The following is a 72089-nucleotide window of genomic DNA, read 5'->3' as shown; positions in this document are numbered from 1 at the left end:
AATAATATATTCTGATTTAAGGGAATGATGGCAAACAAGGCTTCTTGAAATAATGCTTGCAAAGTAATATAGAAATGTTGGCTGCAAAAGTTGATGGAATTAGGAGAGATGGCAAAATTGACTGCTTTGATTAAAGAACACAATTAATTTTGTTTCTACTTGGAAACCCCTTTTGTGCTTCGGGGGAGGGGGAGTAAAACTTTGATTTTGGTTTTCCTGATTAGATAGTTTGTTGTTATAGAATTGGGTAGTATATATTATTGTGTAAAAGTAAAAAGTTGAGGTTGTAATGTTATTATCTTCTACTGTGCTAAAAAAGAATAAGAAGTCAATGCCTCCCCCCCTTTTCCCCTTTTACCACACACTTTCTCCTTTTTCCCTTTTTCCACTCTTAATTTTCCCTTATTTTCATTTTTTTGTCTTTTATATTCTGATAAACTAATAAAAATAATTAAGCAGGCTAGAAAGATGAAAAGTAAATGTGATTAAAGTTCACTTTTCATCTTCCTCCACCATCAGTGCCTTTCCCTCTAACTTTGGCCTTTTGTAGTGGAGCAAAAATAATATTTCTGTCAAAGCTTCCTTCCCGGGGGAGAACTCCCAGAATGCCAAGAGATGGGCATTAAAGCCAACCCAAAAAAGAAAGACCCTATCCCAGAAATCTTGCTTCAAGCCGAATTTCCCCCCATTTCCCTCATTACACTAAAAAAACCTCTTCCGTGTCTTCCTACTAAATGAGGGCCTTTTGGTGTAGTGTTGAAAGGGCTGGCCTACACACCAAGGGAAGATGAGTTCGAGTCCTGCTTTTGGGCCAGTCGTTCTCTCTCAGCCCAACCCACCTCACAGGGTTGTTGTTATGTGGAAATTATTAAAAGGAAGATTAGGTATGTTTTCCGCCTTTCAGTTATTTGTAAAAATAAGACAGGTTGGATAAAAATCTAATAAATAATAAAAATAAAAATAAATGAACCATAGACCATTTATTCTATCAGAACATCTTATTCCTAATCAATTCAATTGGATTATTCCTTCATGAGGATTGAAGGTAGCATTAACTAAAAAGTCCCAATTTTTTTTAAATTTTTAATCAAGACACCCCCCCCCCCCCGGTCAATGGTGTCCCTCTTTACCAATCTGAAAATCTGGTCACCTTATCCATAAGACATAAAAGAACAAGGATGGTTTGGATTCCTTGAATTTTTAATCCCAATTCTGAAGGGTTAGGAACAGAATGCCTAGCACTTTTTTTTTAAAGAAGAGCTTGCTACAATATTTATTTTCTGTTAAGTGAAATCAAAAAGGAGAAAAAGCAAAAACGGTATTCTTCCACAAAAGACTTAATGCAAGGAGAAATATGCCTTCTCTGCTTTAGGCCCCAGATGTGTATGTGATACCCAATTACTTTAAAATGGTTGTTTTCCCTATCAATAGTTTAAACATGAGTTGCAAGGAAAAGTTCTACAAGAGCAACAAAAACAAAACAAAAAAACCCTCTGTGAGACTTGTTATTTTCTCTGTGAGCAAAATGGTTTACATCTGATGAAAAAAGAAACATTCTGCTGGAAGCTCCTACAAGTATCGGTTTCAATTTTTTATTAACCTATAGCCACTGTCTCTGAAGACTTTCAGACAGCCATGAGTAAGATTACTGTTATAATTTCTTTGAGTCCTCAAGGCTAAAAAGTTTGGAGAACTTTAAAGGTTATTCTGGAAAAAAAGACAGTTGAAGAAGCCTTGGTTTACTTTAATCTGAAGAAAAGAAGAGGGAGGAAGGAAGGAAGGAAGGGGCAATCAGGTTCATACTGAAAAAGTATTGCCTATTTTTCTTTGCTTCCTATCATTGATTTTCCACGAACCTCTTATTTACAGTATGTCTCCGGAAGATTTTCCAAACATGTTTTGTGCAAATTCAGCTTATGTTCAACATGCACATCAGTGTGCCCCAACATTTTCACTAGAAGATCCAGAATGAATAATTCTTACACACATCTCAAAATGGGCTACTCATGTGTTAGAAAGAAGGCATATTATGGAAGCAAATTCTAGTGGTCCTAAAATTTCAGATAGTCATCTTATGTGCTATATGGACTTTGTGGCACTCAACAAGAAAAGAAAATAGAGTCCTATGGAAAGATACAGCTTGTTTTAACTATGGTAAACAGACTCCAAAATATTCCATCTTAGAGATGTGGACCAATGGGAACATATGTACTAGGTGGATGTGATCCTGGAATCAGAAAAATCTGAAACGTGGTATCTAGTCTTCAAAATTAGGAGGTTGTCCAGAAGCCTCACTGTTTTCTCCTTCAACAATTCATACCACTCCTTCTTTTTACAGCTTTGTGAAGGGAATGGCATCCCACTTCAGGAAATGGAATCTAATCAAGAACATGATAAACAAAGAAGCATTCTCCAATAATATTAATGTCCATTAGGAAATCTTCAGCTTTCACAAAGATAAGAGACTATTGTCTTTTCTCTATGTACAGGGGCATCACAATATATATTCTATGAAAGATACCACAGTACTACCTTGGGTGAGTTTACTTATGAATCTGATTTGAAATTTCGATGATCAGCCCCTCCCCCACAGCCATGTGACTGCACGTTTGGGTGCTTGAAAACCAAGCTGCATTTACAGCTATTTGCAGCATCCCCTAATCACATGATCATGTTTTACAAGTTTTGTGCAAAATCAGCATTACTTCTGGGTTTTGGCAAAAATGGCCTATAGCGAACCATAGATTTGCTTTAAAATCAGGGACTTAATGACCCCTGGAAAAAAGGTTGTAAAAATCAACAATCATTACTTTAACCTAGTGGTGAAATTCAAATTTTTTTTACCACTGGTTCTGTGGGTGTGGCTTGGTGGGCATGGTGTGGCTTGGTGGGCATGGCATGGTGGGTGTGGCAGGGGATGGATACTGCAAAATCTCTATTCCCACCCCACTCTGGGGCCAGCCAGAGGTAGCATTTGCCAGTTCTCCGAACTACTGAAAATTTCCACAACCAGTTCTCCAGAACCTGTCAGAATCTGCTGGATTTCACCCCTAGTTTGACCGTAGGTAGGCCCCATTATGGTCATAACTCAAGGACTATCTATACCAGAACCCTCAGCCCTGGAGTCTGATGATAATGCATTCATCCACCACATACCATCTTCACACAGCATTATTAAGAAACCCCCATATGCCTATTAAGCCAATTATCCAACTGGTCAACTTAACATAGATTATTTATGACTGTAAGATCTATTCTAGACTATCTTCCAGCATTTGGGAGGTTTCTTTTTTAATTTTATCTTTGACAAGTTTCCCAAAATAGAATAATGGGGGTAGAAGTGTAAGTTGAGCTGCATTGCTGCCAAGATACTTCTTCCATAAATGTCAGGGAAAGAAGCTAATTGAACTCTGAGCATATGGAGAGAGCTGAGAGAGCTAAGAAACCAGTTCTGCATGAAAGGCAAGGAACATCTTGCAGCATGCAAGACATATGTGTTTGAGATAAAAGATTGAAGTGTTTCATAATAAAAAAGGACAAAGTGAACTACAAGTGCTGTATAAAATTTTAATTAAAAAGTGGTTTCACCCTTCAACACGACTAGGCAATATGCTACACAGATGAGATTTCACATTTTAATGATTACCCACACCAATAAAAAAGATGAGACAAATAAAATCTTTTTTTAAAAAAAACAAACAAACCAGAGGCTAGGATGTATGTAAATATTACATGATTGTGTGGAAAATGAGGCAAGGAAGAAAAGCCAGGCAGGGAGCAGGTCGGGCGGGGGTGGGTGGGCTGGCTGGCTGGGAGGAGAAGAGCGGTGAGTCCTTGTGCCGGCTGGCTGGCCAGGCAGGGAGCAGGTCAGGCGGGGGTGGGTGGGCTGGCTGGCTAGGAGGAGAAGAGCGGTGAGTCCCTCCCCAGCCAGCCAGCCCACCCACCCCTGCCCGACCTGCTCTCTGCCTGCCTGGCCGGCCGGCCGGCCAGCACAAGAACTCACCACTCTCCTCCTCCTCCTCCCCTTCCTCCTCCTCCTCCCCGCTCAGTGCTGGGCTGGCTGCAGGCCGGGGCAGCAGGATTGTTCGTCGGAGGAGGCGGGGGGGCAAGGCGGTGGAGCACGACGGCAAGCAGCTTGGACGGAACCGGGACACCCAAGCTGCTGGCGGTGGGGGCCACCTGAGTGGCAATGATCCCCCCTCCCCAGCCAGCCAGCCAGCCCAACCCCCCCCCCACCGGACCTGCTCCCCACCTGGCCGGCCAACCGGCACAAGGACTCACCACTCTCCTCCTCCTCCTCCTCCCCCTCCTCCTCCTCCCCGCTCGGTGCTGGGCTGGCTGCAGGCCGGGGCAAGCCACCCAGTAGAAAATGCCGGGCAGAGAAGAAATTGCTGCTGAAGAAATGGCGGCTGGTGGCCCAGAGCAACCTCTCCAGAATCACCCTCAATTGCGCAGTCGCTCAAGTGCAAGATATGATTTGCTGCTCCCAGATCAGGAGGCGGGAGAATCAGTGCCTCCTTTGCATATTAAATTTTTTGCTTTTTAACTCTTTCTTAACTTTTAAAAGGCGAACAATTCCTTATGCAAAGGAGGCCCCGAGTTCTCTGGCCTCCTCCTAGTTAACTCTGAGAGCAGACACCAAGCCACTGTGACTTGAAATCTGGTAGCAACTATCCTGGCTTTAATTATTTTAAAAAAAATCTTTAAAATTCTTTCCTTTCCCTCAGGAGACTGGTGAGGCCCCGCCTCCCTTGCCTCTAGTGACTGCATGTCCCTGTGGAAAGCCATAGGTTTACCATGCTTGGCTACAGGAATACTTAATGCTTCAGAGAAGGCAATCAATGAGTGATGGCTTAAGATGTGACCTTGTAAGTAGACATAGTATATGAGCATCAGAAGAACAGATCAAATAATAAAGCAATTACTTTTATTTCTATGATTATACATGGGTATATTCATGTGGCCTTGTATTCATGTACAAGTATATAATTAATTCTCTTTTGGAGATCTTAGGTGCAGTCCACATTCATTATTACATCTTATAATCAGTAAAATAGTTGTTATTGTTATTATTGGGTTGCCATCTTTGGACTAAAAGGAAACTTTGCAAAACCTTGGCATTGCACATCATTGCTTATAGCCTAAAACTCTTCCTTTTTGTCAGTTGGCAAAATCTCGGGGCATATTTCTGCTTTAGTAGACAACCTCATACTTTGTCTCCATTAAGGATTTTAATTGAAGGCCATTGTTCAAGTACATTTATTTTTGTCCAGTCCATTTTAATAGTTCTCTCTAAATTTTCCTATTGGACATTATTAAATCCTTTTTGCTACTTGCAACATAAATCAACTTTAGCAAATCTTTAAAATCTAATGAATTTATAATTGCTAGAGAAGCACCATTGTACTGTAATGTAGGTCAAACGTACATTCAGAAATGCAGGAATTCTGCAAATTTAAGATTTACTTTCTCTAGGGTTGGGTGCTCTCTACCATATCATCAGCAGTCAATACAGTGTTTCATGTTATATATTAGTTCAGAGACAGTCAAATAAACTATTGAAGCCAGTGATCCCGAGCCCAAGAAAAACAAAATAAACATTTTAATACAAAGAATAGTACATACTGTTACTATAGCATAGAAGAATCTATGTACGGATTATAGTTTCACCCAGATTATTAATACCATTACACTTAAACTCATTTTTTTTGAAGATCAGATTTTTGAGATTATTGGATTCTAAGGCTGCTACAAGAGAGGAGTCTGCTGTTCTAAGGAGGTCAAAAGGCTTATTCAGAGCTCCTTACGATAAGCAAAACTGAGCTTCCACCCATTTACTTACTTTTTATTTATATCTCTATCTCAATTTCTACCTCTATTTCTCTCTCTCTCTCTCTCTCTCTCTCTCTCTCTCTCTCTCTCTCTCTCTCTCTCTCTATCTATCTATCTATCTATCTATCTATCTATCTATCTATCATCTATTACACAAAAAGAAAAGCTTTGGAATAATTCTAGAGAAGGACGCCTGAGGTAGATGTAATTCTTGATGTGCATTCTCTCGGGAGTTACAGGCCTTGTTTTCATTCTTCATCCAAATCTCTTGCTAAGATGGTTGGAAAGAGTTGATATTTCCACATAGATGCTGCTTGGTTCTTGACATATGTGGCTTTGAGCTCAACTGCAGCCCAGCTCACTGTGTTTAAGCGTATTTCATTCTTTAATGCTCCCTAATTATTCCAATGACATAGAGAAATGCAATGGTACAAATAACATTTTGATAGGCTCTGGAAATGCACTGAGGGGCTGAATAGAACTCAGGAGTGTGATATCTTGAACATCATCAAGTCATTTTAAAAGACCGCACTTTTCAGGTGTGCAGGAACAAGACTACTATTTGAGCTCTAATTCAGGAAAAAATGAGAAGACCACAAACAGAACCCATAAAATATGAGCCATGCTGGGCCTCTGCAGACTCTGACTGATTTAACATTCAGTTCCATCAGACGAGGAACAGCAGCTGTTTAATTCTGACAACTACATGATTAAAAATCCCTAAACCAAGAAGGCCACAATGCTATTTTTTTAGATGCTGGGCCTCTTAAAAACAGTACCTTTTTTTAATGTAGCGATAGATTACTTCTGTGACAAAAACTGTCAAAACATCACCAACAATACCTTTTGTTATTGTTGTAACCCTGAATGGAGCAGAGACATTGCTCCCTGTTTTTATTTGCAAAGTCAAAGCACAAACCCAAACATTGAACAGGTTAAAAGATTTCCTGCTGGTAAAATTAATCTCCTGATTGAGCCAAATTAGGGAGGGGAAGGGAAGGCAATGGGGGAGGGAGAGCCTCAAAACAATAAAAAGAAAAAAAAAACATTGAAGAAAACTATAAAGCACACTACTTTTCCGTGATGAAAATCTTCCCTGAGATTTTTGAACTGCAATTTCTATTTATAGCAACTATCAATAGGAAAAAAAGGAAGAAAGAGGTGTCAGCCATCATCATCAAAGGTCTGGGCAAAGAGTCAAGTCATTAGGGTTCTTCAAAATCCAATAAGGTTGCAGCTTTTTAAATTTTGGGGGAAGTGAAGTTAGATAATAGATAGATGAGAAACAGACAGACGGATGGACGGACAGACATTGTTATATATCAGCTCAATTGAAATTGCATTGGCTCAGTAAAAGAAAAGATACAACAAAACAAAACCCCAAATTCGTAAGTGGAATTACAGGTGTTAAAACACCTGGCAGAATTCATTCCTGATATAGGAAACAGTTCCTGTTAGATGAAGGTTGGCCTATTTCCTCTCTCTTCTAGAAACATAAGATGATTCACCAGTACAATATTGAACAGCTGATTTGAATAATCTGCAATGCAAATTTTAGTAACAGAACACCACAGTAGATTCATGTATGTGAAATAAACTTCATGCATAACAAATGAAAGCTGGAGAACGTAAACTACTGAGCACAATGAAATTAAAATAGAAAACTAGTATAATAATAAACTGCTGGAATATAAAAATAACAGAAAAATAAGCAAAGGATTTGATTCAAAACAAAAATAAGAGGATAAGTAATAGTGATGTCATTGCTATTGTAACAAAAAGCATTCATTTATAAGATGTATGTTACATTTATTGATTAAACAACAAAAATGCAATTTAAATTCTAGAGAAACGATCAGAATGTTTGGAATGAATAAGGACACAAAGCAAATAACCTGAAAGTAGAAGAAAGACATGGTTAAAAAAAGGAGGGCTAATTATGAGGAGAAATTAGAAACCCAAACTGGCCACAAACATCAGATCTCCATGATTCTGCCAAACCCTTCAGATTACTGAGTCATTAACAAAGGGTAGAAAATAAAGTGCAACAAAAAGTTAAGAGATTTTGGGACTAGAGATCCCTAGCGTGAAGTGTTCTGTCATTTATAAGGTACATATGTGAACATTCAATTCCTCTAGCTAGCACTATTTTCTATATTGGAATAAATATGCAAAAAATACTTTGCAGACAAATCTGATTTTCTGTAACATCTCAGCATTATAACCAGAGGTTTAGGACCATCTATATTTGCTTCTTTAAGCTTTTTGACCCAAAGTCAACTGCAGATCTATGTATCCCTAGTTGGAATCAATAGTTTCCTCTACTTGCTGACCATAAACTTCTGGAGCTTTTTCTTAGTATGTAACTCAGGTTATACACAGCAAACCATTTATCAAGTGGTAATTTACCAATTGACCTAATCACTTTCCACTGTTTTGCTCATTTTTGTTTCTGGCTAGCTGTTTCACAGGGGCTTAAAGCATTTTATTTCTTGGACAGAGAATATAAGGTAGTCTACTTAAAAAACAAGACTGGTGCATCATAATAGGGTTTTAATTGGCAAATTCTTATTCACCTTCTATTTATGACAGATTTAGAAATATTTAAGTATTAACCTATTGGAAAACTTTGAAATTACCATTAATGCGTCATTGTCTGTATGCAAGTAATAAAAACAGTTTGACCAACTCACCGTCTCAATACATTTTTCAATTGTTTTATTTCCTTACACTGCATTATATAGCAAGAACACCAGCAGGACATTCAACAGTTTTGTTGTTGTTTAAAGAAAGGAAATGCTCTGTAAATCCTGGCTCTTTTCATTTATCTTTATTTCCCTGAAACAGGCAGCTCTTTTAACAATGCAAAACAAAGGTGGTGGAATTGTGCCATTCCCCCATCACTGGCAGACTGCTTTGTGGATGGGACAAGATAAGGAATAAGGATGGGAAAGCACTATTTAAAACCCCACTTAGGAACTTAAGACATTTACATTTGATAGAAAGGAAACTGCATCACAAGGCAAGGTGCACACAATAATCACTGTTTATTTCTACATTGATTCATTTGCCTCTAACATCAGTTACCACACACCGCTGTCAAGGAAAAGGTGATGCCAGAGCAAGCTGTTTGCCAACTCACAGAAAATTAGCCAACAGAGAGTCAGAATGATTTGAGGCTTATCCGTGAGTGGATAGCAGGCTTTTTACCTGTTTTTCACATCTGAAATAGTCCTTAACAAGCCAAATTGATGACATTAAAGTTGAAAACATTCACAGTCACTTCACTTTGCTGGGAAAATGTGAAGTGGTTGAGAATCCACACATTTACCAAGACCACTGGGACATTCATTTAAGCAAGGATGGAAACAGGCATCTTAGTTTTGACTATTTGGAAAGAGATGCTTCTTTCACATTCCTGTGTCTGCTGAAGCACCTTTCTTTTGGTGCAAATTCTTGCAAAAAATATTTTGGGGAAAGAATTTACCCAGTCTTACTGGATGAAACTTGAACAAATTTACCCAGAGTAATTGCAACTTTTGGTTCTGCTAATCTCTGGCTCATTTTTAATACAACAATATTCCATAATAGTAACTAGTAACATTAACTGAGTCAAAAGAGGCTGGATATTTATGAATCCTGCAACAAGAAGCAGCTTTATACATTATGTCAATGTTTCTCAATTTCAGCAACTTTAAGATCTGTGGACTTCAATTCCCTCAATTCCACATCCAGCATGCTGAGATTGAGAAACACTGCATTATGCAGAACATTGGGCTGTTGCTAATCTTTGTGGAGGCACTTCATTTCACCGAAGGAAGAGCAAACCCTTCACTTGCTTCATTTGCCTGCACTAATACTTATGATAGCTCACAAAAGCTTTTAATCATATGCCTCTTCTAGTGCTTGAAAGTGTCTCCAGGGGAGGTAATGATGAAACATGGACTGCATCAGATCTTCATCTCAATACAACATAGTGCAGTGCTTGTGCACTGCAGAGGACCTCAAAGAGGTGAATTAATGCTGCTTCAGACAGGTTTAGTCCTGTTCAATCAGACTGCATTTTCTGTAATCTAACATATCTATCTAATCTAACAAGTGGGTGACTTGTTCCAGAAGGTTTAGGAGCACTTTGCTTTCCCTTTTATCTTCCCTTTACTATGCTGTGTAGAATGCAAGCCTAAAAGCAATGTACTTTCAGAACTGGATAAATAGTAGGTAGATATACACAGACTGCACTAACAGCATTCTAATCACTTTTGACCAGGGAACTCTTCCCTCAGAACTTTGTTGAGTAATTACAACTCAGTGTAGTCTCCTACACTGAGTTGTAATTACTCAACAAAGTTCTGAGGGAAGAGTTCCCTGGTCTACAGGGAGGGAGGAAAACATGGAGTCTTAAGGAGATAAAAATCAACCAGATTGTTTTCAAACATTTTGAAATGGGAAAGTGGAGCAACCTAATAATCTAGTAGCTTTTCATCTCTTATTTACACTCATAAATCAGGTTTTGTTTTCTAAATGAACAACTGAAGATGCTTTTTGGATGAAAAGTGAAATGCCTTCAAGGAAAAAGTCCAGCTGACTTTTGAAAAAGCACCTTTGGGGCAGTCATGACCTGGATGACTGAGAGTCCATAGATATTTTATTTTCTAGTCACAGATGTCATAATAGAATATGGCAAAGGCACAATGCAGTATTTCTTCACAAAATAATCACCAATAATTTGTATTAACTATATCCATTTTTCTTCTAGATTCATCCAAATAGATTTGTTTTCTCCTTGGCTCATCTACATTTTCAATTAGTAATTAAACAGTCAATATAAACAAGCTATAGGTTTTTAAAGGATTCTTATAGAACATAACCTATTTGACTTCCATAACAATGATTAAAACCTTAACCATTAAAACCTTAAAACCCACCAACTGCTCTGGAAAAGAATATAAAAATTGTTAGTGGCATTTAGCCATTAAACTTAGTTTCTAGTAGCTTTTAAAGATGTAATATTCCAATAAAATAACATTGTTGGGAGTGCATTACTTTTCATATGCATATTGCTAGCTGAGAACAATACAACTTAAAGGAAGACAGATGCGATAGAAAATGAGGCCCTTTGGCATTTTTATGGAATGGATTGTTAGGATGTTGCCTCATGGCAACTTAGCTGACATTTCACACCAAGGTATTTATTTATCTGGTTACTTTCCAGTTACTTGAGTCATTTGGATGTTCTGTTTTGTTAAAGTTTCGGGCACCACTTACATTTTATCTTGACACATTATGATTTTCATTACATGCCATCCTAAAAAGGTTGCTAGTGGGAAGACCTAAATAAATAAGATCACTTCTCTGTCCAAATTTTATATCTGAATCCTTATAGAAACATTTTTTTTAAAAAAATGGATAAACTCATCAGTAGAAAATGGGCACAGATGGCAGTATTATATGATGTATTTTGTGCTTTATAGAGTCTGGAAAAAATACAGCTGAAATTACCTTTGAGAGTCTATTTCTGGGTGTTTTGAGAAGAAATGTTCCAAAAATACAACATATCCTTTTTCCTGGCTTTAAATCTTGTGATGCTTGATGAAAGTGGGCAGCTTGTTCTGATTTGTTCGTGTGGGATATACTAGTGGAAGGCTAGAAAGGTTTCTTCTCGGGGGAAGTTTCAAAATGGTTGGTGAACATTTGGTGGCCTTTAGCAATGAGATGCCAGCTTTGCCAATACAGTTCTGCCAAGACATCCTTTAAGCTTGCAAGGACAGAATCCAAATCTGTTCAGATGAAAGCAAGGAATATGCTAAACATTGGTATTTGGGTGGATATGATACCCCAAGATGCCTGACTTTTTTTCCCTTCATATATGTAAACAACGCACTGGCATCTCCAGTAACATTGGGCTCTCAAGGGAAATTTGGGAACAAGTATAATAAGAGCATTTTAGAAGATCTTGGAGGTCTTCCAGTGTAATCTCTTGTTAAATACAGGATCCGAAAAGCAGGATGCAGTGTATAACAATATAATATATAGCATACAATTATGCCATGAATGCATGTGTTTGTTTATACAAACAAACAAAAAATTAGTCCAAATCAATGCATTATAGATTGGTACATAGATAGTTCTCAACTTCCAGACTGAGAGTCTAACTGTTCCAAATCATTGAGCTTGATTTTGAGCCTAAGAAAGGGAAGGACTAGAATCTGAGTTTTTTTGCATCCCACATTGTCTCCCACTCATACACATAAGAGCTACTTATATGTATGTGTGAAGGAAGCAGCTTCATGGGAATGGCAGAGACTTAGCTTATTACATCTGATGAACAAATCTATGGACAACCACAATCCTTGATTTGGACATCCAATTGGCTTGAAAAGATTTGGACAACCAAAGAAACATTTAGCAGATGATGCAACTCACTTCAAGATGTTAACTGGAAATGACTTGCAGTGCGTTGAAGCAGTTAGAAAGAGGTTGAATGTGTCATCACCCTGCAATGAATTGACTAGGGCTATTGATAATGATGCAATCCTTTTTTTTCTTCACACTTAAATACCTGAAACACATGTTTTGAAGCAGAAATGTGTGTAAATTCTTTCACCTGCACTTAGAAAGTTATTTAGCAAGCTTTGCAGATATCACTCTCCTCTGCACTTTTCTCATAGACATATTCTTAGCAACGGGTCAGAATTCCCAATTTATTGACCAGACAAGTGATCAGACCATCTCTAGGTGATGGTTGCTAGAAATGTCTTATCTTTGGCAGTAGGCTAGTTATCCACATTCTCAAATTATGGGCCAGAAATGTCATTGGATTATCCCAAGGTGCTGTCTATTAAGTATCCAGTTTTATTTACAAATGTTTCTTGCAGAGGATCCACTGCCTGGAATTATCATCAAGTGCTTGATGAAATGTTCTTATCCAGTCATCTCCAGATGTTTGTCTGTTTGTTTTAAACATGATAAAAGTGCTCCAGGAGCTAGATGGTTCCAGGATGCTCGCCTGGCAAACTGAATGGATCTGTTCCTCCTTTCCTTTTTTTATTCTTTTCCTTCCATCCATCCTTCCTTCCCTTCCCTTCCACCCTCTACCCATCCATCCCCTGTAAATCAGGGCAGATATGTGTGACAAACATAGAAAAAGTTACTCCTTCCCTTGGTCTCTCTCTCTCTCTCCCTCTTCAATTCCGAAATGTTGTATTTTATTCTCATCCCTAAACAAAGCAATACTTGTGCAAAAAGTTACCCTCCTTTGCATGTGTCTGTGTTGTAAATTCCTATTCCTCTTTACTTTGATGGCAACAGCATTCCCCCCCCCCTTTTCTTTCTTCTTTAGTTGAACACTAAAGCAAAATAAATTTTATCATTATCAAATTGAAATAAATTAGTTATCAAATTGGAATGTTCAGTGCAGAATCTGACACATCATGATTCAACCTGTTCGAAGATCTCTAGTGGACAACTCAACATTTCATGTGGCAGCCTTTGATATTGGATGACAGCTCGTTTAATCAGAAAGGCTGTTCTGATATGAAGCCTAAACCTCTTTCTTTCCTTACAACTATAACTTACTGGTTCCATTCCTATATTCTAGAACTATGGATATTATATTCATTACAGAAGACTGTGTGACTTATCTTTCAGATATTTGAAAGCTGCTATCGTTTCCCTCATTTGTTTTTTTCTACAAACCCAGTTTATAAAAAATAATTTAATTGTTCCTCATGGGACTTCATTTTCAGAACCTTGCTACTTTGCTAGTCCACCAAACTCCCTCCAGTTTATCATTTTTGAACCGCAGAACTTCTTGAAACCAACATTTCACCTGTTACTCTCTGAACTCCTGCTTTAATCTTTCCCGTTTAACTGAACAGACTTCTCTATTTCATCTATTTTTTTAAAGAAAATCTTTCCTTTATCTAACTGAAGTGAGTAATTTGCTATAAATTCTTAGAGACTCCCATCTGCTTTTTGTGTACACCTTGTATATACCATTAATTTCATATATTATATAATTGTGTTAGGTGGTTAATTATAGTTCAATTTTTTAAAATTCTGGAATGTGTAATAACTTCCAATGTAACAGTTCTGAAAGAATTGATGCCCCACTTTACAATCTTCTTCTTGTCATCACTCACATACATGAAGCACAAATACAATGACATGACTCAGAGACTGAGAGAAATGATGATGATGATGATGTATTTCAGCAGCAGAGTTAGAAATACAATTCCAGAAGCAACAGGGAAAGACCTCATATATTTGCGCCAGGAACGTGCAGTCAGGGGAGGCAGAGCCTCACCACTGTCATCATCAAAAGAAAAAAAATGTAAAAGGAAAAAGGCTGAGCTAGTTGCTGCCAGTCACAGTGGATGACTCTGCTTAGTGCTTAACTGTTTAAAAAAAGCCTCTAAAAAGCGCCCTCTACAGGAGGGGGCAAGAGAATGATGTGCCTCATCTAGTCTGGTGTTTTATGATCACTCGAGCAGAGTTAAGCAAGGGTTAAAAGCCAAAAAATTCCTGACGTAGATGAGGCACGTCGTTCTCCCACCTCCTCCTATAGAGGGCACTTTTTTAGGGGCTTTTTTAAACTGTTAAGCACTAATCAGAGTCATCTGGCAACAACTAGCTCAGCCTGACCTCAACTCTTGCCTTTTTCCTTTTACATTTTTTTTTCATGATGGCAGACAAGAGCAGAGTTGAAATCCTCTCTGAAACAGCTGGAAAAGGTACGTGTGTGGGTTGGAGGGAGGGAGAGGAATTCAAACTTCATCCTCAAGTGTAGATCCCTCCCCAAGTGTAGTTTGATTGCATGCAGAACCACGTTGCCTTTTCAAACACACACACACGCACCTGGATAAAAGTATATAAGCCCAGCTTCACTGATTACAAGTTTGAAAAGGCAACATGGCTCCACCTGCAATCAAAGGCTCAGATCAGAAGACAGCAGGGGAAGGGGGGGGGGCGTATGGCAGAGGAGCTGCTTTCAAGCCATTGGAAAAAATATCCAATCCAACTTCTGTGTTTGTGTTTGTGTGAGAGTGAGAGAGAGAGAGAGGGATCCAAATTTTCTGTGTGCGTGTGTCTGTTTGAGAGGGGGGGAGAGAGGGAGGAAGGAGGGAGAGGGAGAAGAAAAAGAATTAAGGAAAACTTTTTCGCAAAGGAAAAAAACAAATGCTGTCGCTTTAAATTGGAATTGAGCATGCCTGGCTGTGAAATTCTGGGAGTTGAAGTCCACAAGTCTAAAAAAAATTGAAACCCCTGTGTCAGTGTCTCACCAGCCATAAACCTCACCGCACATCACTGATTTGTGCATAGTGCAAGTGCAAAATCACGGACAAATGACTTTGATTTTCCTTAATTGAAAATTTGATGTTTGAGAATGAGAAACTAAAACTATGGCATGCCTATAAATTCATAACAAAACAATATATCGTAATAAAAATCCTCCAGATTTTATTTTTGTATTGAAAATCCCAGCCTCAAAAATTTCACATACTTATGTAAAAACAGTTCCGTTAAAAAATAGAATACAGTCATTAGACAAATAATAATCTTCATAATTAAAAAATACTGATCTTGTACACTGTTCATTTTCTTCTATAGCACTTATTAGGAATTTAGTTTGATTTATTCTTTGAAAGTGAGCTGGAAGCTTTTCTGTACATGTTTCGATAGATTTTTCCCAGGCTTTCTTCAAAGATGGCTCTGTGGGGCTTGTTTTTATATTCCGAAACTTGACTGGTCCAATATTCATCATTATCCAAATGAACCATGACGTTTGGCTGGCTGAATGAACTGGCAAAGCCCACAAGCACCCAGACCAAAATAAATAAATAAAAATAAAAATAAAGCAAATCATTACTTTTCAAAATTCAGAAAAGAGTAACAGGCATTTATCATTTATTTATTACACTTTATATAATTTGCATTGTGTGTTAATTACTCATAAACTAGGATTAATGTCTATGGCAAATATTTGCTTATATGAAATACCATTTAGAAAAAGGCACATAATGCTAAAATAAGATGTGCTGCTTGCCAGTCTGGAAAACTCTAGACAGTGATGATGATCTTTTTCCAGGAATAGTGTATGATGTTATTACTTTCTATCTGCACCTGCATTTTAATCTACTTGATTAGAGCTTCTGCTTATCAGTCTGCTTCTCACTTCAGTATCAGATTATGCCTGAAGATTACACATTGCACAACTTCTTTCACACTTCAAATAACATGGGAGCCTCCTTACCTCGTGCTTATTTTTATATAAAAAGCCCTAGCCTGCTGAAATGCAGCTCCAAAAGTATCAATACTTTGCACCTTTCATGCTACTAAAGGCAAATTCTTTTTTTTTTGTTGTTGTTCTCCTTTGGATGACCCTTAACATATCCCTGTTAGTCTATTTTACACAGGAGTTGTACTTCCTTCTCCTCTCCTCACTGCGAAGATACAAAACTTAGAGATGCAGATTGAAGAAATGTAGACCTGCCTTGGGAGTAGAGGAGGTAGGTACGTTAAGGGGAGACTTTGGGAAAAGATTAATCAGTCCTGAGAAAGAAGAGTATGTGAGAAAGAAACTCAAAATAACCTTGCTTTGTTTTGGTTTGGTATAAGATGAGGCAGAGAGAAACTCTTATTCTATCCTAAGCAGTAAAGAGTTTTGGGCAGGGGTGAAATTCAATAGGTTCTGACTGGTTTTGGAGAACCGGTAGCAGAAATTTTGAGTAGTTCAGAGAACTGGCAAATGCCACTTCTGACTGGCCCCAGAGTGGCCCACAAAAAATTGAATTTCACCACTGGTTTGGGGTGAAATCCTTGCTATGCCTGTGTTTGACCTTGCCTACATAATAACATGTAACTTTTTAGATAAACTTTAGTTGCTTTTACGCATATGTTCTTAGGAACTTTGAATAGTCTTAATAGTCTTAATTCTATTCATAAAAATATGTTCTAAACACAAATCCTCATGAATGAACTGTATTCAGAGTTTTGATAGTCCCCCAAAATGCTTTTTTTCAAACTACAACTGGGCTTCCTTCATTTTTCATTTTTCTTGAAGACATTTCACTTCTCATCCAAGAAGCCTCTTCAGTTCTAACTAACAGGTAGGGAATAGAAAGGATTTATATTCTTTGCAGTAAGCACTCTGAGGTTATTGAAACCAGATGGGAGTTAATCTGTATCCTCAGAGTCACTTGAATCAGAGTGCAAACTGAAAGGCTGCATTGTAAACAGGAGTTGTTGTCATTACACACACATCCTTGAAAGAGGTATCAATTTTAACACAGATAGCCCCATTGACTCCTTTTTCAAACCAGTGGTCTTTTCTGTCCAGAATGTGAACTTTACTATTCTTTTCATTCAGATGCAGAATGACTACTGAATTTCTATCCCTGTTGCATTGGTTTCTCCTATGCTGTGCTATGCATTTGCATAGTAGTTGTTTCATTTCCCCAATGTACAATTTTGCACTGCACTGCATATACAATGTTGCCCTGTTTGTGTCTGGTGTTTTGGTCTTCTATCTTAATGTGTTCCTGATTTCCCTAATTCAGGTGACTATGAGGACACAGGTTAACCCTAGCTGATTCCAAGAACCCTCAGAACGTTAACAACTGACTGATTGCAAAAAATATAAATCCATTCCATTCCTTACCAATTAGTTAGAACTGAAGAAGCTTCTTGAATGAGAAGTGAAACATCAAGAAAAATCAAGGAAAACCAGTTGCCGTTGGGAAAAAAAGCACTTTCTGGGACAATCTTGACTGAGAACCTCCATAGACAGTGTTTTAATAGTTTTCTCCTGCATGATTAATTTTGGGATCAGGAAGACTACCAAAGAGACTTGAGGCTGGATGTGCATGATTAACAGAATGTAACCTTATAATTATTCATAAGTGAAACCTCTGTTACGGGTCCTGTTCCTGAAATTTTCTCTCTACAACAGGGGTCCCCAACAGCTGTGCTTTGGCCCACTGTTGGGCCTGAGCTCTTAGGAACTGGGCTGTGGAAGTGGCAGACGAACACGTGTACACATGCATCCCCACTTGCATGAGCGATGGGTGAACATGCCCACAATTTGTGCAAATAGAGCTGCACATGTGCGCACGTGTGTGCACGCCACTTACACAGATCCATCCCCTCTCTCCCTCCGGCCACCCAGTCTACAAAGCAAGAAAGATTGGGAAACTCTGCTCTAGAACGTCCGTGAAGTGCTTGCTATTAGGCTATCTGTTCTGAACCCCCTTCTTCGCTCGTTCAAAGATGACAGGCAGACAGACTTAAAAGGAAATAACTTTATCAGTCCTCGGCTCAGACTGGCTGCATGCCCAAAATAAACATAAATAAAGTCTCTGGCAAGAAGATAACAGAATGTAAAAACAAAGATCTCTTACGGCCCAAACCAGGTGTACAGAAAGAAAGCAAATCACTTATCCAAGTGCCTCTCACAAACAAACCACGACCAATGAACCATGAACGAACGACGAACATTGACTTCTGCAACCAGGGTGTGGCACCATCAGTCCTTTTATCTCCAGAAGACCACACTAACGAGCCTCAGCTGCATTGTTATTCCTGCATCCCGACTCAACTCACAGCAATCTTCTGCTGAGTCACAACACTATCCCCCACCGCAGGGCCCTTTCCCCGGGTCTGACGGTCTGGATGCAGTCGGAATGGGTTGTCCATAATATGGCCCACACTCATTTCCTGTGGTGCCTCTGTCGTGATTCCCTAATACCTGCAGGAACAATCCCCTTGAGCCAAGACTCCCCAGGTATCCGGTGGCCACCACGTCTCCTTCCGCCCTTCACGGCGTCGACACCCCGTCCAGGGTCCTCCACCCTCTGCAAGGCCGATCCACCAGCCCCCGTACTGTTGGAGGTTGACGGCAGCTCTAACAGCTTCGGCCGAGCCCTAACACCCTGTTCAGAGTCCTCCACCCTCTGCAAGGCCGACCCACCAGCCCCCATACTGTCGGAGGTTGACCACAGCTCTAACAGCTTCGGCCGAGCCCTAACACCCTGTCCAGGGTCCTCCACCCTCTCTCCATGGCTGACCCACCAGCCCCCGTACTGTTGGAGTCTGGCGGCCCCTCCAACAGCTCCGGCCAAGCCCTAACACCCTGTCCAGGGTCCTCCACCTTCTCCAAGGCCAACCCACATGACCCCTTGCCGTCGGAGTCTGGCGGCAGCTCCACCGACTCCTGCCTAGCCACTCCCCTCCCACAGGGCCCTTCCCCCGGTTCCGACGATCGGGGTGCGGCCCAGAAGGGTTGGTGACGGCCTCCATGGAACACAGTCCAAGACACTGGTACCCCGCCGGGAACCTAGAAACAAAGTCCAGTGCTGCGGGGACCAGGGTTGACAAAGGCTGGAATCTTGGCGGAGCTCTCCTTGCAGACCTGGCCCATTGGCACTGGGCACATGACTCCACGCACCTCCGCACGTCATTTTTCAGATGGGGCCACCAAAATTGACGGGAGGCCAGGTGCAACGATCAGAAAAATTCCCAATGTCTCAATGCAGAAGCGCAATGAACCTGCGAGAGCCCCCGTCGACGGATGTGCCCTGCGGGAACATAGACCCAGCCCTGATACTTCAGAAGATCCCCTTCCAAAGTCCATGGGGACTCTGGCCCTACTTCCGCCTTTCATCGCTCCACCCAGTCGTCACCCCACTGCGCATCCCGTATCAGAGACTGTATGCTCACAGGATGACAAACGGCAGCACAGGATGCAACGGGTAGAACAGTCAGAGGTGGAAGCGAGTTCGCAGGGTCAGAGTTCTCTACTTTACTAGGCAGGGCATTCGCCCTGGGATTCCACACACCCTGAATGCATGCTACCTTGTGCGAAGGGGGTATCACGGCTGCACAAACATGCTGGTTGTCCAACATGATAGTGCGTTGCTGAGGGTCGGCTGCAGTCCACGCAACCCTTCTGTTCTTCTTGGGGCAACTTCCTGCCAGGTGTCCAAGATCCCCAAGTAGAAGCACAATCCCTCAGCACGTCGTCTGTCCATCTCAGTATGTGACCCTCTAGGTCTGACAGCACCCAACTACATGGACTCCTCCCAGTCCACTGCAGTCCCTTGCTGAACCGGCATGCTGGTGGTCTCCTGGAATGCATGGCGAGGCCTTCGCCTCTGCAGCCGGGCGTCTATCCGGAGGCACAAGTGGACCAACGCGTCGAATGTCGGTGGCCTATCCACCCTCGCCAGTTCATCCTGCAAGGCCTCAGACAATCCATCCTGAAATGTGTCCATAAGAGCTGGTTCATTCCACGTGGAATCCTGGCTATGCAGCCTGAATTCACTAACATAGTCCTGCAATGAACCACTCCCCTGCTGCAGTGACTTCAGACTTCCAGCTGATGTTTCCCCCTTGATAGGATCTTCAAACATCCGTTTAAAGTACTGACAAAAGCCCTGGAAGTCATCCAACAAAGGGCTCGGCTGAGTTAAGAAGCGGGTAGCCCAACGGGCAGCTGTGCCTGAGAGCAAACTGACAATGAATCCCACCTTCGTCCGGTCAGTGGGAAAGTCCTCCGCTCTCAAACTCAGGAACAGCTGGCATTGTCCCAGAAACGCGGCAAACATAGCCAGACTCCCATCATATTTATCTGGCATGGCTACTGGGCACTTCCTCCTTGGCTGGGTTTTTTTTTGCAGCTCTCTGCAGCTATGCAATTTGATCCGCCAACACTGATATCTGTTGAGCCATTTGCCTATTTTCAGCAATTAATTGTTCCATAATTAATCAAATGGAGGCTTGTCTGGCAGAAGTCAATCTGTTCTGAACCCCCTTCTTCGCTCGTTCAAAGATGATAGGCAGACAGACTTAAAAGGAAATAACTTTATCAGTCCTCGGCTCAGACTGGCTGCGAGCCCAAAATAAACATAAATAAAGTCTCTGGCAAGAAGATAACAGAATGTAAAAACAAAGATCTCTTACGGCCCAAACCAGGTGTACAGAAAGAAAGCAGATCACTTCCCCCAAGTGTCTTCTTGTATCAGGGTTACAGAAAGCAAATCACTTATCCAAGTGACTCTCACAAACAAACCACGACCGATGAACAATGAACCATGAACGAACGACGAACGTTGACTTCTGCAACCAGGGTGTGGCACCATCAGTCCTTTTATCTCCAGAAAACCACACTAACGAGCCCCAGCTGCATTGTTATTCCTGCATCCCGACTCAACTCACAGCAAACTTCTGCTGAGTCACAACACTTACCTATTGAAGATATGTGTCTTTGTCTTTCTTATATAAATATTATAGAAAGGGATTTTTAAACATTTTATTTCCATTTTATATCACTTCATTATACTGAAATACATTTTATTTACAAACTTCAAGATAGGAAATGATATTGAAGTGTAAGAAAGGAAGACAAAAATAAATAAAGTTAGCACGTGTGTGACTTAAAAGAAACAGAAACAGCATTCCTAGCCCCTCCCTTTCATATAAAGGGTTTCATCACTCTTCACTCAGGGGAACCACATTTTTAGAATAGCTTTTACCAGTAAGGTATTAATCAAGACAACAGTTGGTTGATTACACCCTAAACATATCTGTACGAGCCAATTCTGAGTTTTTCACACTTTCATTCCTGGCTTGCATTTGAAACAAGCTACTTAAAACTATCCATAATAATCTGGATTTGCCAACGTATTACTCAGTCGGCTTCTAACAAATTCAAGCTCCTTCACATAAAACTAGTCATCACAACACACCCTAAGACTTACTTACAAAGAGTGGCAGTGATTTTTGTTGGTTTCAGATCAGCATATTGACAAGGTCAGCACTCACTTTCATGCAGGGCCATTGGCCATCCCTTCCTCACAAAGAATCCCACAATGAAATGGACAGATCTACATCCATGTTGGAAAAAATGCTATCTTAACTGAAAAGTACTCTGACAAGCTAAAGTGAAGCATTTCTGGGGATTACAAGCAGAAATTGTATTAAGAGCAGGATAATGGCACTGACTCCACTTTCAGAAATACCTGTCATCTACTTATCACATGGTTTTGTTCCATATCCTTTAGAGTTTCACAAGTTCCTTTCAAAGTCACTTTCATACTAAATATTTCAACACTACATATCTACTGGGAAATCCCAGAGGTTTTCAATCATTTATTTTAGTGTGAACATTTGGTCAGCAAAATTACTTTCTCCTTTGAACTCTACTTTAGCATGCTATTTATAAGGACATCTTCAGACCTGAAACTGTCAGACTATCATTGAGCCTCCTTATTTCCCAACTCGCTTGACTGGCCTAGAGGATGAGACAAAGCCATCAGCCCCTGACCTTACTTGAATATTAACATTTCAAAGTCAATTATTCTCAATGATGTTGTATCTGTAAGAGTTGCAAATTATTTATTAATGTGTTGCATCTCCCACACTGCATCAGAATATACATATATGGATTACAGAAAAATTCAGAATACGTGAGTGGTTGGTAATATCAAAGTATGGGTTAGGTTCTCAGTTAAAAGGAGAAACTTTAATATAAAAAACAAATCATCCCTGGTTCGATTCCTGGTATAAAATGGCGACTGGAAAAACTCCAGCCTAAAATTCTGAATGTTAATCAATGTAACTGATGCTAATTTAAATGACTTAACAGTCGGAGTGAGTATAATTTGATATGTTCCCACTGAAACAGTAAAGGGATTATTCTTCCAGTGACATCAATGCCCTGTAAAGACCCCTAAATCATAGTAGTGTGGCTTTTATTTATACGCACAAAGAAACAATACTTAGTAATATAAGGATGACCTGCATCAAAAACACATCTACATAATTTTGGGCATTATTAAGTTATCCCAGTTATAACACTGACATGGAAAGCTACAAAGATACAATGGCTATTATGCCATTAAAGTAATGTTATGCAGGAAGAAGCAAAAGACAAGGAGAAAGGCAGAAAATTGCATCTACTAAAAGCAACAGATGTTCTAATAGCTATGGTATGCACATAATATTAACCATATAAGGTCTAAAGTTATTTCAGAGAGAATCTGGGGTTGGACTGAGAACTGGGGGTGGAGGAGGAATGGGAAGAGGGAAACAATAATGGAAAGAGACCTTACCTATTCTGAAAATTACTGTTTAAAGAATCTGTATGTGAAAAATCTCTTTTTCTGAAATCAAATGTCCTAGTGGAGTCTCTTGTCTTAGCAGACTCTTCCTTTGACAAAGAAGTCTCATCCTAAGAAATAAAGAATTAAAAAATATTAATTTTATCTGATAGTAAAAACATATTACTTTTTAAAAAGTATTTAAGTTATTTTTAAGTTTACTCTTTCCCCCAGCAATATAGGGAGTAACATTGACTTTTATAGGATTTATTTAAGACTAATAATATATGTGGACATTAAAATCTACATCCTATATTTTTAATAATTAGAAGCTATTTATTATTCTATATCAGACGTCTACAAAGACAACTTTTCCCTAGATGCCAAACTAGAAGTGAAAGGCACTTGTGAATAATTCATAGAAAATGAACTATTTCTATTTAGTCCTAATCAAAAAGCTGAAAAAAGTAGAATCCCTCACTGTGTGCCTCATTATCAATTTCTTGACAACCTCCCCTTCCACAGAAAACAAGATTCTTCCCAAGTTACTATAACAAAGAAATATTGAGAGGATAAGGTTGCACAAATCTCAGCAATGGAATTATCTTCACCTTTCCAAATATGAATGTCTTCCAGTTCCTAAGGTGGATATACTTTAAGCCTCCTATTTATAGCTTCTGTATGAATTGAAGAGGAGGAGGAGGAGGAGGAGGAGGAGGAGGAGGAGCAGGAGGAGGAGGAGGAGGAGGAGGAGGAGGAGGAGGAGGATTATTTTGTAGCTGACAACAGAGGAATATCCAGCTGCCTAAGAATGAGATTCACCCACCAATTCTAAACATGCCACTATGCTGGTATTTGGACAAACTAAATTTGTAATAGATACATTTCTTTTTTCTTTAAATGTGCTTCCTTTTTCTCTAAATCTTGGCACAAAGCAAGAGAGAGCTCCATCCCCTGAATTATTTACCCATACCAATGAACAAATTGTATATTTACATAGTAATTTAAACTGAATTAGAAGACAGAACTGCATTCTTTATTCTCCTATTGCCCTTCTATTCCATGTAATACTGAATGGTGCTTTGGAAAGAGGAAGATATTTCCTGAAAAATTGTTTCATCCGGCCTTTTCTTAGAAGTTATAGGTATGCTCTAAGCATCCAGAGAGCGGAAACTGTAATGCCTGAAGGAACTAGCAAGCTGAATAGTGAACCTCTGTTTGCTATAGCTGAAAGCTTGGCAATTACATGAAATGGTTAATAAACCTTGTTGCTTAAAACCTGAGGAAGAAACAGAGATGCCAATTGATTTTCAGACTTACAAATGTTAGCTTTTGCCTTGCACTGTGCGTTCTTAAAATATTTTTCACTCGTTTATGAATCTCATCCCCATTTATTGGTGTGCTCCAACCTGTATAATACCTAAAATTCAAAAATAAACATAACGAGTTATGACACTTTATATGAAGATTTTAAATTATAAGCATGGATTAACATATTGAGTACAACACATTATTTTTACTTTTATAAATAGATATGAAAGATAAAGCTATAAATAGCTATTTGTTATCATGGCCAAATATTATTTTTAGAAAGAAAGAAAGAGGTTATGTCTCTTAGTATCAATTGGAGAGGATTACAAACAGGAGAGTGCAATTGCACTTTATAAATGCACATATTTGGCCATTGTAGAAAGAGAACACTGGACAGTTTTAATTTTGGTAATATGTAGCATATAGTCAATATAATATTTTACAACTGCAAAGCATACCACAGATGGTTACACTCACTTCCATCTTTGCCACTATAGTATCAGAACAGTATCAGGTAACAATGAAAATAAGTTAGTTAATATAGCAAAAGAGCAGAGATGAGCAATTGCCGTAATATCCAAAAAGGGAAAGCAGGAGGATCCAAGAAAATTCAGACCAGTTATATACAAGTGTTTAGAAAAGAATACTATCATTAACAGTTGTCATCTTGGATTTGTCAATAATAAACTGTGTCAGCTTATCTTATCCTTTTTTATGATAAAGTACCTAGTTAGTTAGACCAGGAAATGTTGTGGAACTATTGTTATTTGACCTCAATAAAGCATCCAATATAGAGGATTATTGTATCTTAGTGTCAAGGCCAGATCAGGAAACAGACTTCACATGATCTACTGAAATTCTTCACTGATGCAGAGTATATTAACAATATCTTGAAAACTTGACAGAATTTCTCTCTGCCTTTATATGAAAGAGAATCAAGATAGGGCAATCTTGAGTTTCTTTTTCACCCCTCTTCCTTTCCAGGGCTAAGTGGCTGTATATCTAACAGCTGTTGAATTCCTTCTTTGAGGCTATCTGTAGTCTCCTCTGGACTTGTGGCCAAAATAGATAAATGCAAGTTACTAAGGTTTAGTGGATTTTTAACTGGCTCAGTTGCATTCAAAAAGTGCTTGAAATTTATTTTCCATTTTTTCAGGAAAGGTATATTGATGAGGTTTCCCAAGAGCAATCCCCAGCCATTCAGCTTTACAGATCACATAGAAGATGGAATTAAACTAAACTGGTGTTTATTAACCCTGTAATGATATTAGTGGGATTGATCAACACCTTACGATAATACGGTCAATAGTTCAAATTTAGTTTGACTGGTTGATATTCAATGGTGACAAATATAAGCACCTACAGAAAGATCAAAGTCGATTCAGGATTGGGAAGCTCTGGTTTTTTTTAAAACCAAAGACAGAAAAAGGATGAGGGGATTAATTTTTTAAAAAAGGAAATGCAAATTGAATATTAGGCAACATTTCCTGACGTTAAAAACTGGTTAGCAGTGAAATAAATCTGCTAAGACTAGTGTGGATCCGGATGGTTTAGAGCAGTGGTCTCCAACCTTGGCAACTTTAAGACTTGTGGACTTCAACTCCCAGAGTTCCTCAGCCAGCTTTGCTGGCTGAGGAACTCTGGGAGTTGAAGTCCACAGGTCTTAAAGTTGCCAAGGTTGGAGACCACTGGTTTAGAGGACTCCTGCAATAAAGTTTAACCAGATGACTTACAATATCCCTTCCACTTTATACATGTTGCAATTCTATGATATGCACATGACTTAATCACACTTAATTTTGTAATATATGATACAAAAATCCTTTTCTATAAAATGTTTATTTTTTTCTGAAATGACAGAAAAATCCACTAGTGTGCGCTATAGCTTAAGAAATGTTTACTGATCACTTTGTATTAATCTTCCAAACGAAAACAAGTATTACTTGGTATTATTTAAGATAACTTTCCTTTAAATGAATATATTTACTTATAATATTAATGAAAATATTTATATCAGTGATAATGAAATTGTTATATAGAGCTCTGCTCTGCTAATCTCAGTTACTTTGTAAATACATGATTTTAGAAATTAGAAAAACCAGGCAACCCTTTAAATCATTATGGTAGCATGTATACCATGCACAAGATACCATAGAAAAAACCTGTAGGTTATAAAAACTCAAAGACTATAGGAATCATTTTCTAAAGCTTATATTTAAACTGTATTTTTAAAATTATAAATAAAAATATTCCCATCATGCAAAGACTCTAACAACAGTTGATTATCACTGCCTAGATCTTAGAAACAGGATTATGAGAACACTATTTTCTTCTAGTGCTGCTGGAATATATTATTTTTCTGACTTTACTTTCACAAAACAAACCTCTAGAACTATTTTTTCTGTCATGGTTTCAAATATTTTATATCTGTTTAAATTGTTATTGACTCCTATACCTTATTTAAACATTTTGTATGTATTCCTCATTCAGTGATTGCTACGTTTTAGCAGTTATGGTGGTGATGGAAAGCTGAAGATAATAAAATTGTGATCTTTTCAATCACTGCTTGATTTAACAAATTGGCAATCCTAATTGGGTTGCTAAACAAGGACTGTATATAGGACATCATCACCTGGAATAAGCCAGATCAATAGAAGACTGATCATAATTTATTTTAAAGTTGCTCTATTGATAGAAATCAACAATATGATTACATCTGATAACATACTGTAGCTCAAGCACTTATTCTTTTTGTAGGAAAGTTTTTTTTTAAAAAAAGATGCAGATTTAAATGCATACTTTGTACAAAAACTGGAAAAAAATCAAGAAAACTTATGTGCCTACTTAACTCTTCCATATTTATAAATAGAAAATGGGAAATTATGTAACACAGTTTTATGCCTGTTTACTCATATGTAAATTCCACTTCATTTCAATGAATTTCATTCCCAAGTCAGTACTACTATTATATACGTAGGCACAAAGCAGAGAATTTCAAACAAATGCCTGCTTGCTTATTAGCACAAAACATGATATATTTTATTTTATATTAGCAAAATTATCACAAATATATTCTGCAAAACACTGTGGCTCTTTATTAACTCCTTTCCCCTTCCAAAAAAACCTCACAAATTCAACCATACATTTATCAGTTTCAAATGCAGAAGATTTGTGCTGAGAAGAGAAAGAAAGTGCACATACCAGGACAAACTACCATAAAGGAGGGGGGGGGATCAATATAATACAGGAACACATGCACATCTACAGTGCAAGCAACTATTGTGGAGTCTTGTGAAAAGAAATTACTCTATGGCTAAAAAGAAATTGCTCTACAACTGAAGTAGCTAAAATGAATTTCTGAGAACTCAACAGTGAAAAAAGCTTGAATTTAACGCATTAAGACAGCAATGCTATACACAATTGTAAGTTCCACTGAACTCAGCAAGGTTCACATTTCTGCACCCAAAAAAGTCTTAACTTAATGTAAAGGTGCTAACAAAAAGCAGCTGGGGGTTATGGGAGTTCACCTTGTGTAGTTGAACTGTATGTTGAGAAATGATCTATGAATTAGTCTAAAGCACAGCTGAAATTATTAATGTATTATGTATAAATATATATGTAACAAAACTAATGTCAAATCATTTTTATATTAAAAAACCGTCATTTTCTGCTGAAGATAGGCCTGACTTACATGTAACCCTTTTAGTGAGAAAACATAAGTGAAAAAAGATTTTTTTATAGGTGCCTCTAGCAGGAGAAGCAAGCCATTTTCTTATGCTCAAGAGCAGTTTTTCTTTGCCACTGTGAGGGAAAGATTGCCTTGTCCATTTTTTCTCTCTTTTAAGTGAGTAAGTTGGCAGGTGGAGAATAAAGGATTGTGTTTTCCCTAAAAATGTTCTTGTCTAATTGGCTACCTACTATGGCAACAACAGTTTACATTTAAAAAGAGCAACTTATAATGATCAATTATAATTATCAACCGTAGCAAGACTTATACTGGGAAGTCCTAAGTATTTTGAGCAGCAAGTCTTACCATCAGCTATTTATCCAGAAAATACCGATAAACAACAAGGTGAATGGCTAACTTCAATAAACTAAATGCAAGTGCCCCAAGATACTAGAGAATAAAGAAAATGAGATTACAGCTTAATTGTTCTATGCCTTACAACCACTTTTCAGTAGCAATCAATTGATCCACTATCTTCTAAAAGCCAGGCCATCACTCAACCCTTTGAGCTCCTTACCTTCACTAACCAGTAACAACTCATTTGATTTTTTTTAAATGATAAACAAGTACAAGTATATTTGGAAGCATGATATTAGTCCTTGTTTCTAAGGAAAAGATGTATGGTAACTTATATTTTTTTCATTTATGTAAAAAATTATACTATATACATTTTCATAGATTGTATCTTCAGCTGTATCTTTGGAATTTCCTCCCCTCCCCTTTTCTTCCTCTTTTTAATTTCTTTGAATTGCTTTGGTGTGTGTGTGTGTAGTTGAAAATGTGCTTAATGTTTTGAGGTATTATATAAATGGAGGCTACCAGATTAAACAGTGATTTCAAATAAGGTAATTATGTCTTTTCAGATAAATATCTTGGAGTATTTTGAATATAAGTTGAGAGATTCTGATCCACATATTAAGAAATTAATTTCTCCAAAAATACTATAAAGATCTATTATTTTAACTTTTAATAGACAAAATCAAGTTCTGATGAACTATAACAGATACGTTGTAAAAGTCAAGAGTAACTGTGATGAGCTATATCTTTCTTAATCTATAGGCCAGCCTGGTAGTTTTGTCTATCAAGTAATGTTAACTAATACCGAGTAAGTTACTCCCCCAATTACTGTAATTAATAAATAAATACATGAATAAATAGAAATGAGTAGCATGGCTTTATAATATAGCTTTGTAGCTTCTTAGAATCCTCGGCAACTTTCTTTTTAAAACAACTAAGGGTTTTCACAAAAATATGGATGATTACCAACTTGAGCTCAGAAAGTCCACCTTATTGGGAGATACCCCTGAAGGAAGGTTACTATAGAAGATGTTTTCTTTAATTAATCTTTCTTGTAAATTTTTACACAAATGTAGCTACTGGGCAAGCTTCTGATCCCTTCCATCATCAGAGTAGAAAAATAACTAGGTAGTAGCAAGAGAGCAGGGCATTTGGAGCCAAGCCAGTTGCAAACTCTCTGAAAACTTTTCTCAGTTGATCTACCACTCCTGCTTGTTGAGCTTCACCCGACTCTAGAAATGGATTCGCAATGAAGTGAAGGCTTCATTGTAAGGATGTGATTTCCACAAATGACAAGTGTTAATATCTTGCAGCCAGAATAAGGAGGTATAAAATGATACATTATTTTGTAAGGCTGAACAAACTTTGCATTTAAAAAAACAGCCCTTTCTCAAACCCTGGATAACAAGTTGGACATGACCTCCAATCCTTTAGAGAAGAAATGATCACTGACCTGAACACAAAAACATAAAAATAAAAGCAACAAAACTATGAAAAAGCAACTAAGAAAAAAAAGAATAAAAAAACTTTGAAAACCACATGGTTCTCAAGGCTCTGAACCTAAGAAAAGAAAGAAAAGATACTGGTAGATCACAAAGAGTAGAAAGGAATATTGAAGAATGGATTTGAAAGCCAAATAAATCTGAGTCTGCCCTTGTAGCCATGTGACAGCAATCTGTCAACACCAAGTTGCACAATGAAGGAAAATAAGAACACCCAATGTATCCAAACTCAAGCACAATTATTTATATACATTAAAACAAATGAATAAATAATATTGTAATATTAATTTTTAGTACCAATTTAGGGAAATGCAAAATAGAAAAAGGGTGAAGAAAATGTCAACGTATGAATTTTCTCCTTACTCCCATCCATAAAGAATTACTCTAATTTTCAAATCCATCAGCAGAGACATTTCCAATTTCTCCTAAACTGGAAATAACTCATGAACTTAATTTCATGTCAGACAGTATGTGATTTGCAGTCTTCCTTGTCTCTCAGTCCATTTGGGATTAGAGGGAAAAATGTATATCTTATACATTATTGCTGGAAATACTCTATGCATTGTGTGAATGACCCAGGACATCAGAGTAGTTAAAAGGCAGTATTATCATAATTTGCTACAATACGGAAAATCTGGCACACTAAAAACAGATTGCAGAATTCATTTCTGATATCTGGATCATCCTAAAATATAATGAATTCATCCTGTGTTTACAAAAAATAGTTTGGTACTGCGTTAAGAGACAAATGAATCTTGAAATAACACTGAAATGAAACTTCAGTTTCTGCTATTTTAGTTTATCCCATGTGGACCAGGATAGCTCAGTACTTCGTAAGGTGGGGGCCCTCAAACTTTGTGCTCCATGATTCCTTAAGTAATACATGAATTTGTCTTATTCGTTTAAATGATAAATAAATTACTAGATTACTCTGTGTATAAGTCACCAGGTTGGTCAGTGCCATGTCCAAGTTCCAAGCTGTGTTTGGAAAACTTGATTGTCTCTTTTATTCTCCAACTGATTGTTTTGGTTTTCCTAGTAGCATGCCTTGTCCATGGTAGATTTTGGATTTCTGAGAACTTTCCAGTGTGCTGCTCTCCATTCTGCTTATCACCTCCTCTGTTATCATCTTCTTTTTCCACCAACTGCCTTCTCCTTTCTCCCACCAATGGAACAGCATCCAAAGTAGTAGTGGGTTTCAGGTGGTACGCCCCAGTATGGGCATATCGGTGCTTACCTGGAGCATCGGGTACTGTTCCAGTATGGTGCTCCGGAGGGCCCATCCGGCCGGCGGAGCTCCTTACCTGTATTTGAGCTCTTCAGCACTTCCACGCGCAGACTGCACAGCCCCTGTATGACGCTCCACTGATCAGCTGGAGATCGCAGAGATGTCACAAGAGATAAGGATGCATGTGTGCACTGCGTGTGTGTGCGTGCACGCTGCACAGGTTAATGTGGTGGACACCGGGCCCTGTTGCAACCGTACCAGTTGCAATGGGATCCGGAACCCACCACTGATCCAAAGGCTGTTATTTCCATCACTTAAAGACTCTCGGCTATGAATTGTCTTTGACATCCCTGATGTTGTGAGATCTGCCATTGTAGAATAAAATCCATAAAACCCAAATTCTCTTTTAATTCTTTTCTGCCTCTATTGCTGTAATCATCAGAATTCAAGGCTCTTAGCTGCTGCTCCACTGATTGGTGGAGCAGAAAAAAAGAAGGTGGCAATTGGTGGGACTTGCAAGTGGAATGTATAGCAGCAGAATCAAGAGATCATGAAGCCTAGGTTTACTCCAGATAGAGGCTGCTACTGTGACAACCAAATAATCATTCAGAGAATACAGAAAGACAGCTGGCTTGTCCACGTAAAGTGGAAGTAATTTATCAAAGCTCTGGCTTTCCTCAGAAAGTTCTCCACACCTCCTACCCGCTTAATGTCCACCATCAAATTTGTTTGCAACAACAGAGCTGCAACCCATAATATGAGAACTCCTATCTTAAAGGGTATCAAATTGTAGAAGATTGAGGTATATATTTGAATAAAAGGCATTTGGACACGACAGTGGTTGACCTATAGAGACTGTTATTATCAGGTGCTCCTTAGTCTAATAGTAGACATTGCTAATAAGGAATTTATCTATATTTTACTGATAAATTAATGCTGATTAAATACCAATGTTGATTTATGCACTGCTGTATTGGAATAATACTAGGTACAATTCAAACTTAACTTTTTACTGATTGCCATATCAGATTTTAAACAATGGCCAATATTCTTAAAAAGTAAGACCCCGATTAAAGCACAAACCAACTTAAACATTCAGTATAAACCTGGAGACAGCATGCTATTTTAAATTTTCCAAAAATATGTGTCATTACCTTTCTCTAAGAGATGAGCGATCTAACATAGGAGTTGAAAAAAATTTCGGCAATGATGCAGGTGCTGAATGCATTAACAGACGATTTGAATAAATCTGCCTACTGCTCATTTTTGTGAGGAAGTGCTTCTCATAGGCATCGGGAAAATAATCAAAATATTTCTCATGATGCGGTCCAATAATCTGTTTAGAAACACACATACAAAATCCCAAATGATATTTGTAGAAGATATAATACATTTAATGTCTTGGTTAGATCTCATAGTTCACTGTTAACAATGTAACAAATACATTTCATCATATATTAGAATGACTGTGAAGGCAGAAATGAAAATTCAATCCTTTTCATTGCCAATGCTATTTTTTCTGTCAAGTCATGTAATTTGATATTACTACTACAGATTTTAAATTTCTGATATTTATGTGAGAGGTGTTAAATTTGTTTTATACAAAAAATTGAATATATTTCCTTGTTTTAGGCAACAGGAAATAAGTGGGCAAAAACTAGCAAGATGAATTTCACAAGGACAAATGTAACATATTACATTTGAGTAGAAAAAAATCAAAAACACCAAGTATGGGAAGGACTGAACTGGGCAACAGTATGTATAAAACAGATCTGCATTGGTCTGATATTTTGTCTAGTTTGAGGAACTGTGTTTCTAGACTGGCACTACAAACTTGAGTACAGTCATAGAGTGTCAAGATCATAAAGAGCCTGGAAGAAATACTTGAAATGTGGTTGGAAGCTCTAAGTATGTTTCTCTCCAGGTGACATGAAAGAAACAATGGGTTTTAATTATTATGAAGTAGATTTTAATTGAGCATAAGGAAAATATTTGTAAAGATATGAAGCTACTGAATAATGGATTATTTCAGAAGAGAGTAGTGGTTTCTAAACAAAGACTTGAGTCCACCTGCTGGGAATGATAAAGTAAAGCAGGGATGTCGTCACGGTAGCGTCACATGACTATCAGAACTTTTTTGCCCCATTTAGCTAAACCAGGTGTGGGCGTGGCCAGCGCCTGACGCATCCGGCCTGCGAGCTAGGAGTTTGACAGCCCTGCAGTAATGCATTCTTCAGCTAAGTAGGGGGTTTGGCTATCATTTCCAAGTTCCAAATCTTACATTCTACTTTTTTTGATAGGTTTGAGTATATCAGATGTTCAATCAAGAAATAAAAAAATATCCTTTAATTTTGTGAATTTTTCATATCTTAACTCTAACATATAAACTACTCACTGACAATTGAATGACAATTTTGTTCAGGAAATAAAAAAGTAATGAGAGATTAAATTGTAGTTAATAAAGTATTCTGTTTCTGTACTCACTTTATTTTTGGGTTTGTAACTACCAAGAAGGCTAGGATCTTAAAAAGAAAAAAAAGTTAATAAAATTAAAGCATTTTTATTTACAATGATAGTAGTATTAGAATATTCAGATATAAAATCATTTTTTAAAAATACACAAAGTACTTTGAAAAAGTACAATCATTTAAACCTTTAAATAATGACTGAGAACACTAGTTTGCTGGAATACCACAATGTTAATTGTAATAAAGCACTTAAACTAGTATTTAGATAAGAATTTATATTTGTGACATAATTATTCAAATCAATACAAGAGCCTCTGGCTCCAAGACAGTATCTCTGAAATATTTTTCTCAATAAAATCCCTCTTCTTTTTGGACTTCTACTCTTAAAACAAGCAACCATCATAACGCACGCACTTCAAGGTGCTAGTCGTTACTTTTAAAGCCCTTCATGGTTTAGGACCTGACAACCTGAGAGACTGCCTCCTGCCACTTACCTCCCAATGACCAACAAGTTCGCACAGGTTGGGTCTCCTCCGGTGGCCGTCAGCCGGACAATGCCGGCTGGCGACTCCCCGGGGGAGGGCCTTCTCTGTTGCTGCGCCGGCCCTGTGGAACGATCTATCTGCAGAGATCCGGACCCTTACCACTCTCCTGGCCTTCCGTAAAGCCGTCAAGACCTGGCTGTTCCGGCAGGCCTGGGGCTGTTGATTGATATCCAGCCCCGTTTAGATGGAATGGGTGACATGAATTTTAATACCGTATTTTTATTTTTTATCTCTATTTTTTAAAATTAAATGTTTCTTGTCTGTTGTGAGCTGCCCAGAGTCCCTATGGGAGTGGGCGGCATACAAATTCTAATAAACTTGAAACTTGAAACATAGGGAGATTTTAGAGACTTCCTCCCATCCCACTAAGCTGTAGTCAACTGAACATGCCTTCCCATTCCAACATCTGAGAGGAGGCTGCTCAAAATTGTGTTTTGATATGTATGTGATCCAGGTATGAGAACTGAAGAGGAACTAGGAATAGGCAAGGGGTGTATTCAGTTTCAGTAGGAGGAGAATCCAGAAAGAAGCACAATATATTTTGCTTGCCAATTTCAATTTCTATTCCTAATCTTTCTTCAGCTCTCACATCTCCTGCATAGATTTCTTGCATGCTGCCAGGATCAGGAACAATACAGCTCTGCAATTATCAGGACTCAAATAAGGCAGCATTCTCAATTTGAATAATCAAAATTGTGGGAATGCAGTGGCACAGTGGCTTAATGACATGGGAACTGCCAGCCAGAAATGGTCTGCACTCCAGCGGTTCGAGCTCAGCTCCATGAGACAAGGTGAGTTCCCACTGCTCATTCCCTGGTTCATGCCCACCCAGCACTTCGGAAGCATGCAATATTGCAAGTAGATGAAAAACCTAGCTGTGTTCGTGAGTGCGGAGAGCCGGCGCTTCACCTGGCCAGACATGAGCCAACGCAACACAAGGCGAGGTGAAGTGAGCCCGGCAAAGGAGCTCAGAAGAGCCAGCAACCTGAGCACCACTAGTCAGCCAGTATAATGTAGTTCACTCCCTGGGGTGTACTAAGGATAAGCACATAAGTACTGAACAGAATGAACTGGCAATTTAGGCTGAGAGGTCTGTAGAGTTAGCATTTGTAGATTCTCTTGACATTGTATGCCATACCCTTAATAAATAGTCACAAGTGTAAATTATTCTACTACTGAAAACCAGGAACTTTCAGATAGTTAGATACAATTTTATTCCACCTAGCATTCCATTCATGACACAGCTGAACACAGCTGAGATCAACTACAAGTAAGATCCTAGCATGTATTCTGTTATATGATGTATGAATGTGCATTTTGATATTCAGTTTTACCTTTCAATATTTTGATTCTTAATTTTGTTGCTTTAGAAAGCTTATCTACAAGATTGGATTTTTTTCTTTTTGAATAATGCTTTTCTATATAGTGGTCAGCAGCTCTATTCCTCAACTGGAAGAAAGATTGATAAGTCATCCACTTTCTTTCTTTTCCAATTTTTTTAGCTAAAGATCTTCCTTGCTAATATTTTTATTATCACTTTTCTGCATGCAAGGTCTCTTGAGGCATCCAAGTCCTGCCCTTATCTCACCTCCTGATTTCCAAAACAGTGTCTAGTTGCAGCCCATTCAGGAACTGTTACCCTTGAATTATATCATTTACAATACTCAGTTCCTCAGAAGTGGGTAGTCCCACAAGACATATCAGCATGAAAGCAATTCAGATCTAATTCTAATAATCAGAAGTAGCTTGATTATCTTTGTATCTATCTATACATCCATCCACCCATCCAACTCTTGAGCAAAATACCAGATCCTATAGAAGTAGAATGTAGCCAATAATTTTTTTTTTAAATATAACCACAAAGCTTTTATTTAAGTGTATTGGTTTGTGATAATCTTTTAACGTTATTGAACACGGCACAATTGGCAAAGCAACTATTTCTATCTTACTTTATCAATTTTATACTATAACATATATGAACAAAATCAAATTATTTAAAGAAATTTAGTGCTTTTTCATATTCATGCTTTTTTCCATATTAGATATCACTGAAAAGCTGTGATTTACATTCTATCTCTTTTGTGATTATGCAAAGAACTGGGACATGTCTTCAATCACACAGGCTTGGCCTTCTCCGGATTCCATCTGCCAGCAAATGTCGGCTGGCAACCCCCCGGGGGAGGGCCTTCTCTGTTGCTGCTCCGGCCCTCTGGAACAAGCTCCCTGTGGAGATCCGGACCCTTACCACCCTCCCGGCCTTCCGTAAAGCTACTAAGTCCTGGCTGTTCCGGCAGGCTGGGGACTGTTGAAGTATCCGGATCCACTTCAATTGTAAATGTTGCTGTATTTTTAAATTGTTGCATTGTCTTGTACTGTCTTATTTATCCCCTCTCCCTGTTTTATTGTAAGCCGCCCGGAGTCCTTCGGGAGTGGGCGGCATACAAAACCAATAAAACTCTAAACTCTTCCTCTCTCCCATACCACTGCAACATGGAAAGAAATGTCAAACAGCTTCCACATCTCCAAAAATAATGGTGTGTGTGTGTGGAGGGGAGAGATTCTGGGTTATCTGTGCAGCTAAAATGGAAATGGCTTAGTATACATCAGAGTCTAAAACACTATACAGGATGTGGATAATGTAAAAAGGCTTGACTGTCAAACAGAACAGTCCATTTTTAGAAATTATTTTTTATCCTGAGGACTAACTATAATGAAAGCATTCTCCCTTCTCAGACTCCTGAAGGTTTTACAACCAGAATCATATATTGATTGCTAAAAACTATGCATCCTAATAGCAACAGAAACAAACAAACAAAAATACTTCTAGGACACACAATAGTTTAACTGCAAAGTAGGCAAGTGAAGAGGCAAATGCTATAAGAAAACTCTATGCAAAAATATAGCTTTCCCTGAACAGATAACAGGAATTACTGGAAGCAATAGAAACACATAATCCATGAGATATGAATGGGAAACAAGAGGTAATATACTGATCGAACTTCCTAAAAGTAGTATAAGTTTATTTTGTAAGACTACAGAGCTATGTTTTTATATCAACTGGGTGACACAAGTCACAAAATTCCCACGGTAAGAAACTGAATGTAGTGACTTTTAAAATTTTTACTAAGAAATTGCTGCCAATTAAAGGGAATTGCATTAGTAGTTTTATAAAACACTTAAATTGCAGTATTTTGTAAAACATGTAATGTCAGTGAAAATGTAAGAAATCAAATACTTTGCTCCTGAACCAGAAATGTCAATGAAGGAGACAAAGCAAAAAAATAATTAAGGCCACTAAAATAGGTTTTAAATGCTAACAAAATACTTGCCATAAGGTGCTCCTTCTTTGTTATTGTCCTTAGAACGACACCAAGTATGAACATCAGGTGAGGGAGTCAACTCCTCAACCTAAAATTAAATAATTATTAAAACTACTTAATATAGGTAGTTCTCTTTTAATGATCATATTTGGATCCGGTAATTGCACCAATAAGCAAAGCTGTCACTAAGTGTCAGGAAGGGAGGGTATGTTAACAGCCGAGTCAGTTAAAGAATTTCTATTGGCATGGACTAGGAGGAGACTCTTCTCTGCTATTGTCTCCGCCCTATGGAACATCTTGCCCTCAGAGTGAATGCTCTTCTGGCCTTCCAGAAAAGCATCAAGACCTGGATGTGCCAACTGATAAAGGGAACCAAGAGTGGTATGGAATCTTGGGATAGTTGGTAGCTTGAAGGCACTCACTCGGCCTTATTAACTTTGGTTTTTAACTGTCTTTTTATATAGTTTTATGGATTTTATCTGTAGGCTGCCCAGTCATTTAGATAGTGACATAGGCAGCATATAAATTTGATAAATAGATGTGAAAATCACATGACTGCAATGGTGCTTTCCAGCTGGAAAGAGACAAGGCTATCAGTTTTATATCTTTATGAAACCACACATTTGCCCATACTCTGTAATGCTCAAGAGTCTGCTTACTGTCTTATACACATCAAAACCAATGCAATCATGCTGCAACCTAAGGCTGGGAGCCATGAGTGCATTATGGCACTTATTTACAGTACTCTGTAAATATGGTGGTGGGGTATATCAAACAAAAGAGAGACTGCCTACAGAAATTGCTTGCTTCCCCCATCCCCCTTGTACTCACGATTGTGTCACATTGCAGCTAAACTATTACAATTTGTTCTACATGTGACTGCTCTTGAAAGCCACTGGAAAGCTTCAAGTATTGCAGGATACAATAGTCAGAGTAGTGGACTCATTTATTGGAACTTATATGCTATTCCAATCCAGAAAAACCTTGACTGGCAAATATTTCTTACTTTCAATAAAAACATTAAAATAAAATCGTTAGACAAAAAGTTGTCTAACACCATCAAAGAAAATTACTAAGAAAATTATGGCCACAAAAGGAGAATAAACATTCAGGCATGACCAAAAGTGGTGTTCCTAATTTATATGAGTTCCTCTTCCAGGCTCTCTTAAAAAGCCATGTTTTTAGTTTTCCCTAAACTCAGGCTGTGACCAGTCTAATCTTCAGAAGTAAGCTATTCTTTAGAAAAAAGACTGTAAGTGAGGAGGTTTGACTTCTCAGACAGTACCAAACAAAATAACTTTGGGTCTCAACTTCTACCTCCCCATTGCCACAAAAGAAACCACTGCAACATAGTGCCCCACTCCCATCTACTATAACCTATGCATAAGGATACCATGGACAATGTTACTGAAAGTTGCTGAAAGGTTTAGTAGGATATGTACCTTCCCACTTCTGACAAAGATCACCTAATATGGTGGCTGATGCAATTTTTTTTTCATATTTAATCCAGAATCCTAATGGATAAGGTTCCAAGTAATTTATTTAATTCAAGATTTTCTGAAGCTATATCTCAATCCCTACTCAACAACCTTCCCTAAAAAAGAAAGATTGGAAACAGAATAGCTAGGTTGAGCAATAAATTCTTGGGGAGGGGCACCATTCTACATTTTTCAAGATGTTTTTAACATGCTAGATGCTACAATGATCCAGCAGCCAATTCTTCAGCCTATATTTCCAACAGAGAACTGATAGATTCAAACTTACTATAATGGCATAGGTTTGGATTTAAACTTTTACTTAGTCCCAACACACTTATTTGTCTTTCTTACTCCACCAGAACTCTAGGAATCTCATCCTCAAATCAATTTTATTGACAACAATAAAGAAATGGCTTGCCACTGCTTTTGTTCAAGATGTTTTTCTAATATCTCACTCTAGCCTAAACCCCTAGAATTTCTGATGAGCTCCCACTCATGTACTAATTAGATCTGATCCTGCTTAATTTTTTTGAGGTCAGGTAAAGAACTTTTAACGTTACTTAATCTTTCCTTTAGACTAGGAAAGAACTAGTCACAAAAGAGTAAAATTAATTAAAAGCTTTCTAAAATAAGTGGAAGGGCAAGATTTGATCTATGCTTAAACTGTTACCATTAGAGGATACATACATGACGAATTACAAATGGAGGTCTATCTGTTTCTTTCCTAAAATCAAAAGGCCCTAGGTCCAAGTGAGCCAGGCGTTGACTGATTTGCAGAAGCTCACACATACGTCTTTTTGTATAAGGAGAAGGAGATCGAGAAAGAGATGCTATTGTGGGTTGCTCATAACTTTTGGTTGCTAAACAGGGCCTGTTTCTCTCAGATGAAGCTGTGTTCTTCTTTGAAGATTTGATCTGTCGGATTCCTTCTGTAGATGAATGAAACAGCCCATCTAAATTATCCTGAATTAAAGGAAGAAATTATTAAAACTAAAAAGCTTCAAAGTATTTGGTCTCACCATTGAACATATCATAATCAATAATTATCTTGCTAATTAATGATTAGCAAGATAATGAATAATTCTCAGTTCATATATTTTCCTTACATTTAGACCTCAAACAATCCTTCTCAAACAATTAAAAAAAGGGAAGATAAGGGGAAAAAAACCCAAGAGGCAATAATTTTATTAGGATAACTCTTTTTTACTACTATTACTAGACAGTTTCCAACTGTTTCGCAAACTTTAACCAGTTTAATAAGTTATTATCTTAGCTTCTAAATGAAAGAAAGCCAATTTTTCTTTCTTTAACCCACCATGTTTTTCTGCTGTTTGACACTTATTGTCTAAGAAATCCTACATCTGAATTGATCCTTACGTTGTAAAACCCATTTTCCATGATCTGAAAGAACAGCAAATCTACCTCAACTAGTTGAAAAGTGGCATCCAAGAAGAGTGGCAGGCAATTCTTTTCTGACAAACAGCTGATTTCATGGCCAAAACTGGTGGTGTCTTGCTCCCTGTTTTTGAAGGGGAGACTAGGAAGGACCCAAGATGACCTTAGAGCAATTTTGTACCTACAGAGAAGAGGGATCTATAAGATCACAATTCTTGGTAAGGAGCGATCAGAAGGTCATGTCTCTTACCCTCTTGTCCTTTCAGATATTCATTTTTTTTTTAAAAGGATGCCTGGATTTTAATTCCACTTTTTAAAGTCCTTCGTTCTTCAATCTACATTCTAAACAACTAGTTATTGGTTAATATGATAACCTGTTGTAGGATAGATGTACTAGTTGACTGTACATCTATCCTACAACTCCTTGCTGAACTTTACTTTTTTCCTGTACTTTTATTCTTTAGCACTAAATTTCTTTAGCACTGAATTCTAAACCACTTTCACGTTCGCTGTAATGAAGTCAGAGGTGAAAATACATTCTCTGGCAGTGAAAGCCATCTGATTGGACATACATTTATACAGGATTATATTGCAATTTTTGTCTTTTAAGCGCTTTAAAAAGAACAGCTCTTATCTTTATTTGTTTAACTTTTAATGGGAAAATTCCTTTTCTTGTAATCACTTTTTATTATGGGGAAAAAAATTCATCTCAACTTTTCTTTGTGGATGCTGGTTTATGATTTATGTGCTTATCTTGTCCTTGGAAGGAAAAGTGTGTTTTTCATAATGTCTTTAAATGGAGATAAAGCTTTCTGGGAAGCATTTGCAAAAATAATGCTCTCCAACTCACAGGTTTTTTCTTAAATATAAATTTAAAAAATGATGGGTCTACAACAGCTTTAAACCAAACCCAGGATGAGATTGCTGCCAACAATCGGGGTCCTCATTTTATCAACTCGGAGGGATGAAAGGCTGAGCCAACCTTGACCCAGTCAGGGTCATTAAGAGAGTGAATCTGCAATATTGCATTCAAAACATTGTGCCACCACAGCTCTAGATGCATAAGAAAAACTTGTAGACTTTCAGTGAGTTAATTATAATAGCAGATGGTTAACAGAGGGCTTTGAAGTTTAGTTTTGCTGTTATTAACCTACTAACTATTTCTTCTTCACATATATGCATATACATACATATATGCATGCATGCAAGTAAGTAATGTAATGTAACATAATGTAATGTAATACAGGTCAAATTGGATTGCAAATAGATGCAGAAATTTATAAATCTTAGACTTGTTTTGAAGGGGAAAGCTATTATTTTTGCAATATATTTGCCAGTGTTCAACTATGGAGGATAATATATGTTTTTGTTTTTTATGCTTTTAATTCACAACTTTTTTTCTTTTTTAATGTTTTTTTCTAGTTTTGTTTTATCTTTGTTAATTTTTCCCCTTGGATTTTGTGTTTTAATTTTTTGAATAAAATTAAAATTTATTGATAAAAAAGAAAAATGAATAGAAAAAAGCCAAGGTTTTTCTACCAACATTCTACTTAATGATTATTCCAAATACTAGAGTGAAAGAAACATTTATCTCAGGAATAATAAAACTTGTCTTGCGAACATCAGTTACACAGATGATTGTCGAATACTTTTAGATATTTTAACTGTTTTAAAAAGCATATGTTTATTCAGCAGTCTTTCGCTTTCAAGCAAACATTATAATTGAAGAAATCTTTTATTTAACAATGAAATTTACATGAAGTTTCATAAGAATTGTTTCAACAAATCACCTAAGAATAAATGTAACAAAATATTATGGGAACTATTTGCCATTTAAGTTATACTAACCTGTTTCTGCTTCTGAACTTTTGCTGAACTTAACAGACTTTCTGAAATAACACAAGTTGTGTGAAACTTCAATTTTGGTGCAATTCCCTAAGAGAGAAAAAATAATTGAACATAAAGCTCCAACTGAATAGATACATGATAACAAAGAAGTAAATGTTATACATTGTAATGAACTATCCCTAATTTGAATAATTTCCTTTGTTAATTTCAGCCTTTAATAAAAATAATTAGAAGAGACAGAACAGCAATAGTAAATGTCAAGAAGATAACATTTGCATTTCTGACAATTCAATTACTAGCAATTATATTGCTTTTCTGCAACAATTAAAGTCTGATGTTTATTTCCACTTGTTGCTTTGTCAAAAGCATTTCTCAGGAATTTTTATGGCATATTATATAATACTAATTCTGTTCAACCATCAGTCACATCCCTTCTAAATGGGATATCCTTTCTGTCTAATAATTTACCATTTCTTCTATATTTGTATTAAGCATATTAATGGCAACAAAAGAAATTGTTTACGTTCTCACATTTGTAAAACAAACAACCTAAATAAAATGGCAGTAAAGTGTGCTGCACTTCCCTTCTTGAACATGGGCATAGTGTCTTTAACCAAAGCTTATGTAAAGAAGGAAGGGAAAGTTAGAATTCATAAAAGGTAGAGTCAATGTAGTTACAAATCATTAAATTTCTGATTCATGAATATTATGGAAATAAGTAAATAGGAGGGAAAGTCTTGCCTTCCTGATTTATATCTAATCATATGGCTTATTCACCAAGCCCACTACTATTACTCTGAACAGTGTCAGAGAACTATTTTATCTTGTTAATGATCCTTTGGATCAAAGATAGTAGGTTTTGAATTTGAGTTTTTTCAATGCAAAACACATATCTGATTGTAAGCTATGATACTTCACTTTGCTCTTTACAGTATGTGATAGTAAAAACAAACGAGAAATACAAATATAAAAGTACATCTCAACTCACTGATTTAGCAATATTAATTTAATGTGAGCAAGAAGAAGGAAGTTTATTTAAGGGTGGGGGAGACTAGTTTTCCAACAGAGAACAAGAAAATAAATAATATTTTGCCTACTGGGCCATAATAGTTTGCATTTGCAATTTTCAATATTTTTTTCTTCTCTTAGCTGCAGCTCTGGGATCCCGATACATTCCCATCCAAGCACTATCTTTGAATGACCATGACTACCTACGGATAAATTTCATAATAAATAATAAAAAATACAAATGGTACTAAATTGTTAATCATTAAGAAATATGTTGGGGGGCGGAGCCCGGATGCCGTGACAAGACGGCGTGCAAGCTCAAAGCTCTGAGATCGCACTCGATATTTTTATTGCTGGGGGGTTCTAACAGACCTAAATCATCCCGAAGAGATGGTGAACAGGAAGGTTATATCTTGCTGATCTTGGGGATATTGCACAATCTCCAGGAAAAGCAGGTTTAAAGTCTTCGTCTGGCAATAAAAATTCCAGTCTTTCAAGGCTGCCAAAGTCAGGCAATTTGAAAAAGAAGTGTTTCCAGCTGGTAAGAACCTTTTATTGTTTAAAGAAAAAACGGACTGCCTAAAAAACTTTAAAACTAATTTAAATTAAAGAATAGAAGAACCTAGCGGCGATTTTGATCTTTTTAATGGTTTTGGACAGTGGTTATCCTACTTTTTAAATGTTATTCACATGGATGCTAAGCAATCCTTTTCAAATGGATAAATGGATAAATTGCTCCAGCATTTCTTCTGATTCTCTGTAATCTGGCTATAAATAATTGGACTGTTTACATCTTAACACTTTTATTGCTTGGCTGTTGTGGCTCAAGATCTGATAAGATTGTACAGCCGTTCCCTGCTTTCACTTGCGAATGCTTCAGAGCTCTTAAGAAAAAATACAACTGCATATAAACATGGCGTCGTTTCAAGCTTTCAGCTTTGCAGAGACTGTCTGATACAGAGGACAGAATTCAGAGAAAATTGGATTATTTGGTATTTTTGGCAACAAATTTTGAGGAAAATTATGAGGAAAAAACTGAGGATGTCTATCAAATATAAAATAAAATGGAAAAAGGAATAAAGAATTTGAGCTTGTTGATATTCGTGACAATTGGTTTATTTCTGAGGGAGGAAAGAATGGAATATTTGAAAAGGAGCTAAATGGAGAGAAAATTTACTTCGAAAGACAGGGCATAGAAGGAGGAAAAAATATCAAAGAATTTATGGACTTTGAAATACTATTTGCAAAACATTTGATACCACTGCTGAGAATCAAAGACAAGCTGATAAAGGAAGCAAAAAGAGGGCGCCAAAATTATATGAGAGATACCATAAACAAGAAGGTGTAAATATTTCTTCGCATGGATTCGTTTAAAAAGATGTTTGGAGAATTGGACCCACACATGGCAGCAGATATAAGACTGTTCTGTTATTGGAGAGATACAGGTTGATAGATGGAAGAGTATAATTCAAAATTAGCTGAACTTAGTTAAATCCATTGGTAATAGGTATAAATAAAAATTGATAATGATAGTAATGTATACAATGTTGAGTTGTTATGATAAGTAATAATTGGATATGAGAAGGGAAGGTTAGAAATATTATTGGACTATCTATAAAGATTATTAATAACAATAATAAATAAAAAAACTATATACAGTTAAATTTTAACTAATAGGGGGGAAATGCTATGATATAGGATATAGTTAAGTAAAGAAAGGATAATGATAATAAATTATATATATGGAGGATTAGAAAACTTTGGTATTAAATATTATGGATGTTTAGCTGAAACAGGATATGAGGATTTAATGTTAATGGAGGATTTTATAAATAAGTGAATGAAATGCCAGCATGTGGTTATGGATTGAATCTTGGTATATTTAAGGATGAAGGATGTTTAAATAACTGTAGTCAAATAAAAGTGGAGGTATGATGATGTTAATATAGTAAATATTTGAGTTAATGAATTATATTTGATGACGGTGGAAGAGATGCACAAAAGCTTTTTGTAACCAGCTGATATACTTTTAACAATATATGTTTGTCTTGGAAATAAATAAATAAATAATGTATTTTTTAAAAAAAGAAATATGTCAAATAAACCCCAAATATAGATCAACATTTGTATGTTTCTTGTGTTTCTTGTGATGTATTATATTAAAGTGCACTTACTGTAAATTCATAGGCCTTTTTCATTAAAACCTCACGAACTGAATTTCGTGGTTGATGGGTAAACTTAGGAGCAGGAAAAAGGAAATCTCTTGTATTGTCTTCATATCTGGACAAAATTTCACCCACTAAAAGTGAATTATATGTTTTAATTGAAAAACAGTAACTACATGTTTACACATAAGAGAGATGCAGGCATTGAAGCATACAAAAAAAGGAAGTGATACAACAAAGCTAAGAATGTTTAGATTCCCTTGATCCCAACAGAACATATGAAATATGAAATCTCATCTTTGCCTGCTAATGCCACAGAGCAATATCTCACTAGATTACAAAAGCTTATGATAGTACTAATTCAAAATGGAATAAAAAAAAACTATCTTAGGATTTTTTTATGATGATATCCAAAATCAACAATAAATATGGCATTCTTTGGTGGAAGTAAAATATTAAACATATTATTTTGATTTTGGAATTCACCAACAATATAATGTAGAAATTAATGAAAATGAGGATTCTTAAAAATCATGGCTTTTTGAAATGCAATAAAGAAAACAAAATTATTGAGACAAGCTAACATTATCAACCAAAATTGTAAAATTCAACAATTTTGTATGTATATTTGTGCAGTGATTCGGAAAACTTACTTAAAATTATGGATCCAAATTAATGCACAAGAAATCAAGGAAGACTGTAAAGGGGTTTTCATATTTCTATTCTATTTAATTCATTTGGAAGTCAAAAGTGAATAACTGCAGAACCAATTACCTTAATACTGCATAAAGAAGAATTGGTTATAACTACTGTTCTCTGCACTTTGATCAGCACTTCTTCTTGGGCGCTACATTCAAATAAGTTGTTTTACATATAGAATAAAATTTGCATACATATTTGAAAAACTGTAGGATTCTGATCACAAGATAAAATCTATGTACAGAGATTATGCACCGAAGAATAAATACAATTTTAGAGAAGCTGGGTAAAAACTGTACACAGCTAGTATCTATTGATGGGCAAAAGTTGTTCCCTAAAACATTTTCTGAACAACTATATTGCATGGAATAAATTATTATATACAGAAATTTACCATAGAACTATGTTGTTTTATGAAAATATTGATACTATACCTGGAGGAACAGTTTGTATTAACTGAACCACTGATGTATCAGCTAGAAAAAGGGGAAAATTATAATCAGAAGTCATTTTGATAACAAAATTAAAAAAAACAAATCAGTTTATCTCTAACTTTGTACCTAAATAAATAAATAAATTTATTGCATTTGTTATTATCATGGGCATTTACTGGTTTCTGGGAGAGAGAAACAGACAGATAGAGAGACAGACAGACAGACAGAGACAGATGGCAGAGTTTAACTTCTAACCATCAGGATTCCCGTAAATTGGATTTACTGACCAAAAATGAGCTTATCATGAATCAGATGATTTAAATGCCAATTTATTGTTACTCTTGAAGTAAAATCCTTTACATAGGTTTTTTTTCAAGGAGTGCTCTTTTCCTGATTGAGATATTTCCTACCCTACATTAAGCAGAGATAAAGACCCAAAGAATTTTCCAATAAGCTAGGAAATCACACTGAAAGCTGCAGATCTCAGTCTATGTTAGAAATTGGAAACACAACTGATATTTGATCTGTGGACCAAAGCCCTGTCTTTCTTTAGCTCAAAATACCCCCTGTCTTGCCAGGACTAAAATATGAGACCATGGAGAATAATGACTGGAGTTGGAGAATGTTCTGCACTGAGTGGAGCTCAAGCAGTTTGCTCAGTATATAGATGTATACCACATTCTAAATAATAATATAGTTTTTCTCATCACTATTCAGTAAGAACATGGAGCTAATTTCTCAGTTTAGCTGTTTTTAATACATAAATGTAGCATATTTCAGGTGGTAGGTAAATGTTATTGCTTTCAAGTTTTTTCCAGCTCAAATCAGGTCTAATAATTTTACTTCGACTATGATTTTGTGTATCAGTTTGAAAACTTAGTGAAACTTACTTCTGAGGGAGTAGGATGAAGAGCTAAGTATTTAATTAGTACACCTGTACCCAATATTTCAGTCCTAATGATACTCAAAGCAAACTACATAGTATCTGCAGAAAGTCTTCTAATTTAATACTAACTAGACTCAGACCTATTTTTTATGCCCTTTGCTAAAAAACAAACTGATGAGGACCTTAACAAATAAAAAAATAATGAAACTGAATATGCTATAATTGTCTTAAATCCTATCATTCTCTTTCTAATTATCCTTTTGTTATTTAAGAATACTGAAGAAATTGAAGGGGGCCTCTGATAAACCTTTAAAATCATGAAAGCTTCAATTATTTAAAAGTAGCAGATGTTCTTAGAAAATATACAAAATAGTTCTAGCGGTATATATAATCATCTAAAAACATTGAGATATTTCAATGAAATCATTTTTCTTATTTTTAATAGTTTAATTTGAATTTCCATTATTTCAGAGAAAATTTCTGGTGCATTTATGACTATGACTCAACATCTTCTGAAATCTCCAATTGATTTTTGATGTTGTATACTGTAAAATAATTTGTACATGAAATAAAAAGTAATCAAAAAACCAAAATCCAAAAACCTACTTTCAAAAAGTTCAACAAGTTCTCCTGGGTCAACTACATCAGTATATACCTAAAATGAAAGTTTTAGAAAATGAAATGGAACAATTCTGCTAAAACAATCCTGAGGATATTTAATAAATATGATCACTATAATAATTTAGAGTAGTAAGTTCTTTAAGAGAATAAACAGTCAAACATCAACAACTTGTCACTGCAACAGAATCTTTTTTCTAAGCAGCAGCTATTTTTTTCTGTTGACTTCTGAACTGTATTGGTATTGTCTTTGACTCTTAAATTAAAAATTGACATAAATAATAGAGTCTCTTAATTTCAACCTGGAAAAACATAACCACCTTGTTAGAAAGTGAGCAGTTATTTTCTTTCATTCTAGTAAATGATGGGACATCACTTATATTTATACTGTCAGAGAGTTAAATTTCATTCAATATATATCTACTTAGAAGTAAGTCCTGCTAAGTTTAAGAACATGAATTTCTAGGCCAGTATAACCAACTCAGAATTAGTTCCAATAAACTGAGTGGGACTTGTTCAGTGGGAATAAGTTTGATACCATAATTAAGGTTTGACCTTAATTATGAACCCAGTATGAACCCAAAAAGCAAGTCTGAAAGGTCTGTTAAGATCATGATGCAGTTATGTCAAGATTTGCAATTCTGTGCTGTGCTGACAAAGTGAGGGAATGCTTTATTTACTACAGCTACCATGACAAAATGAAGCCTGCTGAATTTATTAATATACTAACATTGGAGGGATTACACCAATTGGAAAAAATGTAAGTTTCACAGAACAGATTTTTAAAGAACTTTTACTTTAAAATTCACAATTTAAATCCAAACACAAACAATCCCATGTTCAATAGTTTCCCTATGGCCTCTGATGTTGACGCTATCCATTTATATGCAATAGCCACATCTATAGTTGATGGTTCCATGTTGATGGAAAATTTTATTCATACAAAAATATACATTGCAATGTAAGGAACAATAAATAAATGAAGATTACCAGAAAAATATTATTTAGTAAACATAAAGCATAATGCACAGAGTGTCTATAAAGCCATATCTATAAAGTTTTGCTATATGTATATTGACAAAAGTTTTCTTTTTTAAAAAGTTCTTTTCAATAGTTCATATTATGCCATTCAGGGACTGAACTGTTCTATTAACCAAGTGACTGTAGAAATGAATTATTATTTTTACAAATAGAATGTATGTAGTCAATATCTATATTCCTGAATAATTCATACTGCAATTCTTCCATAAACAATATCCTCAGCTATTTAAAAAAAATCTATACCTTTAAAATAAAAAATACAGGCAAACCTATAATATATAAATATTAATACTTACATAAGCATTAATTCAAAAATAAAATGAAAATGAAATATTACAGAAATATGTATAAGAATGTAGCAAACAAAATGCTTGGATATGAATTATATGTTAAATGTTAGCCATGATATTATAAGTACCTACTTTTTCAAACATTAATTTCTCATTAAACATCAGGGGAAATATTGCACGAACACATGAAGTTTTCTTATGCTGTCCAAAAATACATGCACTGACATAGACATCTTCTCTGGATTTCAGTGCAACACCTGGGCATGTTACCTGAAAGAGCAATTATTCATAATAATTATGACTAAGGAATATTAAGTATGTAACATTTAAACCCCATAGTCCACCATGAAATGCACAGTAAAATTGATGAGCACGGTTAGAAAAAACAATAGTACAATGATAATGCAAATATTCCAGGTACCTATAAACTAACACTGTGATAAACCCATGTAATTATAATCCAAGTTATAGAAAAAATAACTGAACTTTTAAATAAATTGCAATGAAATGGTTTTAAGCAATCTATGCATCCTCCTTTGAACATTCCTTGGTCAAGAATAGCTATTTCAAAGTCAAAGGCAAAAGTTGGGGGAATCTGAAATTTTCTTCCACTGTTTGCAGAACACTGCTATTTCTGATGTGTTCATTTATTGCTTTTTGCTAAAAAAAAATCTGGTTTATTACTTCTTTGAAATGAATGTATATATCTTAATCGAAGGTGAGTGGATGAATAAATGCTTGCTGATATAGGTAACATTAGCAACCTGTAATAATAATTTCAAGAGTAAATGTGGGAAATCAGTATCTGGACATCTGTACAAGCTACTAGCTGTCTATTAAAAACCTGAAACCACTTCCCAAAAAGCGCAGTCCCATTTCCACTCTCATTGGTTAAATGACAACTTAAGTATTACACCGTGACACTAGCTTTGTGATAGCAGAATGTCATCATGGTGAACCCAAGTATTCAATGAAAAAAAGCTTGTAATCACAATGCAGAACACAGCTCTCAGCATTCTGATGAAAGCTGTGGATCTTGTGGATGTCTAAATCCACCCATTTGGAGCCTGGTCCTTAGTACTCTATTAAATTTGGTGTGAAAGAAGTTATGCAACATTCCTTTATTTCTTGAATAAGCCAATCCACTATGTCAAACCAAACAAACCATATTATGGCTTACTTACTCATTCATACTGGGATAAACCATGGGTGGTTCCCCACTTTTGCAAAATAAGTCATTGTTTTCTGTAATCACCTCTATGCTTGGAATGGTTCTCACTTGAAGCTATATTAACCCTCTCTTGGTAGTCTTAAGGAAGTGCTGAAGATAGTGTATTTGGGAATTAAACAGGGATTATCAACCAAAGATTATTACTTATGTTTACTGTTTCTTGCTCTGCTTGAAATTGAGCTATTTCAATATGTCATCTCCTTGTTTTACCATGAATGTTCCAATTTCTGATTTACTGGCACATGTTGTGGATTTACCATTCTATGTCTTGACAATTATGGAGATAAGCAGATGTGATAAATAAAAAACTAGAAAGATAAAGACCACAATTTGAGAACCAATTTCTCTAATATTTGTAGATATTTTATGTATCAGCTTAGCCTTGCTAAGTTGTTGGAGGGGTGGATAGTTCTCATTTTTATACAATATATAAAACTTACCAAAAAAAGGAAGTATCCCCACTTTATAGAAGAGAGAAACCAAGCATAGTACCAACTTCTGAACAGCAATGATTTTAGTTACTGAAGTTAGTATGCATTAATTTTATAATTCAAATATAAACCATTAGGCCAGTGATTCTCAAAGGGTGGTCTGAGGAGGTCTTGAGGGACCCCTTTCAGGGGTCCTGGTGTAGCAGAAAATGAGACAAGACCAGCTCTTTGTCAGAGGGAGAGGTTTATTTGCGCAAAGGTTCAGTAGCAATTGATCAAGCAAAATCTGAACCCCGAAAGGCAGTTTACAGTCTTTTATACTTTTAGCCATCATCCCAAAGTACCTGGCCTTCCTGTGTCACGTAGACCTCATATACAATCTTCCAAAATAGAGACAGGACATTCATTACTCATTTACCTCCCCACAGGGGGTATTGGTACAAATATCCTGTTTCATTTGTTTTAGTTAGGTGAAGCAAACAGAACAACTAATCTTAAAGGTAATCATTCCTTTTTCCCATTCCACATGGTAAAGAAACTTTAATACCCAAATAATCTGTCTAGTTATCAAATTCTCTTTTATTGGAAAGCAAAATTATCAGCCTATGTTAAAAAAAGAATACAATATTAAAATCCCCTCAAACAATCATGAAAAGTAGTAACAGCTATTTTTAATTTTTAATACAGAAAATATTGATAAATATAACCCATATACAAACAAAGCTCCTTTGGGGTCCTCAGCATTTTTAAAAGGGAAAGGATCCTGGGAAGAAAAATGTTAAGAAATACTGCATTAGGAGAATAAGATTTCTAAGCCATTACTGGGCGACATAAAAGAACAACAATCAAATGAAAAATCAAAGTTAAAATAAAGCAATGAATTTTTTTTTAAAAAACTGTGGGAAAATATTTACTCAATCTGGAATGATTTGGTGAGGAAATGCTGCTTTTTCAAGTGTTTTATTTTGTACATCTGAATTGCAGTAATACTCAAGAACTAATCTATAAGATACACTTATAGAGTTCAGTGACTTTCAAATTTACACTCGAATGTTTCATGCTTGGTCTTTTTTTCCCTTTGCCTTTGAGTCACGGTTGACTTCTGACAACTGCCTAAATTAGTCCCTGTACTTTTTTGACAAGATTTCAGAAGTGGCTTACTACTTACTACCTTTTTCCTAGGACTGAGAACGACAGGTCCAAGGCAGTACTCAGTCTCTCCAGTACTCACAATCTTCCCAGTTTCCAGTTTGGTGCCTTAACCACCAATGTTCCCTCTAATTTTTTTTCAGTGTGTGCGGAAAAGTATAGTGTTTGAGCGACACATTTTCATTCCTGAGCACCTGAATTTTTTTCACAGATTTCACCCAAGACAACAACGAAATCAGTGTTATTTGAAACTCAAAGTTATGTTTATTCAAGGTACTTGCTTAATTAAAAGTGTTATATAATATATAACTATATAATATATATAGTAAATTGAGGACTACTTGTATTCAAGTTCAATGGATGACTCTCTATGGGGAAAGGATCAAAACTTCCCTCTATCCACATTTTCCATACTATGAATTACTTTATATGCTTTATACTTCCCCCACTTACTATCCAATAGTCTGCAGTGATATTAGCAAGTTATGAATAAATTACCCATTGATGTAGATTAGCAATTGGGGTACATAAACCTATTATTTATTGAGTTGCACGTATACAACATTTATATATTGGATGGCTGTAAACTATATTTAACCATTTGTTTTTATATGATGATCCAAGAACTGGAACCATTTGCTGTATCAATGCTATGGATGGTAACACCTAGCTGACCATGGCTGATCCCCCCAAAACTAGTAGACTCTTTACTGCTGCCAAAACAATCTACATGGAGGTTAGGCCAATTTGAACTTGCTAAAGAAATCTGATCAGTCACCTTTGAGAGGATGAACCAACAGAAAATAAAGTTGGCTTTCAATATATTAAATGGCTCATTTAATATACAGCCCTTTCATATGCAAATAGTATAATAATGCATGGAATGTGTGATGATTTGTAAGTACTAATTTTCAGATGTAAAAATGCAAAGATGCATAAAAGATGCGAACCAATACCGTAGCTTAGTTTTCTATTTCCTGAAAATTATCCCTTTCTTCTTTTGTGCCATTGGTAAAAAAACAGAAGACTAATTCAAAGCATTTAAAAAGAAAATACATAATGACAGCATGCAAGTGTCAGCAAAAGCCTCCCCCTGACAGATAAGGGAAAGAGGTATATGACCCTACACTTTCAGAATCAACCAGAAAGGAATCCCCTCCCAGTGTGTGTGTGTGTTGGCCCTGATCCAAGCTCTTTCTCCAGGTCCTTGGCGAGAACAGGGGAGCGCCACCCCTTCCCCTTCCCCAACATTGGCTGTTGCGCTTCCGCTTCCATTAGCAACGTGGTTGTTAAGTGAATTGCTGCAATTTTTAAATTAGTAATGCAGTTGTTAAGTGAATCACTGCCGTTTTTAAATTAGTAACACGGTTGTTAAGTGTATCGCTGCAGTTTTTAAATTATTAACACGGTTGTTAAGTGAATTACTGCAGTTTTTAAATTAGTAACATGGTTGTTAAGTGAATCATTGCAGTTTTTAAATTAATAACATGCTTGTTAAGTGAATCACTAATTTATAAATTAACACGGTTGTTAAGTGAATCACTAGTTTTTAAATTAGTAACAGGGTTGTTAAGTGAATCACTAGTTTTTAAATTAGTAACACAGTTGTTAAGTGAATCACTGCAGTTTTTAAATTAGTAATGCAGTTGTTAAGTGAATCACAAGTTTTTAAATTGGTAACAAGGTTTTTAAGTGAATCACTGCAGTTTTTAAATTAGTAACACGGTTGTTAAGTGAATTGCTGCAGTTTTCAAATTAGTAATGTGGTTGTTAAGTGAATCGCGGCAGTTTCTAAATTAGTAACACGGTTGTTAAGTGAATCAGAGTTGGAAGAGACCTTGGAGGTCATCTAGTCAACCCCCCCCCCCAAGCCGGAGAGCCTACAGTGTAGGCGGGGCCAGGGCTGCAGGCGGCGGCGAACAGGAAGGGAAGCGAATGCCAGCCAGCATCCCTGCCTTCTTCCTCCGAGAGCCGCTTCTTTGCCAGCCTCTCAGCTGATCGGTGCCAGGCAGCCCCCGTGACACATGGACCCTTTGCTGCCGCGCGGGGCGAGGCTGCCGGGGAGAGATCCAAGGGAGAGGAGGGAAAAGGCGTCCCGAGCAGAAGTTTCCCTTCTCCTCCCCCTCCAGCTGACTTCTCCCCAGCAGCACTCGTCTCCAGCCGCAGCAACACTGGCGGCTCTCAGGGAGACTGAAAGGGGCGCAGCGGTCTCCCAACCGCCGAGGAAGGAAGAGGAGCCGGCCCTGGGCTGTTGGGAGAAGCGCCCTAACCCTCCCTTCCCTTTGGCAGCCACCTGGCAGAACTGGGAATTTCTGACATTTTGCAACTGGAACCAGCCCAGCGCCCTGCGCACATCGGCCGCCCAGGAGCCCCGAGGCTCACCACCACCGTCTCCGGAAGCACCAACGGCCTCCCGGACAAGCCGGACGTGGCTTCAGGGAAGTCCCCGGGGGCTGCAGAGGGCAAGAAACGCCCCCAAAGGGCCAACTACAAGTTCGGAAATGATCTGTCTCTGACTTCCAGAGGGCATCTAGGAGGCCGGGGAGGCCATTTCTGCCCCCCCTCCAGACTTCAGGAACGTCTTTGGGGAGAGGAAGTTCATGCGTTTTGTTGTTTTCTCTGTCTGTCTGTCTGTCTGTCTGTCTGTCTGTGTGTGTGACATACGCATGCACAGTTTGGTAGGGAATTGAGTGGACACGTGAGGGACCAATGGGAATTCTCCCTTCTGCAGCGTCATCGGTCTCCGGGCAGAGTTTTCCTTGATTTCACCAATCAGAAATCAGAATTCAGAAAGGAGGGAAGGGGGATATTTCCAGTCACATTTAAAGACATTAAAAAAACACTGCGCTGCACTTTGAAATTTGTGCGCGGTGTTTCTTTGTTACCTGCGCGGCCGCTCATGCGCGCAGCTTAGAGGGAACGCTGTTAACCACTACACTAAACTGGCTCTCTTGGTGTTTCTATGCAGTATTAAGTGTAGATAATTTCACAAAACATTATTTCAGAATGAAATTTTTTCATCTTTTATATGTGTGCTGGTATCTCATCAATAGCATTTGACTATGTCTGTGCATGGAAACTAAACAAGGCAGGCTTGGTTACAATCTGAATCGAAACAGGAAATCTAAAATCTATAGGCTAGACTGAGAAATTGGGGAAAAATTCCTGGTCAAAGAGAATGGCACTACTTCTTTATTATGTCAAGAAAACCACATGAATAGTAATCCACGCAATCAGCAGAAACTAAGCTATTCGAAACAGACTTTACTTCCCCCCCCCCTCTAAATGTTTGGATACATTTAGAAACAAGTCTTTCTGCTTTGGAAAGTGATACTGTAATACACTCAGCATGAGTATGTGAATCTGATTTGATATAGTGAAGATTACAACCTACTAAACTGAACGGTAGAGCATTTCTACCGGTAGTGCAAAACACACACACACACACACTGTTCACATGAAATGCACATGTGAACAGTGTGTGTGTGTGTGTTTGTGTGTGTGTGTGTTTTGAAGTCCATGAAAGATAAAATAAATGCTGAAAGGCTTTCAAATATAGAAATGAAAATACACCTGAACAGCACTCAATTTTACCCACTGATATTTGTATTTTAAGACTGTAACTGGCCAGAAACAAGAGAGTTCCCCGGATGTAGTCTAACTGTTAGTTCACCCCTGAGGAAAGAAGGATGGGGGGGGGGGGAGCCAATTTTTTTAACGGACACAGATTCTAACAAAAGCGCCAGAACTTGGCTGTAAAAATCCAGATGTTCACTGAAGACTTAGTGGTGGTCCTGATTTTTATTTTTATTTTGCAGAGACTCTATTACGGCAACCAAGGGAATCATGAAGTTAAAGAGCGTCGTTCTCTCTATGGAAGAATTATCGGCTACTTAGTAAATGCCGGGGAGAGGGGGAATAAAAACAAGGCGGAAAGAAAAGACTCCCGGAGGCTGCTGCCTCCTCCTCCACCGGCCTTTAAATCAAAGCGCTGCTCTTGAAAGAGGAGCCAAGCCTCGAGTCGGTCTCTTCTCGACAAGAAGGACAATCCTTCCAGGCTTTCCCATCCACATCGCTTCGGTCAGGCCGTGTTAGCTTTATTAGATTGACGGTCGAAAAGGCCGTGTTCTCCCATTTTTCGAATCTCCCCCCCCCCCTCACTAAGCCCTGCCCACCAGGCCCGTCGCCCGTAGAGACCAAGCGCCCCTGTAAAAGCGAGCAGGCCCTCCGAGGCGCCTTTAGGAGCTTCCGTCCAGCCCCCCCCCCCTTCCTCCCCAGGCTTCCTCACCGTGCGGATATGCAGCTCCAGAACGCAAACGAAACCCTTGCAGGGCGCCATGGGGCCGCCTTGACTCTCGGCTGCCAGATGACAAGAGCAGGCTGAAGAGGGAATGAGGGGCGGACGGGCGGGACCCTCCTGTTCCGGCCCTTCATAGGACGCGTTGCTTGGCTAGGCCCGGGACGCTCCAGACAGACTCTGTTGCCATAGCGCCGGAACGCTAATAGGGCCCCTGACTGTAGTAGGAGCGAGAAGGCGTGGCTAACGTATCCACGGGCAGGTTTAGAGGGCCGAGAAAACTGAAGAGGGCCAAGTGTCGTCACTTCCGGCTCCAATGGCAGGCGTTATTGCCGCCTACCTAGGCCCAGTGGCCGGATAAGGACGTTTTGTGGTTTGAATGGCTTTTAATTTGGCAGATGAGGAAGGAAAAGAAGCCTCTTCCCATTTTGATACACTGGATGGAGTATTTGAAAGTATAATTCTGAAAGTGTCCAGAATTATATAAAAAAAGATATCCAAATGACTGTTTCTGTGATTCAGCCTCCTAAAATATGTAGGCTTTTTAAAAATGGTTTGGCTTGTTTAGTCATCAGCCTTCTAATTGGCTAATTAATAGAGAAATCAGTGGAAAAGTTTTAAATTACAATTGAGACAACTGATGCTTCTTTAAAAGACTAAGTGAAGGAATATTGTGGTTCAAGTGTTGTAAGTGTTGTCAGAAGAGACTCTTAACACTTCCCAGCTTTATCTTTTAATTAGCAGACTATAAATGTCTTCAAAGATAAACACAGTTTCCTTTCATTAGAAAATAAACACTGCAGAATATAGTTGAACTAAACTGAGTAACCAGAAGCTTGTTTATGCCAAGGTAGCAATGCTAGTTGGAGACCTTATCGTAATTCAGGTGAAATGTAATTAAACATTAAATTGAAGCTTCAATGCATACAACATTGGAATCACCGAATTTCTCCCCCTCCCCCCAAGTATTATAGAAAGTCAGGGGTAATGGGGTAGAAAGTTAACATCCACCCTTCTAGAAGAATGAAATATTCTAGGAAATATTTAAAAAGACAGAATATTATGTTTCCCTGGATGAGAAATGGAGAAACATGATTTTTTGGGGGCTGGAAGCAGACTCACTCTTAATAGCCCCACCCTCATGAGCCCACAATAGATGTCAGCACTTAAGAGATAAAGAGATGGCTAGGTCTATTCATAAGCAAATAACCTCACCCAAGATCCAACAAAAGTAGGATTAGCCCTCAGCCATAATAGGAATTGCCCAAAACCCTCTTCATTACATCATCACCTAGCAAGATTCAACCAAGACTGGGACTCAAGACAACCTACAAAGCTGCCCCTTCATGGGCCCATGGGAGTCTGACAACCAATCAGTATACCTGCCCTTACACAAAAACAGGAAACTCTTAAGATCCCCAAAACCCATGTGGTCCTGTCCACTCTTAAACCATCTTTCCAAAGCCTCCCTGTTCCCCATGTCTTTCTCCTTACTTGGAACTGAACCCAGATGGACTTTTCTTTCAACACTGACAAAAAACGTAGATGAAGAAATAGAATTAGAGCTAACAGCAGTCTTAAAAAGCAGACTAGATGACTGTTTTTGGCTCATCGACATGACTTGTTTCATTTATAGTTTTGCATGGTCTTAATAGCAATTTAATCAACATTGCTTGGGTAAATTGTACATTGCCCATTGTCTCTTTCCTGCGACCACCCCTCTGCCAGCCAATATGCAGTTAGAATGTTAACTTCCTCATGAAAACATCTTCCTGTGTTAAAAAGAGGGAATATTGGATTGCTTTTCATTATGGTGTTCAACAAACGGTTTTTAAATTTTGTTAGATCTTTGTTAGCTGCTTTTGGTGGTGGTGGGGGCTAATGGGCGAAGTCAGCATGCCACACAGAAAACCCTTTTAAGTCTCTGGGCCTAAAAGCCCATGTGAGTGGGAAGAAGGTGGGGCTTAGCAGTGAGAAGACGGAGTTTCAGGCTATTCCTGAAATTCCCCTATTCCGAAGGAAATTGCACGGTTCGTTTTCGGACCCAAGCTGTCCTGGAGAGACAGTGAAAGGTTGGAGGAGATCCAGTGACCTCAGAGACGTTCGCAAAGTCTCTGGGGGGCTTGGAATTTAACCTCCTTTGCCAGTTTCTTCTGGATTAGCTGTAAGCTAACCGAAACTGCAGGTTGCCCCTAAGAATGGTGTGAGTGTTTTCAACTGGTAAGCTGGTTTTATTACTCAAAGAAATACGGTCCGCATAAAAATTTAAGCTAATTGAAACCAAAGAACAGAAGAATCTAGCGGCGAATTGGTTTTTTTTTTTATGGGTTTATGGCCGGTGGTTACCCTATTACTTAAATGTTTTAAATGCTACTTACATGGATAAAGGAAAGATTACTCCAACATCTCCTCTGACTCTCCTTAAGCGGGCTGTAAACCAATTTACTATAATTTGGCTCCTTACAATTTGACACTTTTATTGCTTGGCTGTGTTGGTCTAAGATCAGATAAGATTGCACAGCTCCCAGCGTGTTCTTACTTGCAAATATCTTAAAGCTTCTAAAGGGAAAATAGCTGCGTCACAAACATGGCGTCTATACAAGCTTCAAATGATTCATTTCAAATGATTTTCTCGGCGTTACAAAAGTTGCTTGATACATATGATAGATTTGAAAAAAAGCTGGACTATTTGTTGGTTTTAACATCAAAATATGAAGAAAAAAGTGAGAATGTTGAATGTTTGAGTGTTCCTGAAATACAAATGAAGAATGTCAGAAATGAAGTTTCTCAATTTGCTGACATTCCGGGCATCTGGTTTAAAGATTCTCAACTTGCTGACACTTCGGGCGTCTGGTTTACTTCGGAGGGAGAAAGAGATGCAACGTTTGAAAGGGGGGCAGCCATACAGAAGATTTATTTCAAAAGACAGAGTGCAGGAGGAATGAGAAGCATTACAGAATTTATACTTTATGAAACATCATTTGCAAAATTTCCGATACCACCACTGAGAATTAAAGACAAGCTGAAAAGTGCAACAAGTGTAGGACAACGCCTAGGACATTATATGAGAGGCATCATAAGCAAAAAGGTGCGAAGATATTCCTGTTTGGACTTGCTTATAAAGACGTTTGTAGAATTTGATCCACGAATGGTAATTGGATTAAGGAGGCTTTGTTATTGAAGAGACACAGGCTGACAGATGGAAGAATACAATTCAAAATTAGCTAAACCTAATTATTCTTATTTGTAATAGACATAGCTGAATAATAATTGATATTGATAGTAATGTATATAATGTGGAGTTGATATGATAAATAATAATTGGATATGAGAAGGGAAGGTTGGAAATATTTTTGGACCATATACAAAGGTTATTAATCACAATAATTATCACTATTAAAACATAAAATAAAACTATATACAGGTAGATGTTAACTAATATGGGGAAAATGTTACGATATACGATATAATTACATAAAGAAGGGAGAATGATAATAAACTATATGCATGGAAGATGGAACTTTTGGTATTAAATATTATGGATGTTCAGCTAAAACAGCATATGAGGATTTGATGTTAATAGAGGATTTTACAAACAAGTAAATGAAATGCTAGCATGTGGTTATGGATTAAATCTTTGGCATAGTTAAGGATGAAGGATGTTTAAATAACTGTAGTCAACTAAAAGTGGAGGTATAATGATGTCAATATGGTAAACATTTGAGTTAAGATATTTGAATTAATATGAATTAATGGAAGAGATGCACCAAAACATGTTGTAACCAGCTGATATACTTTTTTTATAATATATACCTGTTTCTTTTTTTTTCTTTTTTCTTCTTTTGTTTTTCCTTTTTTTTTCCCCTGCCTTGTTTTATGTTCTTTTTGTCTTCTCTGTGTTTTGACTTTTTGATTTTTTCTTTTCCCACTGGTGTGGGCATGTGTTGTTTAAGTAACAAAATAAAAAAATATTTAATTAAAAAAAAAGCCCATGTGAGTGGTGGTAGAGATGGAAGTAGGACTTAATTGGATGAGGTGCCTCATCTGGTGTATATAACCAGCACTTAGGTAGGATTGGTAGGAAGGGGGTCTTGAAGTTGTACCTGCTCAACTTTGAAGTTTGGCATCATCTAGAGTTCAATGGAAGGAACGGTGAGAGTAATCAACCAATGGAATAGTTTGCCTTCAGAAGTAGGGTCTCTATCACTGGAGCCTTTCAAAAAGAGACTGGACCACTATTTGTCTGAAATGATATATAGCCTTGATGGAACTTATGGCACACATGCCACAGGTGGCACGCAGAGACCAGCCATCACCCTAGCCCAGCTACACTGCGCATGCACACACACCTCCCACCGGCCAGCTGGTCTTCGGGTCTGCCGTGCATGCACGGGGGCAGGGCACATGCAGGGGATGCATGCCTGCATGTGTGGGGGGTGGCACGCATACGCAGCGGGTGCTCACAATGCATTTTGGGGCCTTGCACAGCTTTCCCTGCACCTTGTTTTGAGCCTGGAAGGCCTCCTGCACCAACCTAGAAGCCAAAATTGGACGGGAGTGGGGCACATGTGTGGGGGACTAGGGGCAGATCATGCATGCATGTGCAGCATGTCATGCATGCATGAGTGCAGGATACACATGGGGGGGTCATGCGTACTTTTGGCATGTGATGACAGAAAAGGTTAGCCATCACTGATATAGGGTCTCCTGCTTGAGCAAGGGGTTGATGTCCAAAGTCCTTTCTAACTCTGTTATTCTATGTTCACTTTCAGAAGATTTTCATAGATCATTGAGCACTCTCATGGTGCTGTGCCACAGGTACCTGGCTATTTTAACTTGCCACCAGATTGTGTTGTATCCAGGCAGCTTGGGAGTTGGCCATGGACCTGTACAAACTATCAAAGACCTGATGTATATCAGTGGTCACACTTAAATCTGGTTCAAGGTAACTTGGAGGCTTGATATGAACTTCTACAGACATTATGAAGAATATTCTAGGTTTTTTGTTAGATAAAGTTGTTCAAATCCACTCAGAAGTGCATTCTGATTGGGCTATTCCATTGGAGATACTTGGGGCACAGTTGTGTGGGGTGACTGAGTTTGTAGAGACCCCTACTGAAGAGACCGTCCTTGGATCCAGCCGTTTTAAATAACTACCGTCCAGTCTCCAACCTCCCCTTTGTTGGGAAGGTTGTTGAGAAAGTGGTGGCCTCTCAGCTCCGGCGGCCCTTAGAAGAAACCGATTATCTAGACGCCTTCCAATCTGGTTTCAGGCCTGGCTACAGCACGGAAACTGCTTTGGTCGCACTGGCTGATGATCTCTGGAGAGCCAGAGACGGGGGCCAGGCCTCTGTTCTGGTGCTCCTGGACCTCTCAGCGGCCTTCGATACCATCGACCATGGTATCCTGCTGCGGCGGTTGCAAGAGGTGGGGGTGGGAGGCACCGTTTTTCGGTGGTTCTCCTACCTCTCGGACAGGTCGCAGTCGGTGTTGGTTGGAGGACAGAGGTCGACCCCTAGGCCCCTTAATTATGGGGTGCCGCAGGGCTCGGTCCTGTCCCCCCTCCTGTTTAACATTTACATGAAGCCGCTGGGAGAGATCATCCGACGGCACGGGATAAAGTACCACCAGTATGCGGACAATATTCAATTGTATCTGTCCACCCCGTGCCAGCTCAGTGAAGCGGTTGACATGATGTGTCAGTGCCTGGAGGATGTGAGGGTCTGGATGGGGGTGAACAGGCTGGCTCTCAATCCTGACAAGACCGAGTGGCTTGTGTTTTTTCCTCCCACAAATTGGCTAGGTATTGCATCTCTCAGGCTGGGGGGTGAAATTATACGCCCCTCAGACAGGGTTCGCAATTTGGGAGTCCTCCTGGACCCACAGCTGACCTTAGATCACCATTTGTCGGCTGTGACCAGGGGGGCATTTGCCCAGGTCCGCCTGGTGCACCAATTGGGTCCCTACCTGAACCGGGAGGATCTTACAACAGTCACTCATGCCCTTGTGACCTCAAGGCTGGACAACTGCAATGCGCTCTACATGGGGCAGCAGTTGAAGAGTGTTCGGAGACTTCAGCTGGTCCAGAATGCAGCCGCACGAGCGATTGTGGGTGCGCCTCGGTACACCCACGTTACACCTATCCTCTGCGAGCTGCACTGGCTACCTCTTGGTCTCTGGATACACTTCAAGATGCTAGTCGTCACTTATAAAGCCCTACATGGTATTGGACCTGGGTACTTGAGAGACCGCCTCCTGCCAATTACCTCCCATAGACCCAGTAGATCCCACAGATTAGGCCTCCTCCGAATTCCATCTGCCGGCCAGTGCCGACTGTCGACCACCCGGAGGAGGGCCTTCTCTGTGGCTGCTCCGGCCCTTTGGAACGAGCTCCCCATGGAGATTCGGACCCTCGCCACCCTTCAGGCCTTCCAGACAGCCCTTAAGACCTGGCTGTCCCAGCAAGCCTGGAGTTGAGTTTCCCCCTTACTCGAATTTTCTGTGCTGGTTGTGTTTTTTAAATCATTTGTATCGTTGTCCTGTTTTTGTCTTACTTTTTTGTATTTGTTCCCCTTCCCTTGGCTTTTGTTCAGCTGCCCTGAGTCCCTTCGGGGAATAGGGTGGCTTACAAATCGAATAAATTCCAATTCCAATTCCAATGTATGTTACTCCTGATGAAGTGGAAAGCCAACTGATTATTAGATCCATATCCTTCTGGTGTTATTAAAGAAGCCCCCAAGAGATTGAAGTGTGATGAGCTCCATGCAGAACAGTCAGCTTCCTTGAAGGAGGTGGCCGTTCCTGTGACTTTAAAAAAGGTAGTGATAGATCTCCTCCTTGGAAATCCATCACCAGACTCAATTATTCTGGACAAATTGGCTTCCAGATGTAATTCAAGTTGCTGATTATACCTATAAAGTCTTCATGTCACAGAGCCTGGTCTTTTTTTTTAGGGACTGCCTATTTCCTGCAGTTTCTGCCCATTATATAAAAATATAGGTAGGCAGAGTTATCCATGCTTCATGCTTCTTCTATTAAGCAATGTCATGTAGCAGAAATTGTGAACTGCCTTTTCTGTCATAGTCTCTGGCATCTAGAATGGCAGCCATGATTTGTATAGCTCCCACTCTGATGGTGTTCAGAAAAACACTGAAAAACTGGCTATTCTTCTAGGCATTGGGCTAATTGGATGTTGAGCCCTTGCATAATTTTTTGTTTGCTCTTGTCTTTTGTCCAGATGCCTATGATCTTCATTCCTTTAATCTTGTTTTTTGCTTTTAAATTTACAGAGCAGTAAATTTAAGAGTCTGGTGCAGTCAGTGGCCTCTAAGTTGTGAAATGAAATAAAATTTCATGTTGGTGATTATAAGAATTATATCAGTCCCCAAAAGCTGTTAGAGCTTCCACCACCTGCCCATACATTTCTTTGTCTGAAACTGTTTGCATAAACTCTGCCGGATATTGTTGCATAATAATTGGCTGTGGTGGCTGCTGGACACTGTTCAGATCAGAAGCAGAGCCTCACCAGTGTCATCATGAAAAGAAAAAAAATGTAAAAGGAAAAAGGCAAGAGCTGAGGTCAGGCTGAGCTAGTTGCTGCCAGAGTCACCGTGGATGACTCTGCTTAGTGCTTAACTGTTTAAAAAAGCCTCTAAAAAGCGCTCTCTACAGGAGGAGGCAGGAGAATGATGTGCCTCATCTAGTCTGACTTTAGGCATTTTATGATCACTCGAGCAGAGTTAAGCAAGGGTTAGAAGCCTAAAAAATCCTGACATAGGTGAGGCACGTCGTTCTCCTGCCTCCCCCTATAGTGGGTGCTTTTTTAGAGGCTTTTTTAAACAGTTAAGCAGAGTCATCCACGGTGAGGCAGCAACTAGCTCAGTCTGACCTCAGCTCTCACCTTTTTCCTTTTACATTTTTTTTCTTTTCATGATGACAGGCAAGAGCAGAGTTGAAATCCTCTCTAAAACAGCTGGAAAAGGTACATGTGGGTCGGAGGGAGGGGGAGGAATTCAAACTTCATCCTCCTGGTGCGGGGCTTTGGACAAAGGCTGGAGGGAAGTGCTCTCCCTCCCCAAGTGTAGTTTGATTGCAGGCAGAGCCACGGTGTCTTTTCAAACCTGTAAGCAGTGAAGCTGGGCTGGATTCTTCCGGGGCTGGGGGAAAGTGTGGTGTGCTCCAGTATGGCTCTTCGTTTGGCTTCCGGCCTCCTCCTGTGGTCTCCCTGACTCCCTCCAATCCAACGTTTGTGTGTGTGTGTGTGTTTGAGAGGGGGGAGGGAGGGAGAGAGGGAGGAAGGAGGGGAAGGGAGAAGAAAAAGAAAGAAGGAAACTTATTTCGCATAGGAGAAAAACAAATGCTGTCTCTTTAAATCGGAACTGAGCATGCCTGGCTGTGGAATTCTGGGAGTTGAAGTCCACAAATCTAAAAAAAGTTGAAAAATTTGTGTCAGTGCCTCACCAGCCATAAACCTCACCGCACGTCACTGGTTCAGATAGGATACCTCATGGGAATATCCTGTGCAAGAAAGGTAAGACCTAGTCCTTATTTTACAGGGTGTTATTATGTAATAACACATTGAAATTACATGGAGATATATTCCAATTGAATTTTAAGAAAAAATTACAAGGAGAGGATAGACTTTCCTTCCATGAATGTGTTCAAAGAGAAATTGGACCTATCCAATAAAATATCTAAGATATGTTTTATAATATCCATTTTCCCATTTTCCTTCCTGTATCTTCAGTCAAATGCTCCATCTCCTGAATTCTGAAATGTCAGAAAGAAGTCTGGGCTTGACAGTGATGTGTGGTGAGGTTTATGGCTGGTGAAGCACTGACACAAATTTTTCAGATTTTTTAGACTTGTAGACTTCAACTCCCAGAATTCCACAGCCAGGCATGCTCAGTTCCAATTTAAAACTTTCCGATTCCAAAAGTTGCAATAGGTGATCACAAAATGCCAGGACACTTCAATCATAATAAATATGAAACATTTGCAAGCTTCTAAATTTTGATTACATGACAAACAACAACAGTCGTAACTGTGAAAAAATGGTCATAAGTCAGTTTTTTCAGTGCCATTGTAACTTTGGATGGTCACTAAAAGAAAGATGGAAGTTGAGAACTGCCTGTATTGTACCGAGTCATATATAGTCTATGATAAAGTAATATTCTCAAATCTATTTTCAAAGCACAATTATTAAGTCATGTCTTCAGTATTAATTGTATCATATTACGTGATACTTCTTCAAGTATTATATCGATAGCTCACTATATCCAGTGTTATGACATTTTTAAAAATGTGAATATCCATTTTAATTAGACACCATGGCAAGAAGTAACATTATTTCAATTTGTTAACCTGCATCTTTATTATTTGTATTTTGCTGTGCTTCTGTCTAGGTCTTAATGCCTTCCAATGATGGACAATTTATCTTATGTGGAATGGCATTTCATCTGTTTATTCCTGATTAATTAATTACCCAATTAATAGTACATTTCACAGTAACCAAATTACAGTTTGTAAAATGTATTTAGTCAAGGGAAGTAGCCAAAAATTTCAAAATGTATCAATCCAACAGGCAGGGAAAATGTAATTTGCAAAAAGATTATAATTGCATCTAGAAGGAGCAAAATGAATCAAATTATCAAAGTGTAATGATAGCCCAGATTAAAGACTACCTGTGGATTTTGAAAAGAATTACAAATATTTTTATAAAAATATTTATAAAAGTAATCATATAAAGTAAAATCTGCTCATGCCTTAGGTAAGAAATGATCTTGACAAACCATCTATGGTAGTCTTTATTTTAAGCAAGGCCAAGCTACCCTGACTTCTGACAGTAGAGTTGATTGATATGTAGGGTGACCAGACGTCCCACATTTGGCGGGACAGGCACGCCTTTTCATAATTTTTCCCGCATCCCGGGCCGTTCTCAAAAAAACCCATTTTATTTTGGCACTCGCAGCTCGCTCGCTCCCCCGCCCATCCGCTGCCACTCGCATGGGCTGGGTACTGTAGCGAGTGAGCGGGCGGATGGGCGGGGAGCGAGTGAGCCGCTCATTCGTTCCACCGCCCATCCGCTGCCGCTCGCATGGGCTGGGTACTGTAGCGTGTGAGCGAGCGGATGGGTGGGGAGCGAGTGAGCCGCTCATTCGTTCCCCCGCCCATCCGCTGCCGCTCACATGGGCTGGGTATTGATATGGTAAACTATTGTACCATAAGCAGAACAAAGGAATGAATATAAGTTGTTTAAATAATCAAATGTTCTGAAATATGTTAATGAAAGGTACTGTTTGCAAGCCATTGTTACTCATTTACATCTAAGCCTAACCCTTACAACCCTAACCCTTGTCAGATACATAGTAATATTGGGAAGAGGGTGAAGAAAAGAATGCATTTGGTATTTTGTTTATCCCTTTTATAGAAATATAAAGGCTTTTTAAAGTTTTTTGAAAATACATGTGGAGCAGAAAATAAAAGCTAGCAAATGATTGATTATTATTTGACATGTGTAATATTAATGTGATTGCTCATAAGGGAGAGCATCTCTTTGGTCAAGTGATTTACATATGACAGCTGGTTCATATTTATGACTGTTGCTATGTCCCAAGGTCCCCTTTTGCAACCTTCCGACAAACAAAGACAATGAGGAAGCCAGATTCACTTAATAACCATGTTACTAATTTAACAACTGCTGTGATTTACTTAACAAATATGGCAAGAAATGTTGTAAAATGGGACAAAACTCACTTAACATATTTTTCACTTAACAACATAAATTTTGGACTCAATTGTGGTTGTAAGTTGAGGATTACCTGTAATGACGCTTCAGAAAGCTCTGCCACTTGAGTCCTCCTACTTTGCAGGACCGTTTACTAACTTTTTTCACTGAGCAATTACTAATTTATTTGTCAAATTGTTGAAGAAAAAAGATAATGCTGATAGCTATAAAAGTTGCCTATAGAAATCTATGATCAAGTGACCAATGATTGATGTCAGGAGTCGTGTTCTCCAAAGACTAATTTAGAAGTGTGCAAACTGAGGATCCAAAGAAGCAAGTGATCATTCATTCTGTCCAGGTCTTTGATTTATAATATATCATAGGAAATAAAGGAAAATATCAGTGAAATAATGAGTATGATTAATTAATTTAGGCCCATGTTTCATATTTGAATCTAAACGCAAGGAAATCTTATACTTTTGCCTCTGTTCTGATCCAAAAATTGATCAAATTTGTTTTGTTCCCTGCTTCCTTTTCAGAGTATGGTCCCCAATATGCTTACATAAGTCTTATTCCATCCTTCACTTGAAAAAAGTACACAGGCCTCTTACATAAAGGAATTTTGGTTTATCTTTTCAATATCCTCATAACATAAATACGTTACAGCTTTCCTATGAGATAAAGTTATAAAAATTTGGGCCCTTTTAGTCTAGAACGGAGACAAATGAAAGGTGTCATGATTGATATGTACAGAATTATGCTTCATTTTGATAGGCGAGGAGAAACTATTTTTCCCTTTCCAAAATAGTAGAACCAGAGATCACCAATGAAATTGAGTCTTCGAATAATCAGGATAGACAAAGGAAGTCTTTTCTTTATGCTGCACATAATTCAGCTTTGGAATTCAGTACCACAAGATATGGTGCTGATGTCTAGTTCTAGTTTCCAAAAAGGTTAAACAAATTCATGGAAAACATAAGGCTCAATGGATAATTAGATTTGATGACAATGTGATTGCCTCTGAAGGGCAATCTTCTGCTGGAAGACTAGTGGCTGGTCATTGTGAGAATAGTCTGCTGGACTAGATGGGCCAAAAATGTGTTCCAACAGAATACTGCTTAATTTCTTAAGACTTTAGGCAGATTATTGGAGTATTTCATCATGGAAACATATAATTCTCTTCTGTAAGTTTCTTGACAGAGAGGGTTTGACTGTTTCATTTGTTTCTCAGCAAATTTATGACCCCTCAGCTACTTTGCCACAAAGCTTTGTTTTATTCTGCCATAAAGTATACAGTAACTATTCAAGTAAAGGGAGTATTTAGGGAAACCTTTAAGATATACATGTTAACTTTGTTCTAAATCTCTGGTAACTCCAGTCGTTGGGAATGCTCTATTTCCTGTTCTGTGCTGTTTTGAGTCCTTTCATAGATACTATTATAAGAAGTCCTAACAGATAATATACATCTTTTTATACATTGTTTTGTTTTGTAAGAAACCAAAGTTGTAACAGATTGAGAGGGAGGGAGGGAGGAAGGAAGATGCTTTATTTTTAATAACTAAGAGAAAATTGGCATCCTAATGCCTAATAATTACCACCCTATAAAAACTATGGAAGATAACATCTATGTTAGGGACTTAAAGAGGTTTCAGAGACTGCACCTAACCAACTTTCAGTCCTAGGAGTTAGGAATTAGGCAGTGGCAAACCATTACTGAAAAACCTTGCCAAAAAAACTGCAGGGGCTTTTCAGGCAGTTGCCAGAAGTCAAATACTGACTCAAAGCCTCCCTCCCCCACCAAAAAAGCTCCAGGTTAAATATTATTTATGATAGATTTTAATCTTAACTTTACCTTGCAAACAAGATTTCTTAAGTGTATTCCAAGGTAAATGATAAGATGGTAAAGCTACTAAATATACCATCAAAAGTGAGCCTGCTTTGCATTGAAAAAAATGAAAGAACTTTTGTTTAAATTGTAAGTTTGATTATTATTGCTATTTAATAACATAGTCTGTCTTTATATTAAAAAAAATTCTTTCCTGCAGATTTTCTGAGTTAGCAAAGTTTAGCCCGATATGATTGTTTTTTACTCGTGTTATAAACATATGGAAACAGTGGGGCTGTAATGTAGAGGCAAGCGGACTTTTTACAATAGCATCATGAAAGATGCTGTTATAATTAATGATACTTCAAGAAGATTTATAGGCCTCAGACAGAGATAAAACAGAAATATCCTTGCTTCTTTGCCTTCCATCATTTTATGCTCAATAAAATTTTATGTGAAGTAAGTCAAATGAAAAATGTAAGCTCTTAATCTTTTCCTCAATTCCCTATATTACTTGATGAACAGTTTTGTAGAATAAATTGGAGGTTTTTCATTTCTTATGTATGTGCTATTTTGTATTTGAAAGCAGAAAAAAAACTATCAGGCTGGCTACGGTATACTAAGTATAATGACAATAAAACAAGTAACCTCCAGATTATAGACTTTATTTTGGAAAAAAACCTTGTCTGTAATGATTCAACAATAAAATGATGGTTTTGTTTACATGTTTTGTTTTGAATCTCTGTCACCGCACAGTCAGTATTACCACTAACAACCACCAGGGAAAAAAAGAATCGAGGACAAAGGTAGGAGAAAAATTAAGAAATTGAGAATGACACCGGTGAAATGGTTTGGGCACATATTTATGAAGAAACAGTATTTGATTTGCTTATTTATGAATAGTAAACCTTTTGAATTTATGATGATTTCTAAGGGAAGTTATAACGTTAATGCCCAAGCCTTTGCTATACCAGCTTTTGCTATAGGCTGACTTGAATAAATATTAAAGGTTTTGGAGATCAGTTTTTACAGTAGTCCTCAAAACCTGGTTAAAACTTGGTTACTTAGCATATCATGCAAACACTATTGTGACTTCTTGAGTTCATGACTGTTGCTTCTACTTTGGCAACAGTTGTTATATGAAAGCCAATTTGGTGTAGAGTTTAAGGGAGGGGGGAGTCAAGCTTGCATTGTCACATCATCACATGATGAATCACAACTTTTTCCCCTTCACTAAAACGGGATGGGCATGGCCAGTGCGTGACGCATCCGGGCCATGGGCCACAAGTTTGACACCCCAGGTTTGAGGCATCAGACTAGAAAGAGGAGACTAAATTCCACTCCTGCTTTAGACACAAAACCAGCTGGGTGACTTTGAGCTAACCACTCTCTCTTAGCCCTAAAAATAAGGCAATGGAAACCACATCTGCCAAGAACAGTGCAGGGACTTGTACAGGGAATGGTTGGGGGCCAACACTAAGTTGAAGGCACGCACACATGGTTGCTATGGAAAGATGGCAGTAAATTGGTAGTGGATCTGGGTACTTGAGAGACCGCCTACTGCCAATTACCTCCACTCGACCAATTAGATCCCATAGATTAGGCCTCCTCCGAGTTCCATCTGCCGGTCAATGTCGACTGGCAACCACACGGAGGAGAGCCTTCTCAGTGGCAGCTCCGACCCTATGGAACGATCTCCCCGTGGAGATTCATACCCTCACCACCCTCCAGACCTTCCGCACAGCCCTTAAAATCTGGCTATCCCGTCAGGCCTGGGGTTAAAGACCGTAACCCACCCGAATTGTATGAATGTTGTGCTTTTAATGATGTGCTGTCTTATGTGTTAATTTGTTTGTTTTCCCCTCCTTTCGAATTGTAAGCCGCCCTGAGTCCCCCCAGGGAAAAGGGCGGCATATAAATAAACTACTCAAACTCAAACTCAAACTCAAATTGCCATAATGAAAAACGATCAAAGAGAGAACCTATCTTTGTGTTTATGATTAATGATCAGACAGGAAAATAAATTTGGATTGGTCATGGAATCAATAAACTAGATTGGGAATTTCAGTGAAAGATATTTAGATCTATAGATATTACAGTAAAAGATCTGAAATGGTCAAAAGTTCTGGGCATGTTTTTTTAGTTAAAGAAAAGAACAGTTTTTGATAGTGAGTACTGATGATTAGCTGAAAGGAACAGAGAAGCATTTTGAGAGAGGCCTGGGTATGGTATACAACCGTGTTTTTTAAGCTTGGTAACTTAAAGATGTGTGGACTTCAACTCCCAGAATTTCTCAGCCAGTTATGGGTAATTGAAACATGTTTTAAGTTGCCAAGTTTGAAAAACACTGATCTAGAAAAAGGAGATGATTGCTCAGAGAATAAGGAAAACTTACCAAACTCGTAGCAAAGCTGCAGACAAGCAATAGAGACTAAAACCTGCTCATATACTGAAGAAAGGTGGCAGAAATGTTGGGAAGAACACTTGAATGTGAATACTTTGAAGATGGAAACAGCAGGAAGTGTTGGAAACAAAGACTGCAATATAACATCTGCTATTGTTTATAAGGAGTTGTTTGATATGGAATTTAAAGAATTCTAATATGGTACACCAAACTGGTATGCCAGTTTGGGCTAGCTACACTCATCCCTAAGAAGAAGATATTAGTAAGTCACTCAAAAAAAGCACTGTCCCCAAACTGCATTGACTTGTTCCTGTTCATTTCCTCCCAATGTCACCTCAATGTCTAATCCTTGCTGTCATTTCCAGATGTGCTGCCACTGTCTTTTCTTACGCAAGGTCTCACATTTTGACAATGTTGCTGTAGGAATAGCCAATTTCTCATGCTTCTTTGTTTTCAGCAAGAGAAGTCACACAAATGACAAGAACACCTGTGGGTGCTCCCAGCCACAAATTTCAGGTAAACCACAAGACTCTTTTCACAATGTTCACTCTCACTTCTTCTGCATGAAATAGCCTGAATCACTGTTAACTGTTTTCTGTTTACTCTCAGCTGCTCCACTCTTAGTTTCAAACTTGCCAACTTATTTAGCCATTTAGATTTAACTAACACAGCAGTTTCCAGCTTTGGCAGCACTCACTGTCCCTCCTCCCTTAAGGGAATGCCTTTTGACCTTCCCTTGTTATTCCCTGTCTTCATTTTCTAACTTTCTGTATGATAGTTGAGTATGAAAAACTCTCTCTGTCTGCAATTCACTATTCCTGCCCCAATCACAATAGAG

At 38.0% G+C, this 72089-nt stretch overlaps 1 protein-coding gene across 1 annotated transcript; it reads right to left on the bottom strand.

The window, feature by feature from the left end:
- Positions 1-15268: 15268 nt before the first annotated feature.
- On the bottom strand, positions 15269-56542 carry SPATA6 (spermatogenesis associated 6). The gene is made up of 13 exons (XM_087719701.1): positions 56288-56542; positions 49321-49458; positions 47846-47894; positions 46354-46395; positions 45230-45354; positions 42048-42134; positions 39492-39767; positions 37336-37414; positions 33478-33515; positions 32148-32329; positions 24249-24348; positions 22941-23059; positions 15269-15633 (listed from the first exon to the last, which is right to left on the bottom strand). The coding sequence occupies exons 1-13, from the start codon at positions 56336-56338 to the stop codon at positions 15456-15458; spliced, it is 1464 nt and encodes a 487-aa protein (XP_087575827.1). The 5' UTR covers positions 56339-56542; the 3' UTR covers positions 15269-15455.
- Positions 56543-72089: the final 15547 nt, after the last annotated feature.

Source organism: Thamnophis sirtalis, unplaced genomic scaffold (assembly GCF_051295495.1).
Source record: "Thamnophis sirtalis isolate CommonGarterSnake01/CBP01778 unplaced genomic scaffold, rThaSir2_p1.2 scaffold_7, whole genome shotgun sequence".
Taxonomy (NCBI): domain Eukaryota; kingdom Metazoa; phylum Chordata; class Lepidosauria; order Squamata; family Natricidae; genus Thamnophis; species Thamnophis sirtalis.
Note: the sequence above shows the minus strand (reverse complement) of the source record. Positions and strands in the feature narration are given on the sequence as shown.

Coding starts and splice junctions, on each gene's coding strand:
- SPATA6 (XM_087719701.1), bottom strand. CDS start 56,338: ATGGCGCCCTGCAAGGGTTTCGTTTGCGTTCTGGAGCTGCATATCCGC. Junction 49,459..56,287: donor TGGAGCTGCATATCCGCACG/GTGAGGAAGCCT, acceptor TTGCTCTTTCAG/GTAACATGCCCAGGTGTTGC. Junction 37,415..39,491: donor CTCCATTTGTAATTCGTCAT/GTATGTATCCTC, acceptor ATTTAATTTTAG/GTTGAGGAGTTGACTCCCTC.